Source organism: Phycodurus eques, chromosome 4 (genome assembly GCF_024500275.1).
Source record: "Phycodurus eques isolate BA_2022a chromosome 4, UOR_Pequ_1.1, whole genome shotgun sequence".
In the NCBI taxonomy this organism is placed as follows: domain Eukaryota; kingdom Metazoa; phylum Chordata; class Actinopteri; order Syngnathiformes; family Syngnathidae; genus Phycodurus; species Phycodurus eques.
In genome coordinates, this window is record NC_084528.1 from 23050689 (window position 1) to 23122777 (window position 72089).

The window sequence follows — 72089 nt, forward strand, 5'->3', positions numbered from 1 at the left end:
TGCAATGAAACCGAACGCTACCGCTCAGCTGTCTACTGTCAATCTAAAAGCACTTTGATAACCTGGAAAAATTGATGCAACTTCATCAAGTATCTTTCTTTTTTTTTTTCCCTCTCTCAACCGGCCACATAATCACTGATGTGAACAAAGGTGCTCAACTTCTTATATAGTGGGCGAGGGGCGCTGCATAAAAATCAGGAAAACTGAAACGATGAAACAGTTTAACACTATATCTCCACATGTAAGTACTACATAGCTCTCAGTCTTTCCACGTTTTCAGATATTATCTCCAAACATGTATCATGTATTTAGAAATAAATCTCTAAATGTTCATTAGATTTCAGGCCCCAGTCTGTGCCGACTCACCGGACAAGTCAGTAGGTACCCCAGATGAAACGGTATGAAAATGTTACATCGCATATATCATGACCACAATTATCGCAGTCTGCACTATTGTCACAATATTGCTATAAGAAAGCTAACCCAAGAATGAGAAGCTAAGGTTGGGTGATATGGCCTTAAAATAATTGTTTTCCCACAAAAGTCTGATTTAAATCGATTTTTAATATTCCCTTCGCTTATAGAAAAAGCAAATGACAAGGACATTATTCAAACAAGTTCTGATCTTTGTTTCCCTTCAAGGATTTGATTTAGAAAGTTTTTGGTTTTTTTCCCCTCAACATCATGAAATGAAACATCAACCTGCATGGCTCAGCTCTCTAGTGCTCTTTTCTCATGTAGTCTGGCAATGTGACCTTGGCAAAATATTTGCAGCATGGAAGCATCTACCTCGGGTCAAAAGTTTTCATTTTGGCTAAATCACAGCTTTTGCAGTGATTTTTTAAATGGGCACCATGTCTCGGCTCTTTTCTTGTCATATGCAAAATAACATGAAAATATTTGAAAATAGTTTCTAAATGTAGTGACCCAATCATTAAGTTGGCAACGCTGATTGTGCTTTTGAAAACTAGCTCTTTGTTCATAGCCATGTTGTTAGTGGAAGCAGTGCACATCAGCGGGGATGCGTTCTGAACTACGCAAGCTGCTAAAAAAAAACAGATTTTGGCCTTGGCCGTGGACAAACAAAGAAGGCGAGGACAGGCGGCATGTTGAGGTGAGGGGCTGACGACAACACCAAGACCACCTGATCCAGACGGAACGAGACACCTGGGAGCACTCGGGTAAAACAAGTCCAGGCCTGCTCGCCTGCCCCCCGCCACCGTCATCAACGCAGTGCAAATATACAGTATTTCCTCTGTGCGAGCATACAAGAAGTAGGTCACCTACTTCTCAGATGTTTGTCACCCAGGTTGATGGCCACATCCTCAGTAGGAGGTCACCAAGTCTGCGGCGGGCTCGGGTTTCGTTTCAGACGAAATCCCAAGCGGCCTCGCAAAGTTAGACAAAATGAAACCAGAATGCCAATCATGCGTTTCCACCTGCCCTTCCCACACTTGTGGTCACCAACCAAAACAAGTGTTTTTTTCCATTGGTTGACCATTTCTACACAGTCTGCTGTGTTCTATTTAGACAGATACTTTATTCATTCAGAAGGGAGATTCACAGTTCCAGTCGTCTCTATGAAATGAAACCAACAACACAAGGCAAAGTAAGTACACCAAATAACGAATAATATTTAAGATGCAAAAAACAAAGTCCTGTAAAGTGAAAAAGAATGTCTTGTAAATTTGACAAATGACAGAGAAGTGCTGTTAACAACTAAATGACAAAAATCACAAGGTATATAAAATGATGTTTGAAAATTGTGAAAAATAAATCCGTTGTGTCTACTCTCAAACGCTGTGTGTGTGTCCGCTGAATGCGCTGAAACCATGCCCTGCTCAACTGTCAATAAAATAACATTACTACAACCTGGAAAAATGGACGCATCTAGCATCTTTCTTGTGCTCCACATAACTAAATCTTTGACCCAAGAAATTATTGCCGCTTAAAGCCTCCCTTGGATGGAATACATCCCACTGGGTCATCACTGGGCTTTTCCACGCCGAAGCAAAGACTCACTAAAGCGGACACACCAGCTCGAAGCGCCGGTCCAGACATGGCTGTCAAGTCGAATAAACAAATAAATAAATAAATAAATATTTTAATAATCCCCGCCTTCCTCTCTGTAATATGCGTGCGCTCGCAGCCGACAATGAGGCCCTCTCAAGCAGCCACACCATGCCAACGCGAAGCCTCATTCCACACACTGGCTGTCAAGTCGAACATTAAATAAATAAATACCCTCTCCTCACTTTTCCATCCTTCTCTGCATGACATGCGAACACTCACTGCCGACAACAAGGCAATCTAAAGCGGCCACACAAGCGGACTACACAAAGAGAAGATGCCTTTTCGGGGTGTAGGCCTAGCTAGCTAACCACTGGATAACCGCTAATGCAAATGAAGGGGCTCAAGTTCTTATATAACATGAATATGATTTCAAGCTTCATTTTGAGCTGTCAATACTAACAAGGCTCTGAACTCATAAATTCAAGTCAAGCACCTTTCAGTTTCTTGAAAACAGATTTGCTTGTCTTTAGTTTTCAAATACATCCACAGAAGCAAAATCCTATCTGTGGCCAAAAGTAAACACACCATAGTTCAATATAATAAAGTTGCATTTCTACCATCTACATTGCTGCAAACAAACAACAACATCCATCCATCTATCTATCCATTTTCTGAGCCGCTTCTCCTCACTAGGGTCGCGGGCGTGCTGGAGCCTATCCCAGCTATCATCGGGCAGGAGGCGGGGTACACCCTGAACTGGTTGCCAGCCAATCGCAGGGCACATACAAACAAACAACCATTCACACTCACAGTCACACCTATGGGCAATTTAGAGTCTCCAATTAATGCATGTTTTTGGGATGTGGGAGGAAACCGGAGTGCCCCGAGAAAACCCACACAGGCACGGGGAAAACATGCAATTAATTCATCAAAATGAATATCTTAGAATTCCCCCTCCAAATCTTTTGTTTTTGTGACCAATTCTAATATGAATCTTGAATGTTTGAGCTGAGTTTGAGTCTGGATTCATCATCACATTAACAGAAACCTTGTCCCAATATGACTTTTAACTCATTCAATGCCAGCCTTCCCACTTAAAATGGATATTTGACTTCTAAAGCCGTCAATGGCAGTGAATGTGTTAATGACGTTGTGCTTACTTGTTATTGTTATGATCCATTTTCTGTGTCCAAACAAACCTCGTCGACCACGTATACAAGGTGGTGCCCACGAAGACTCAAGTGGACCACAGGAAGCGAGTCAGCACAAAGTTGTGTTATTATTCACAAGTGCAGACAGAGGCAGGTTGAAGATGTCCACTTTTAGAATACAAACCGGGCCTTGTATGTGTACAGATTTAAACTTTCACCCACAATCATCTCCTCACCAACAAACCTAAAAGTTATTTCTTGCCAGTCATTTATACTCCAGACAACAAGAAAAGCCTTAAAGAATATTTACTGTATACAGTGGACCGCCGCACATTTACGGGTCGGCACCTGCGGATTCACCTATTCGTGGATTTTAAAATATATATATATTTTTTGAATTATTTTATGTTTTTTTGTTTCCCCAATGCAGCCCTATGGGAGGCACAAGTCAGTGCAAACTGTAGGCCGGTCCCAAGCCCGGATAAATACAGAGGGTTGCGTCAGGAAGGGCATCGGCTTAAAACTTTGCCAAACAAATATGAGCGTTCATCCAAAGAATTCCATACCGGATCGATCGTGGCCCGGGTTAACAACGTCCGCCACCGGCGCCGTCAACCTGCAGGGCGCCGTTGGAAATTCAACTACTGTGGGTCGAAGTCAAAGCAGTTGGTGTTCGAGAGGAGGATGCAGGAGATAGGCTTACATGGAAAAGGATGACGCCCTGTGGCGACCCCTAACGGGACAAGCTGAAAGGAAAAGAAGAAAAAGAAGATTTCTTTTTTCCCCCCATGGCAATTATAATGGCAATCAATTATTCGCAGATTTTCACTATTCGCGCTCGGCCCCTGTCCCTATCCCCTGCGAATAACGAAGGGTAGACTGCAGCTCTAACAATAAACCAACAAGGAAACTAACAAAGTAAGCAAAACAACCCCAACCAGAACTTTAAACATTGTATTGTTAATACACTGAGAGGTTTATTCCATTATACTATGTTATTTTTTTCTCTCTTTTACACCAGTTATCTAGAGTCTATTCATAGAAACCCTACACTGGAAGGCTGGACCCTAGATTCAAACTCAGACATGCTAATCACTAGTGCTACCTGTTCCAAATTCTCTAGAATTGATGTATGCTGATATTGGCAAAACATTGCGTTAATGTCATTTCATGAGTTACTCTTCAATTCCCACCCCCCAAATTAATACATCCCCAAATGTAGTGAACAAGAACAATGGGAGCTGCTGTATTATCTGCTCTTTGAGATGATTGATGAGCCTTATAATAAAGCGAGATTACACTATGCTTCGTCTATGATAAACTATGCGAACTGTCGTCTCTCAGCATTCTCTTCCTCCCACCGGAATGTTCATCCAACCAGCTAAGCAGGAACAATACTGACGTGTTGCATCTTGACTACACTGCTGTGCGATTCCAGCTCTTCTGCAGACTTTATTCTCACGCTTTTCCTTCTTCCTGGACTTGCAATGAGAATGACAATTTTTGCTGGTAACGTCCTGGCAATTAGTGGTGGGAACGCCACTCTGCAGTAGATGTAAACAAACACGCGTGACCCATGGTGAGGTCAGGATGCTGTTTTCCGCCTGTGGAGAACACAGTGTTCCTGGCAACAGCCTGCAGGGAACGCTCAACATTCCAAACTTGCATAACCAGGCAGTGGGAACACCCACAACGACAACTTACATTTAAAGCTGCTTCCATGGCCTCAGACACTGTTTTCACTACAATTCTCAACTCCTGTTAAGCATTTTTTAACCCTCTGGACATCTTTTATAGCCAAAAATGTATAGGTACATAGCTTTATTTCAATTAATCACTTAAAGGGTAGTTTTCAGTTTTAAAACTGCTAGCAAAATTTGAATGTTGCCTCACTTCACTAATCCCTCCCCCACTGTCGAGTCTCTTGACCATAGCCACGTCCCTCATTTATGTGCACAATCGCGATTCTCAAATATTCATTCATAATTTCACCACAAAACCCCCATCACCCTACTATTGATTTCATTAGTCTAATAACATAATTGTCCAAGTCATTTTTGAAAGTTTTGAGAAAACAAGAAAAATAAAAAAATAAATTAAAAAATTCAAACAAATCCAGTTGTCTCAATTCAACCTTTGCAGATTACCGTTACCTGAATGACTAACAATCAACACACAGTAGAAATATACATATTTCATATATTTTTTAGCAAGCACTATTATTTGTTTGGTAGTTTTCAGCAAGTCAGATGGCGTTTAAGCGATTGATAAAGAATAAAAAGCAGACACTATTGAAGTATGATGATTTTATAGCAGTGTGTTTGTGTGTGTACATTTTTGCCACAAAGGTATCCCAAAGGTCATAAATTTGAGAACAGCACAAAGGTTAAGGACATACTTTGCTAATACCATTAATGTTTAAATATAATGCTCTATTTTAAGAGCCAGTGAGTAAACCTCATTGTCCTCAACTCCACCTCCTAACCTAAAAAATTAACCTTAGAAATTTTGAGAGATGACTTCATGACTCGACGTCACGGTGCATTGATGTCAAGCGACTAAAGCATCACTAAATTTACGCTCATGCTTATGCTCCATGTGAGCCTTCAGAGTTAGAAAAGTTGATTGTACAGCTTCATTAATGTCTCTTGGGTCATTTTCTTATTCAGTGTATTGAGGGATGTTTTCAGTTATAAAAAAAAATAAGTGTTTCTTTTGCTTTACACAACAGCTGCATTATAGAGCTGCAAACTTTTGAAAAAGTGTAGCAAAGTGAATGTTTTATTTATTGTTTATTTTAACCTGTAATCTTAGGCTGCTTAGTCGTGCAGTTTAGAGGATATGAATGCCTCGTCCTGTCTGAACAATTTAGCTATGTAACAGGATAGCTTGATACAGTTTTCTGCCTCTGTTGCAGTTTGTTGAGATGGATATTTATTTCAAACAGAACAAGAGGTTGTAGGTTTGAGAGCGCAAACAGAGGACAAAAAAGAAAAACAACAACAGAACAACACCACATACATTAGCATTTGGATTTTATCTACAGTCTATGTGGACTGGGAAAGCAGTGATATACCTTGGTGAGGAAGGGACGCAACGAGTAACCAAAGTGTCACTTGTCCAATCGAAATAGTCAAATACATCAACACATCAAATATCAAACTTCAAATCCATTCTTACATTGCTTTTAACCGTTTTCAAAGGTCTGTGTGAATGCATGTGTGAAACTCTTCAAAAACTAAACAGAAAACTCCTCCATCGAGTTTCTGTTGTGTAAATGTAGTGTGTAAATTTAGTGTGGTGTGTACTGAAAAATAGTGCAGGCCGAGCACAAGTCGACCTTTTCTTTCACTCTCTCTTTCCTCCATGCAGGCCAACTTTTGTCGTCTTTATCTGCACACTCAAGCACTCACAGTTCCGAGTTGAAGCATCAAAGTTCTCAGTAAGAGCAGCTGAGTGGTTCGGTTAAAGATAAACTTGTGCCACGGCCCACTTCCCGGAATCAGAGGCTTTTTTAAAAGAGAAGGGGGTGGGGGCAGTCTGTTGCCAGCGACCAATGCGCACAGCAGGCAAGGAGGCCGATCCTCGAGGCTCAAATTACCTAAAGTTCAAACTGCAGCAGACAGGTTTGCCTGGGAAACTACGGATTGGATGTCAGAACACACATCATTTATTTTCTTGCAGACTGGAGGCAGATGAAGTTCTGCAAAGAATCACAGTGGCTGTGTTGGGAATCTATCCCTACCCACTTTATAGCACCCTATAGCATGAGCTTGCCATTTTGTAGTGCTGTTCAGAAGTGTAGTAAGCATAGGTTATCCCCATGTATAGAGCCCTTACTGTACCCTACAATGCATCTGGAAAGGTAGTGAACAACAGACGGTCACTAGACGGTCAAAAGCAATACAAATGCGCCAATACAGAAAATTATTTTCCGTGTAACTTTTGAGCTATGAGTAGTCACTTCGTCAATTTAAAAAAAAAAAAAATTATTGGAAAAAAAAATAAAAAATTCTGGGGCTACAACTGATTAATGAAAAATTCAATCCCTTACAATGATGAAAACTGATTTGATGTATGAGTAAATTGGGATATGAAATAGGTCATGGAACAACTTTAACTGCGAAGTCAAGTATATGAAAATCCCTATGTAGTTTTTCCAGAGTAGAGAATGAATGATTCTGCAAAGAATCTTTTAAAGTTTGGATTGAACACTGAAGTTAAAAAACAACAAGCTTGAGCCTGACAAGAATCAGTCTACACCGCCTGCAGAATCACAATGTGAACTATGTGCTTGATTGTTTCCAAATCGGCCACGCCTGCAACGCTCCCAGCGCTGCAATGTCAGTGAACAAAACTTCCTGTTCGATGATCTCCACTGTTCATCTTTGAATGTCCGACAAGCAGAAAATTCCAGGCCACGGAAAACACAAGACATGTTAATTCATTGATACCTTATCTGCGTATATGAGAATTACAAACAGAATGATGCAGTGCACAAGAATAAACTTATTAGTAAACAATAGACATTTGCCAAGATGTCTGTCAGGGCTAGGGTGCAATATTCTGTGAGTTGAGAACTTTCCGTGGGAATTTACAGGAATAAACCAGGAAGTATAAAACAATTCAGACATTTAAAGCTACCTTTGTACAAATGGTAGCCCCTTTCACACGGTTTCCCAAAAATTGGTAAACTGACCTGTTGATCCAGGATTTATCAGACTGGATCTTTCACACAGAACCCAGAATTTATGATATGTCTCTAGTAGTAATTTCACTGGAATGTGTACCTAATGCTCCTTAAACACTCATTCACTGCCATTAACGTTAAGGGGATGCTAGCCAAGATGTGGGCACATACAAATTTTGATTTAATGTGTGGGGGTGGACATAATCATTGTTATACGAGCATTTCCAAGACACATCATAGGAGCTGTGGAATGTAGTCACTCGATACACTGCAGTTTCACAGGTTCAGCCGGCAACATCTGGGATGGGGACGGAGGAGTTTATCAATTTAAATTCATACCCATGTTTTCGACATGAGTCACTTCCAGTCTGCACTGACCAATTTACCCGCCCTGAAGCAGAAATGAGTCAGTCGCAAGATGACAATCTTGACCTTTTACAAGGCCAGCAACAGTAATCTATGCCAAAGTCTCACGCGATTGTACTGCGAGATATGTCAAAGTCTCACAAAATCTACATTTCATGGTACGTTGTCTAGCAAGCTTGTCAATTTCACAAGATGTGTCAAAGTCTCGTGAAATATGGCCTAGTATTTGTGTATGTTTGTCGGAGTAACACAACATATTAGCATAGGAGCATAATTGCCAAGTAGGTTTTAACACACGGTCACAATATTTAAAAAAAAAATATGCTTGCTTTCTCATTTATGTCTGTGTAGATTATCAGCAATCACACAGTAAACCAGTTGAATCAATGCAACGGGACTTGTTTGTTCAACATTTTTTTGTTTTCTGAGTTTGCTACAAAATGACAGGCAAATATGGCATTAAGTGAACAATATGTCAAAGTATCACAACACCAGTGAAGTCTCACCAAATGTTGAACTCTCATGAGGTTGTCGACATCTCGCAAGCTGCGTCAGTTTCAGGCGATGATCTTTCTTACTCTGCATCTTTTTGCACATTTGTCAAAAAAATTAATAAATAATTGTACCGACATTACCAGATAACTAGCAACCCTTTATTGCTCAGTGACTGTTTTTCTCCATGTCTTTATGTCTCAAAAGTGTTCTCTGTCAATTGACTGTCTGTTGTCGTACTAGAGCGGCACCAACTACCGTAGACAAATTCCTTGTGTGTTTTTTGGAAATAGCAAATAAAGATGATTCTGATAAATTGAATGAAGTACACAAAAAGTGTTAATAATTGCATTCAAGACAAAGGGGGTGATATTTATGTGTTAATATATACGTGTTATTGAAATTTTCTTATTCATCTTTTCAAATCTCCCCTTAAACTACCTGCTGCTGCCGCTTCGGTTTGCCTTGCACTGGCGAATCTAGCTCACGTGGGTCTCGCCCTCTCATTACTTTATGTGTACCCTGTTAAGATTATGGAGCAAACGTTCGATCCACGCCCCGTGTGTCTGTTTTCGTCTGCTTGAATGACTCAACATTAGCCGTTGCTTCCATCTAACAGCTGCCAGTCAAAGCTATACCCGCGAGGACGTCAGGACGAGCGGTTAAAATCACTCATGAGTATGTTCGCTCCGTAGTACGTCGTTCTTTGTGTGAACGAATCACTCATCTTACAAGTTCGCAGTGAACTTCCGTAGGAATCACTGCATACGGACTAGCACGTCGCTCCTTCGCAGATCACGAACAAAGAAGTTCAACGAACAAATCACTCACGGCTAACAGTAGATCAGTTCACTTTCATTTCATTCAATTCAATAGTACATTCAGTTCAATTCAGTCCCTGCCCCACCTGCACAGCGCTGCCCGACGCTGGCTGCTCATTGGTCATTTGCCGGTGTGAGTGACAATGCTGGCGAGTTCCAAATCACAAGGCAGGACATATGGTGAAGTTCCACCCTCGTCTGCACGCTACCTGCTCATTGGTCATTTGCCAAAAATTCAGGAGTGACTGACCGTACGTTACAGCAGTTGTTTCCGCTGCCAGGCGACTCGCTCACCTCATGGCAGCGGCAAAGCTCAAAGATCGAATCATTTTATGAACTGATTCAGTAAAGTACAGTCACTAAAAAGATTTGTTCTTTTGAACGAAATGTTTGCAAACAACACTAAGGCCAGTCTCAGAATACGTTTTGTAAAATATGTCAAAGTATCACAAGATTGTCAAAGTCTTTGAAAATATTTTCAAAGAATGAGCTTGTCGAGACCTCATAAATTACAGCAAGAGCAAAGTCTCATAAAATATGTCTCAGGAGATATGCCTAAGTCTCACAAGAGTCACAGAAGTCTTGTATGCTGAAGTCTCAGTGTTGGAGTGACTCAAATGTGTTTGTTGCCTTGGCTACCAAGCAGCCTGGTGAAATGTTTTAATGCTAATGAGGAAGCAGCTTTAATTATGATGCCAAGTGGAAGTCAAGGACGTGTGTTGAGATGAATCAAGGGTGTTGTCGGCGCTTCCAACCCACATCAACCCCCGAGATTCTGCAACGCCATCTCATTTTTCTCCTGAATGATGCAAGCATTCTTGTTAAGTTACCCACAACCACCCCCTTCTTCCTCCCCCAACCTAATTCCCCCTCAAGGCATCAGGCTGTTGCTGGCGTAACCATGGGATCCGAACAAATAGTGGAGGAGTAGAAGTTCCCGGGCAGACATGTTTGAGACATTGTCATGTCTCATGGAGTTGTTATATAATTTTGGAGGATGTGGGTGGGGGGTATATTTCTAAGAAACTGTGTTGCGGTGTGATAAACTAGAAGTAGAGCGGAAGTGTCGCATGGGTGAAGAAGAAACAACTTCTGCAATTACAGAAATTCCCCCAACAGAAAGACAGCATGAACAAAACCATTTCAGGTTATTTTCTTTTTTATTATTAACTAATGAACCCATTTTACCATCAACACATTGCCGTGGTAGCTTACAGCTGGACCCGTACCAGCGCAGAGTGCTCGCCCTTGCTGAAGACTCACTGTCTTCGCGCCTTGTTTTTGTAACGCAATTCAAACTCAGTCCTCGGAAGGATTCTTATGTGACTCAAAACCTCCAGGCCGCAGTACTTCCCGAAGTTCTGCAGTTCTTCAACTCCTGGCGCTGATTCAACTCGAGCGGAAGCGGCGAGCGAGACTGATGCAAATGCTCCGCACTCCGCTCACAAAGCTGGATTGTTCTGGAATGGGACTTATGGAAATGAGCTTCATCGTCGCTGTGCATGGAAGATGTGGCTCGTGCTTCCTGCTACAAATTCTTACAACTAAGCTGGTGCAGAGTAATGTTTTCAGCACGTAAACGTAATCACAAAACAAGCGCAAAATCAGACTGAATCCTTTACAAATTTGCATAGAAACATATTTTGCATCTATTAGAAAAATAAATTTCTTCGTAAATTAAATAACTGATAATTGCTGGACGAAGTCGACTCATGAAAGTAGTAGGCGTGTCTGTGATAAAACTTTAAACCGCAGTCAGGAAAATTCAACTGCCACAACAGCGACTTTGCCTTCACTTCCATCTTTTAAGTCCAAGGGAAACGTGGACGTTGCTTAAACGTATCCAGCATTGTTGTTTCAAAACAATGTCTTTAGAGAGTCCAACAAATTCACCTGATCAACAGGGCCAGTGTGGCACCGATGCCAGCCACTCCAGCAAAGGCCATTAGCGTGTTCCTCATTGTAGACTCAGGGTCCACTTCCCGAAAGAATTCTACAAAGCCATCCTGAAGGCAGAAGAAAAATCAATGGGATGATTAGTCGGGGAGTGCAGAGGTTTCATGACACGTAGACATTGCTGCATTACACAATCACTTTACAGTCAGCAATGACTCACTAAACTTACCCAAGAGTTGTTTTTCACCAGCCAGTTACGCTGGTGCAACAGCAGATACGAAGAGATCTCCTGGGCCACTGGCTCCACACAGTGGGCTCGGCCCTTTTCCTTCAGGTACTGGGACACTACAGCCCCGAAGGCCACCAGGCTGGCCACACGGCCCCAGTTGGTGGTCCCGTCTGAGAACAGGCTCTTGGCCACTTCGCTGATGAAGCCCATGTTGTCCCCTCGGTCGTCCAGGGACAATTTGTTGATAATACCTTGAGTAAATATGAGGTCCCATTAACCTAAGTGTCCTTTAATAATAATCATATTTCTCACAAGAAACATGTCCATCTTCTTACTGTTACTTTGCCATACAACTTTTTGCTATTCACATTGTAATGCTGTCTTGTATCTAGATAATGTCTACTGGCCTTACATAAACATTTAAAAAGCATTTGTTGAGGATACCTGGAGTAAACAAAAGGCCCACTCGTCAAAGTGTCCTTTTGATCACAACTTCAAAAAATATGTCCACTCATCTCATCATTAGATGTCTATGGTACTCTTTGATGCTCACTTGCCATACATGTCAATCTAGATAAGGTCTACTGCCCTTAGAGATTTCAAATAATCGTCGTGAAGGCTGAGTAAATAAAGGGCTCAGTTTACCAAAGTGTCAAAGAAACATCTCCACTCTTATTGTTGGCCTTTTGTGCCGCTTTGCTTTCAAATTAGAACTGTTCACATCTTGGGTCTGGATAACGCCCATGAGCCTCACAGAGACGTTTAAATATTTGTTGACGACACCTTTCGTAAATACAAGGCTCAGTTTGCAAAAGTGTCCTTTTTTATATCTTATTTACTTACAGAAACACATCCGCTCTCTTATTGCTGCCTCTCTGAGCCAATGTTTGCTTATTAATGCTGCGCAGTCGTTGAAACATGCTACTATGTTGTGTCTGAACAAAGCCCATTGTCCTAAGAAATAATAATAAAATTAAAAAATAGTACTTTTGTAAAGAAATTCGGAAACTTCAACACGAAACCTAAGGCTTAGGAACAATACGTTTGAGTGCTAGGCACTAGACGTTTCCTGGTTGTGAGGAAGAATGGCGGCCGAGGCTAAACTGGCACGTCACGTACTATGCGTAAACTACGCACAAAAAAAGAAGAAAGATCCACTTACCATTGTACTTATATCTATACTTTTCCAACAAACTCGCCACGACTCTTTTCATGGTCGAATGTGCCTTGCTTTCGTTCCAGCGAGCCGTCGACAGGCCGGTAAAGTCAGTTAGGAAGTGGCTAATGAGGCTCCTGGTCTCGACGTCCAAGACGTCGTCGCCGCCAGCGTGCTCGTCCTGGGGGTCGGGCGTACCCGGCGGCGAGCCATCGCCGACCTCCACGTCGTCGTCGTTGCTGTTGCAATGGTTAATGGTGGCGAATCCACCCTTGGAGGGAATTTCCAGCGCCCCGGGTCGCTGCTTGGCGGTCCCGCTATTGCCGTTGACGGAGTCCAAGGTCGCCGCGGCCCTCTGGAGCTGCGGCGACGAGACGGAGGCGACTGGGACCGGGGGAGAGCCGCAGTGAACCGAGCCGTCTACGATTCCATTTTGGGGAAACATCAGGCAGCTCATAACGCGCCTCGTCGTCTGCATCATATTCATTTTGAAAGTCGCGTTTTTTCCTCTTTTCTTTATCGAGGAAGGGAGGGTGAAATTAAAAAAAAGTCACCGAGTGGAACAAAAAGCTAGTCTTGGTTCTAGTTTAAGCTCCCGCAACCGCCATGATGTAGAAAGGCGGAAAGCAGCGAGCGCATGCTCATTTTATAACCACTGTATCCACGTCACAGTGACGTCAACATGACTTGGAAAAAGAAAAACGGAAATACAGTACATACTGTACAAATTCTTAGTAACCCGTTAACAACGGACCGTTATGATTCATTTTAGCGTGTGTGTGTGTGTGTATATATATATATATATAATTATATAATAAATTCAATGTGAGAATTATTACATTTTTAAATTGAGTTTTTTGTTATACTTATTATAAACCCGGCATAATGAAGTTTTGGGTGTTATTTTAATTTATTATACTATTTATTTTAAGATAGGCTGTTTGCAATCATGTGAAACTAATCAAACACTATTCATTCAAACTGGATATTCGGTATAATCTATTTTTTCCTCCAATAATTGCAATGTGCACTGTACACAGTGTATAGTTATCCCACTGTATAGTATCATACTATATTACTCACGATCATGGCCATAACCAGTAATCGTTAGTAATCCCGATATGATTGATAAGCGTGGATATGGAATCTTCTCTCGTGGTATTAAGATAACGATGTGAAAACTAACTAAATAAACAGGAATAATTTTAAAGGATTTAAAGGAGACTGAAGGGAGAAATCCCCAGAAACAAACAAGAACTTAAAGAGGCTGCTGTAAAGGCCTGGAAAAGCATTTCAAATGAAGAATTCAACAGTCTGGTGAAGTCACTGGGTCACAGGCTTGTTGCAGTTATTGCAAGTAAGGGTTATCCCACCAAATATTAAATTTTATTCACTTTAAGTTAATTTAATCATGTCTGTTCCAATACTTTTGCTCACTTGAAAAGTGTGTGGCTTCAAACAAAAGGTGCTCTGTCATGAGTTGTTTAACACATCTAGATGTAAATACATAAAATAAAAGCTGGAATTCTGAACTTTTGTCTCATATTCATCTTTTGAGCTGGAAAAAAAAGATTACTCATTTCATTGGTTTTGTGACGCCATGCCTAAATTTAGTCTAATGTAGTAATTTATAAAAACTCTCCTTTTTCTTAATCTATATTACAGAGGGAGGGAGGCATAACATTGTATTGCAACACAGGTTTATGTCGAGACTACGTGACTAAATTTCTCAGTTTCAGGACGTTCTGCTCTCTTCACTATTTACAAATAAAAACATTCCATTCAGTATTGGTTAGTGACTCAGAAGACAAACACGTTGGAAATTAAGTTTTGCTTCCCCCGAGTGGTTGACGGTGGCAAGCTCTATTTGTGGTTTGCATTCATGCCTAATGTAGCCGTTTTACTTTATTATATTCATCAATATTCTTGCTCATTTGTAAATTAATCTATGCTTTTCTGCTCTATGTTTTCCAGTTAGACTATTAAGACAGTCGCTACATTTTCTTGTTTCTCAGTTCAGATAACCATCTCTGTGATGGACACAAGTGTTTTTCTGTCTTACTTTGACGACCCATCCTTTGCTTCTCTCTCCCCACTCCCACCATGCTGCAGACAACAACACTGCTACTACATTTGTTGTTCCGTTGTCTACTTTTCAGGGGTGGTTCAGGTGGTAGAGCAGAACGTGGAAGAGACCGAAGGGTCAGTGGTTCATATCCCGGCTCTGACTGCCTGCTGTCGAAGTGTCTTTGAGCTAGACACTGAACCCGAAATTGCTCCTGGGTCTGATGGACAGATGGGCCAGGTCATTTGGAGATAAGTTGTTTAAAAAAAAAAAAAAAAAAAAATGTAAAACATGGCCAAATAGTTTCATTTAATTTTTAATAAAAAAATCATGCTCATTATTAAATCAAACGGAAACATGAAATCGGTATATAAATTATTATATTTAAAATGGTTTGTTTTATTCGTACTGTATGATTCAATTATAAGGCTGTTTTATTTTATTTGGACTTAATTGAATCATAATAAACCAGCCAAATATTTTATGAAGGTAAAATTATTTTACTGTTTTGTTCCATATGTAAAATAGTTACTTTCAAGAAAATAATCCATGCTTATTTCATTTAAAATTAAAAAATAAATACAAATAATAAATTCAATTAATATTTTTTAATTGGTTTTCCGTTTACTTTTTTTTTTTACAAACAAAAACCAACAACAACTAACCAATTAAATGATAAAAAAAATTGTAAAAAAAAGAAAAAAAAGGACATTTGTGAGGTGTTCAATTGGTGGCGAGCATGACTCTCAGAAGTGGTTCATGTCATTGGCAGTATTTACAGTAAATTAATTTGAATTTAATCTAATTGGTTTTGCATGTGTCAACTTAGAAAGAAAAAGAAGTAGATACCTTATTAAATGTAAAATTTTATTTCAAATACTGCCCAAAAAAAATCCTCTTCGTGACTCCCCACAGAAGTTAAAATTCCTTACTCTGTGAAGTCCTTCCCATGTTTCCCGTGTGTACTCCTGTCATGTAAACCCTTTTCTTTTTAAGAATATGGTTTGTGCTTGAAGCATGGAGACCTCTGGTTTCCCTGCAGTGATGCCAGGGCAGAGTGAAATATATCTACTGTATCTACTTGTGATACGAGAGGAGAACACAACAAGAACGGAGATGAAGGAGATGCTCATTTGTCGTCACGTTTACATTCGGGCATGCGGTCGTCGTGGCTTAACAAGAGACGCCCCCTCTCGATAACCAGTTACAACTCCTGTCGTGGTAGCTTATCACCCACAATTGCTCTTCAACCCAACAGCGAGATGTTAAATTGGCGTTCAAAGTGACGTGGAGGAAAATTCCACACATTTTGGCCTGTGTCACAACAGAGAGAGAAGACGCTGCCACCAAACAAGTTGGAAAATTTGCCTGAATCAGCTGCATTTATACACATGACACAGACTCGAACATGCAGGCCCTTCAAATAGTAGAGGTTCCACTGAATCACACACACATTCACACAGGTCTATTTACAATGTATTCACACACACACACACACACACAACAAGCAGACGTGTACCACCAACAGAGAAACAAATAGGCTGACAGCGTATGGAAAGCCGTTTTGAGTATTTATTTGATATCCAGCTTAAGGTTTTTCTGCACTTTGGCATATTAGTAGGACAACTACGTTGCTAGTTTGGCAAAACAAGTTTACGCACATGTATAAATAGAGTACTATACTGTCATGGCTAAAAACATTGGCACCCCTGTATTCTCTCTCTCTCTCTCTCTTTCTCTCTCTCTCTCTCTCTCTCTCTGTCTCTCTCTCTCTATATATATATATATAAACAAAAACAAATATTTTGTTATTCTGACATTTAACAAATACAAAGAATTTAGGTAATCTAATTTACCTAAAACAGGAAAAGTTTAGTCTGATTTTACGTCAGACAGACGGGAAAAAACAAAAAAGTTTATTTTTATACAGTCATGGCTAAAACATTGCACACCAGGGAGTGCCATTTTTTTTTTAGCATGACTGTATGTGTTGTGATCGTGAGAAAAAAATGGGAGTTAATGAGGAACGCCATGTTAAGCTCAATTCAAGCCATGCGGACATTCCTTAGTTGTATTCATTTTCCTTTGTTTAACCAGGTAAGGCAATTGACAACAGTTTGTCATTTACAATGCTGACAAGGAGGAAATCAAGGGTTCAGTGTCTTGCCCAAGGACAGTCAGTCGGGATTCAAACCGCTGACCCTTCGGTCAGTGGACAAACCCCTACAGTACCAACTGAGTCACAGCCGCCCCACACCTCAAATCGAACCGCAACTATCTGTAAATAAATTATTTTGCCATCAAACGCCCTCAATATTAGCGTCAAAGTCACTCTGTTTGATGTGTTTCTTTTCACAAAATGCTTGTTTTGCCTGGTTTTTGGCCACAAACGAGTGTTTTTGGTAAAACCAAACTATGATCTACTGCTGATTACTAAAGAACGGAAAAAGTTAGAAAAAAAACTTTTTTTGTTTTCCTGGTCAAAGAAGAGACTACTCTTTCTTTTGATAGGCTTGGTCAGAGAACAATATTCTGCGGGTCTTGAAAGATTACTCAAAATGCTCAAAAACAGATGGCGATGTGGGGAACTGCTTTGAAAACGGCTAGAAAGTGAATGAGTTAACATCTAGCGCTTCACGAGTAGTACTTGTCTTGCAGACAAGTGCCGTTTTGCCTCACTAGTAATGTAGTTGTCCTACTAGTATGCCAAAGTTGTCCTACGAGTGTGCAGAAATGTCATAATAGTGGAAAATTTTTCAAGTAAGTCATTCTACTAGTGAGCTTAATTGTCTTACTAGTGAGGACAAAGAGTGGACCAGTACATGGAGCTTAAGATGCATATCAAGTACAGTATATTGCATAAATGCTCAAATGGATTTCTCTATACAATGTTCCTCGGATGTACCTGATCACCGACAGTGCAAACGTTCCCTGAAGGAGGAATGTCATGCACTTTAAATTCGAACTTTGTCAGGACTGCAGAGCAGTTTGACAGGCTTGGGGCGTCTACGATGCGTCCCGACATGTCTATGTGCTCCGGTGAGAAAAGGAGTGTGAGCACACCCCTGCAGGAACGCCGCAGCCTACTTTTATTAAACGGAGCTGGCTGTGCTTGTTATCATGTTGTGGACACGCCAGAGATTATGGAAAGCAGTTTGAGCATTTATTGCATATTCTTGATACACAGTTTAAGGTCCATGTACGAGTATGTTTTACTCGTCAAGTATGACAACTCGCGGCATACTAGTTGGACAACTACATTCATCGGTTAAAAATTTATTTTGTATTAAAGTTGACTGCAAAATCTTTTTTTCTGATTACTGTTTATGAACCGATTATTGTTGTTTATTTGATACTGTTTAATTGACAAAACCAAATCAACTACAGTTAAGCAATTTCACACGAGAGGGAGTGATGTTGTACAGTGTACTCACAAACCTTTTTGAAACTGAGAGCTACTTCTTGGGTACCAATTAATGCGAAGGGCTACTAGTTTCATATACACCTGTGAGGCTGCTTCAGGTTCAAAAAGATCAATTACAGGTGATTCATGCTACAGATGCAAATAACGATTATTTTCGTAATAGATTAAACAGTATTATTTTATGGCATAAATTAGGTTTTGGTTACTGGTTTGGTCCGTATTATCCGTCACAAAATAGGCAAACATTTTGATCATTGTTTTCCAAAGTAAAAGCAGATGTTTGCAAATGTCTCATTTGGATGAAACACAAAGATAATCAGTCTGCTTTCAAGGAGGACCAAAGAAATCTGAGAATATTTACTGTTGAGAGCCTGATATCATAGGAGTTGGACAATTTTAAGTTGAACAATGGTTCTAAATGATTAATCGATTATCAAAATAATTGCCCATTAACGTGATGATCAATGAACTGATTAACTGTGACACCTCTAAGTATCACGCAATTGTCAACAAGTGTACAGTTTTGCCTTACTAGTAAGATGTATTTGTCATATTAGTGACGACGAGAGTGTACTAGTCCATCGACCTTAAGATATCAAGTATATCAAGTAATGCTTGAACAGCTTTCCGTCAAGCATTTATTCCTTGATATCAATCTCAAGGGCCATGTACTAGTACACTAGCGCAGTAGAAGACCCACTGGGGCGCACTACTAGAATGCCTGTATCTAACTAGTAATATTTCTTGCACTACTATATGACACTTCTGGGTTACAAGTAGGGCGACTACATTACTAGTGACGCGAAACCTTTAGTGGGCATTTTGGTACTATTAGTAGGGTCTAGGTCACTACTTGTATGCTACAAATGCCTACTAGTTGGGCCGAGTAGTGTTACTAGTTCAGCATAGTAGTTTACTACCAATCTATAATTGCATACTTGTGGAAAAACTTTACTAGTAAGAGAGTAATTCTACTAGTGTGCTGAATTGTCATTAGTGAAGACAAAGAGCGTACTCGTACATGGACCTTAAGCTGGATATCAAGTACACTGGAACACCGCAAACTCGCGGTTCGGCACTTGCGGATTTACCGATTCAAGAGATTTTTATTCCCATTTTTTTCCATCTTTTGGTTGGAACCAAACCTGAAAACACTTATTGGCGGAATATTCCCGCTTATTCAAGAATTTGATGCATAAAAAAAATATATTTGAAATTATAATGGGCATCAACTATCCACAAATTTACGCAATTTACGGTCGGGCCCAGTCCCTATCCTCCGTGAATAGCTGGGCCCCACTATAATGCTCAAACGGCTTTCCATAAAGCCATTTGAGCATTTATTTGATATCCAGCGTAATGTCTTACTAGTAGGCCAAAAGTGGCACCTGTAGTGGAAAACCTCACGAGTAAGACAGTCGTTCTACTAATGCGCTGCAATGTCTTACTAGTGAGGACAAAGAGTTTGCTAGTACATGGACTTCAAGGATACGGCATAAATGCTCAAATGGATTTTCATTTGCGATCAAACTTCACTTGCAGAAACATTGACAAAGTAGGTTTACTGGAGTCAAATGATCTTTTATGTTGCCTTATTTCATCATCCATGGATGTCTTTAAAACTGCCCAAACTGAAGCAGCACACATGCACGGTGGGCCACAAGTCCACAAAAGATGACGACTCCTGTCATCATGTGACTTAACACTCAACATTTAGGCTAGTGTGCTTTTGAATGATGGATGAGTCTCCAGGACAGACAGTCTGTGAGAATGGATGTAGTAATCATAATGTTCCTCCCACTTGGAAGCTTAATTTCCTGCTTAAAGCACACAACTGAACTGCACAAAGGGCATGCCTGTGTGAGCACAACTGCGAGGAGCATGCGGCCAGTGCAACAGTGCTTGCTGGCTAAAGCAGAAGTCGGATAAAGTTCAGCGACTGGATTGCGCTGCAGATTGTCCGGACAGCAAAAAAAATACAAAACAAAAGAAGATGGTCCCTCTTCCATTAGGATTTCTTATCGGTTACAATCATGCAGTGTGTTTTTTCTAGGGAATAACAAGTAAAGCGACGTGAACTCCCATCACACCCGCGCAAATTTGGTATACGAGCAAGTAAGGATGTGCGCGCGTTCGAACCCCATACCGCATCCTGGAGCATGAAGGTGGATCCTGAGTCCCTGACGCACAACAATCACCAAAATACAAAGTGCACAAAGTCCCCCAACGAAGCCACACACCTGATGGCAACAATCTTGGAACACGGACAGCCAAGGCAAGAGGTGGAGCAGAGTGCACAGTAGGGGGAAGTGTGCTCAGAAGTGGAGGACATCTCCTTCCACCCCACAAACAAGCACATCAACTCAACAAGTCTGCCTGGATGTTGCCTGCAGATGACAGTTGAAGAGGGAGTGGTGGTGGTTGGTGCAACAACGGGGGACAAGGGGCAGGGATACGGGTGAGGCAGGGCGTGGTCTCCTAGTGTGACGTTGAAGGCTAGCCGGCGAGCTTGCTGGTCACCAAGGACGACTTCCTCTGTGGCAGGTCTTGCGGCGTGGGGATGTGATCGCCGGTCACCAGGTTCTTGTCGGGCCCCGCCACGGGAAGCTGCTTGTTCTTCATCTTTGCCTTGGCCATGTTGTAATCGCCGGAGTCGAAGTATTTTTGCTGTGCGACAAGAAAGGCCGGCCATGTTAGCGAACTGCGCTAAGTAAATTTTTTATCACCACATTTGCCTATACGAGAGTTAAAATATTGGAAACAGCATTTGTACACCGCAGCCACAAAGGAAAAACAAACACTTTTTATATTAGACATACAGTGGTACAGTGGACATACGAGTGCCCAAACCTACGAGCTTTCCGAGCTACTAGCCAATACGTGTAGATTTTTTGCTTTGTATTGCAAGCCAAAATTTTAGTTACAAGTGAGCTTCAGATACACCACCGCTCAGGTAAAAGTCGCCTTGCACATTGAGCTGTTAATGGAATGGGACAAACTGTCGAAAGCACAAATTCAAAATGAAAACACTCGCAAAGAGTTCCCCACACTGAACTGAGTGGTAAACGGCCAACCTGACTGACTTCTGCTCCTGACGTCCCTGACGAGGCCACACCCCTTAAAGGAAAACATTAACACATGAAGTATTGTGTGTGTGTTTATGTTCATTTGTTTTTTAACATCCCCTCACACATTGTGCTCATTGTCATCACTTTTCTTCGACACTTATCCGGGAAATTCTATTTTCTCCTCCTGCCTCAGTGAGTCCTTGCTGTTGATTTCCAACAGTGACGGTCATCAAATAATAATAATAATAATAATACAAAAATGAAAAATAGAAAATAGTTAAAAGTCACCTCTCTCATGCTACAAATGTGTCTTACCCCTTTCTGTAGCCGTTTCATGAGAAAGTCAGGGCCGCCGGGCCGCTGACCTAGACAGGGGTACTTGGCCTTTAGCTTGGCTTCCTCGACCTTCACCGGGTTGGCGTTCTTCTCCTGGGAGTCCTGTGTGAACAAATCCACACCCTCATCAACACATATTTCAGTCAACGTGGAGCAAAGAGGGAAACTTTTCACAAACAGCTTACTTATGTGATAGGGGACCATTTACAACCACCCAGAAATTCCAAAGATGTAAAGTACAGCTGGAAGAACATTCCAGGTTGTCGACTCCCAACCACCACATAACATCCATCCATCCATTTTCTATTGCGCTTATCCTTGTTAGGGTGTATAGACAAACAATGGACTGGTTACTAGTTAAGATCAAGGCACATATACTGTAAAGAAATAAGAATTCACACTCACCTTCACAAGTCAACAATTTTAGTCTTCAATGAAGCTAGCGTGTACGTTTTTCGAATGTGGGAGGAAAACAAACAAACAAACAAACAAAAAAAACCTGCACAAGCTCAGGAAGAACATAAAGACAGGAGGCCGAAACTCAAACCCAGAACGGTGCCCTAGTGGTTAGCATAGCTGCCTCACAGTTCCAAGGGTCAGGGTTCAAATCTCCCCTCTGGCCTTCCTGTGTTGAATTTGCATGTTCTCTCTATGCTTGCGTGGGTTTTTCCTCACACATTGCAAAAACATATTAGCTTCGATGAAGAATCTAAATCAGGGCTGGGCAACTTAAATGATGGAGGGGGGATAACAATTTTTCATCTGCTATACCAAGGGTCCACACAGGACCGTACACTTTCTAACCAGATACATGACAAAAATGCCATTTTAAATATGGACAAAATGTGTATATATATCTGTTTTCTTTTTTTTTATATACTTATGCCTACTTTTTCCAGAGGGAAAACCCGTTGCTAAAACGAGCCAGCCGAAATGCGTCCGCTGTCTTCTCTCGTGTTGTGACAAAATCTGAGACCCCCCCCAAAACTCCAACGAGGACTTAACCAGGGGGCGAGATAGTTTTCCAATTATCAAACTGGATTTTTCATTTGTTGGTCAATGACATCTTTATTTCTAAATAGTACAAGGAGTATCGATTCAATTGTGATCTGCTAGTCATTTGTTACAATGCGATTAGAGATTGAGGAGTTAGACGGCGAGTCTCAGCTCTAATAAGAATTTAGTGATTCCGATTCCATTATCGATACTGCTTATCGATCAGATTCCTGATCGGCTTGCTTATCGACTTTCATTGGGTGATGGAATAATACAAATAGTATATGATACCATTATCATTATATTTATCATCATATGACATGATAATGACAATATTTCCTGTCAGGTTCATGTTAAATTTGACATTTTCATGTACTGTTTACACTACGTTATAAGCTACAGTGACATAATTAACACCAATTTCCAGTTCTTAAGGCAACCGAGGGTTTTGAGTGGTTTAGCGAGTGGTTTAGCGGCTGTTGCACAAGACAAACGAGTCTGATAAGCATCGGGTGGCGAGTGACACCAGTCACCTGGGCCAGCAGGACACACCTAGTACGGCTCAGGTTAGAGGTTTTGTTCCATTGTTTTGCTACTTTGAGACAATTGAAGAATATATAAGGTGGTGTTTAGCTGTTCGAGTCCAAGCAGATCTTAGTGCAAGCGAGTCTTGCTTGTTCTGGGATTAAACAAGTGACTCAGGAGGACACCGAAGCCAATGAACCAAGTCCCCAAGCGATTATAGGGTGGGGTTTGCTGGTCTGAATCACTCTGATCCATGACGAGAAACTTCCTGGGCAATATGATCTATCATCAAGAAGCGTTAGACCGTGTTATGTGGTAGAACATGAAGATACTGACGTCATTGTACCACTAAAATCTCACCACACACTTGATTATGAGATTCAACGAAGGTTATGTTGCTAGTAAAATGACACTGAAGGTTTTCTTTAATGAAGGCTGACAACAGTAAAGACTACAGAGAGTTCAGTGTCCATAACAAGGCGACACCAGCATGGATGCATTGTGCTAGACAATAAATCTCACCTAGTTTTTAAATATTCATCTTCATCATCATTACCATTGCTTTTACTACGTATGGTGACAATTGTCCCTTAAGGCTCATGGCGCATAGGGTAAGATGTTCCCAGGAGGGTAGTCCAGTATGCAGGTTCACTATGCGCTGAGAGTTCTGAGTTTACTTCCCCTAAACTCAAAAACTGGGATCATTTAGGTCCAGAACAGCTGAACTGAATTAGTTCAATAACGTCTGATTATGCTCACCTTGAGCTAAAATTGTCCACAGCCACAATCAAAATAAATCATCAATGGAGCCCTGATATGTCGATTCACCATGGAAACGTCAAGTTACTTACTTCCCCCTTGGAATTGGAGGTGCTAATGTGGGTAAATAGTGATATGAAAATACATTCTGTAAAAACAACAACAATAAGTAACACTGTTGTGACAGTGAAGGAAAGAGAAGCAATTGATGCATGAGTGATTGTGGAAATTTCAATGCATTACTATTTGATGCACATATAGGAATATATTTTGAATAACACCTGATTTTCATTTATGTGCAATCCAGCGTCTAAAAACGTACTTGGAAGTCGTTTAATTAAATATTGATTGATTATTATTTATTTTATTAATATTTATTCATTAAGACAGTCAAGGTATATTTTGCTTGGCCATGATTGGACCTCCCTAAGATTTTATTCATACTAATTGACATTAACTAATATAGTAAATATGCTTTGCAGACTGATAGATGTTATTTACATTATTTATCATCTGTTTTTGAATGTATTTGGATCAGGGCATTTTGTAGCAGCATATTGAGATATTTTGTCTGTCTTCAAAAAGGTTCTATTTAAGTGACTTAATTAATTATTTAACAAGAGAGTTAATTACTTCTTTACACAGGGCCAGTTTGCTTTTTATTTTAAAAATGCATTTTGTTTACTTGACATTAAAGTGGAAGAATTATGCAAAAAAAATAAGAACTGGAGAAGGGGCAAATACTTTTTCACAGTAATGCACGTGCTACTAGTGAGACAAAATTGCACTAGATACCAACTATGTGCTACTAGTACTACCCGTGACATTTAGTGCTTCCCTAGTAGTAATGGGGGCATCTTGTATTAGTAGCACAAAGATGTCAACGAGTTAAGTTTTGTCTCACAAGTAACTTGTGGTTGTCCTAATAGTATGCCAAAGTTGTCCTACTAGTGGGCTGAAATATGATGACAAATGTGAAAAAAATACATAACTAGTAAAACAGTCATTGAACTCGTGTAACCTACTAGTTCTCAGACGGCTTTCCATAGGGCTGAGTGTCCATAACAGGGCAATACCTGCATGGATTGGACTATTTAAAAAAATAATTTCCCTTGCTTTGACATGGTTTGGTGGCAGTTATAGCTTAAGGATCATGGCTAATGAGAAAATAGGTCACAAAAGCTTACTAGCATTGTGTTTTTGTTGTTGTTTTAGGGGGGAATACAACTTTTAAGACAATGAAAGGCTCCAGGAGGACCAATGAGGCCTGGGTAGCCGCAGCTCGCCAGCCAATGACACAAGAGACCATCTTATGTTGTTGCTGCAGCAAAAACGAAGCACTTTGGAGCACAACAAACACCGTTCCGTGCAGCTAAATAGGGAGCAGTTTTAACAGTCCGCAGCAATCAACGTGACAACGACGTCACACGAGCTTGTGCTAGCTTGACGTTAGCCACCCCTGGCTAGCCTAGCACGCGGTAGGTTAGCCCACAATAGATCAACAGCAGCCACAAACCCACCTGTTTTTCGTCCTCGTAGTCCATCTGAGTGTCCGAGTCCAGGTTCTCTGACGACATTCTGTGAGTGTGACGGGACGAGCGGGTGGTCCGGTGGCCAGAAAAGCCAAAAATATTGTTTAAAAATAATAAACAATGAAGGTACTGTTTGACGTACCTGAACACAATCTAATCTCTTTTCTGGAGACACGACTGCTCCCCAACAAAAATGGCGTGGACATAAATGACATCATCGATAGAGGCGTGTCGTAATGATGAAGGACACATACAGTAGCCAATGGTAAAGCATAATTTGCCCGGACAGGAAGATGATTGACAACCTCTTTGTCAAATCGACAAGCAACGTTGAATCTGAAGGCATTGCGGACGCGTCCACACAATTATTTAAAAAAAAGAAAAGAAAAAAGTACCATACGAAGATTCACTTTGATTTACATATTGTTCTTATCTATTTCATGGGGGCATCAAATCAAATATAATGAAGAGACATGGTGATATACATGTCATTATCTTGTACTGCCTGAAAAAAAAGCAACGCCCCTATTTCTTGATTGGCTATTTTTACTGTCAATCACACACGTTAACGGCAGCCGGTTTTTTTTTCACATTCAGCGTCTGGCTCACCGATTAGCAACAATTTTCAACTAGATTAACTCTTTGTACTGGTAAAATTCACCATCCTAGTGTGACAAATCTTTCGTGTGTGTGTGTGTTTATTTTTAGCTAAATATACAAATGCTGCATTAAATTACAGCCTTATTTTTTAAAGATTTGCTGTGATAGCTAGCTATTTTACGTGCAAGCTAATTCATTTGCTAATCTAACGCAATCCAACTAATCATCCTCAAGATTAAAATCTTGATTTTTCTTCCAGATTTTTGCTTAGAGAAGACATGGCATGTGTGCAACAAGTGAGGACATCTAAGGTAAATGGAATCAATAACATGACTTCATGTTTCACAGCAATGTCTGTAAATGACCAAATCTGAAATGAATAATGAAAACTGATGCTTTTTTGACCGTTTTAGCAGTACTATTAAATCTACAACACATTATTCAAGTGTGTATACAAATGTATATTCTAAAGTGTTGTAAAAAAAAATTATAGTGAAGTGATACAGTGCAATACAGTAATCACCCCATAAGTGAAAATCCGCAATGTAGAAATACAATCCCCTATTCAAATACAGCCAAGGCATGTTTTTATAGTATTTACAGGATGTAATTTTTTAAAGGTCTTTAAACACCTTCTAAACAATACAAACACATTTAAACATATATATTGAGAGTGATAGCAAGAGCAATGGATAACAAAAATATTGTGCAAACAGTAAAAAAAACTTGTAAAAACTGTAATTACACTTAAAAAAAAATCCGCAGTATAGCAGGAATGCGAAGGATGAACCGTGATATAGCAGGGGATTACTGTATGTTGAACAGTGTTGCCAAGGTTACCTTGAAAAAATAACCTAGTTACTTTACTGATTACTTGATCTTAAAAGTAACTTATGAACTTTACTGATTACTTAATTTACTTGGTAATGTAGACCACACAAGAATAACTTAAATATGAGTGTAGTTGAAGCCACATTAAATGAGCAACTTCGTGCAGACTGACATGCCAAATAGCCTCCTCAATATATACAAGCACACCATTCTAAGTACACTTATTGTTCATGTAAGAGAGAAGGAAGAAAAGGAGAAAAAGCAGGTCTGAGGTGGAAGCAAGGAGGTAAGAAAGGCAGAAAAGCAGATGTAAGTGACTAAAAAAAGTATGCATGAAAAAAGACATGTAATGGAAGGAGTGAAGGAAGGCAGAAAAATAGGTTTAAGTGAAGGAAGGAAATAAACAGGTATGAGGGGAAGAAAAGCAGGAAAGGGGTCAGAAACTTTGAGGGAAGGAAGGCTTTCAGGAAAGAAAAGTTGACAAGAAATAGAACAAAATGAAAAAAATTTCAAGTATACATACTCTGGGCCCACGTGTATAACACAGCAAAGAAAAGACAGTTGTAGTATGATTGGCATAAAACGTGTATAGTCTGGTGGGTTTGTCTGAATAAGCAAGTTTATGTTTGTCCCACAGGACACTCAGGTTTTTCCCAGTCAGGTTGAGTCCGAGCTGCAGTCTATCTCTGTCATCAAGAGTCTTCTGGCCATTGGTGTGTCAGGCATCATGTACCTGCGAGGAATTTTTCCAGAGAAAGCCTACGGGAGCAAATATGTTGATGGTTGGATGTCAGCCTTTCTTCATTAGTCTCTTATGCTTTTACTCCTCAAGAAAGGAGGAGCAACCTCAATAAAATGGTAAATTTTTCATTACCAGTATATTTACAGTCCATATCAACAAGTTTCTTCCCACAGATCAGCGAGTGATGATCCTCAGAGAGGAGCGCAGTTGTCCCGGTGCCTGTCAGATTGTTGAGTGGTAAGCGTCTGCATCTTTCTTCTTACAAACAAGAGGCGGGTCAATATCACTACAGCATGCCTTTTGTCTCCTCATCAGAATTACTCAGTCATCATCAAATGTCTCCGAATAATAAAATTCAGAGGCCTTAATATAACTGGCCAAACATTTGCACACATACTAGTACAATGATAAGTCTCTTTAAATGTTTTTCCTCAATTTCATTACTTTTTTTTTTTGCATTGGCTGTACATGATTTTGGCATGTCCTGCACACTCCTCTGCTAACTACAGCCTGTTCAATAAGTGGTTGAATGATACAAAATATTTTTTTACATGATTTTATTGTCCACAACAATTTATTTGATTGAGTCATTTTCATCAGGTATATTCTATTTTCCTGATCATATTGAATATTTGGCATATGTCCCTGAAATTGCTGTCCAACCTGTCATGATTGGTAACTGCCCCATAAGGGCCTTTCTTATTGGCCTGGAGACTAGTTGGCAACCTGATGACGACTCGATTCTCCGCTGTTTGCAGAGATGTCTCCTCTAGTCTCCTGGAGACTAGCTGCACTGCCAGGGAGTTGCGGTGAAATTGAACATGTTTGATTTCATAGGAGACCTTTTGGCGACTCCTTTCTATGCTCACTCGAGAGGAAAACCTAGCTTAATCTCACAAAACAGCTATAAATCATCACCAAAATCTATATGGACATCTCTACTTAGTGGATGCCCACTTCAGCCTCGATAAACTATCAGAACGATCGCCTCAATATTTTGGATTTTATGGAGGTTAAGCATTTTCCTCTCCATATGCTTACAATATATAAAAAGCTTAACCTTGCTTAATGTCACAAAAACTGCCATGAGTCGTCACCGAAATTTAGATTGACAATCCTTATCTGATTTAATGAGCCATTCGGAGTCTCACAGTATGTACATGTAACGTACGTACGTATGTGTTGGTGTACTTAAGACTTGCACAGATTTGAGACACTCAACTCAGTTTTGTTTATGGAGCACTTGGAAAAACAGTCACAGCTATAACAAAGTGCTGCACATAAAGATTGAACATGAATAGAATAGAAAGCCTTTATTATCATTTTATGGCACAGATATAATGAAAGTGGGGTTATAAAAACATAAATCACCACCAATAATAAAACAGTAATAATGACGAGGATATGGTACTGTCAGGATCAATGTTCTGACGGTTCGATTGTTTCTTGGTCCTGAGCTTCGTGATCGCAGCGGCTGGCAGTGGATGGACTGGCCGGAGCCAAGCGGCTGAACTATTGAATATACACTACCTATTACACAACCCCACGTTATCACACGTTTAAAGAATTAGGTTATTTTTCCATCAGATGGCGCCCCAGTAGCTTGAAACAGACGGACACCGGAATTTTTTATGCTGCCTAATCTTTCTGCCCAAAATGCGTAATGTGTTGGAGTATATTTGATCAGTTTTTAAACTAACGGACTTTGCTCGCTACTTGCGGTTGTTTTGAGTACCACTTTCTACTACCATTTCTGCAGATTTCGTACGTTAAATCCGGAGTATGTTGGTTCTGGGACCTTTAAATAGATGTTTTACTGTATATTCATTATTTGGACAATCACATCACCAAGTGTGCCATTCTCTGAATGGGACAATGACATCACCAAATGTGCCCTGCTCTGAATGTCTTGCTCATAACGTGTTGTCTTGCTTCCTTTTGAAGGATTGTGGGATGTTTTGACGCCATCCAGATGAAATATGTAAGACACATTCAATGATGTGCATTGTTTAGGATAAAGATTTGTCATGTAATCTTGGAAATTAGTTCACATTTTGACATCTTGCATTGTATCAATCGCATTTGTTATTCCCTCCCAGCTACAGACCGTCATTATGTCTGTAAGTATGCTTGCTTGTTTGTGTGAAATTCTTAGGTATACCATATGTATTATGGTAACTACTATAATTTCTAGTGTATAATACACTCTCGAGTATCATACTCACACCTAAAATCCACCCCAAGTCAGGAAAACCCTTCTATCTATGTCTAATGCACACCATTGATTTGCTGCTATCCATGCTCAAAATGTGAATTATTATCTGTATTTTATTAGGTTTTTCCATCCATCCATTTTCTGAACCGCTTATCCTCACTAGGGTCGCAGGCGTGCTGGAACCTATCCCAGCTGTCATCGGGCAGGAGGCGGGGTACACCCTGAACTGGTTGCCAGCCAATCGCAGGCCACATACAAACAGACAACCATTCGCACTCACATGCACACCTACGGGCAATTTAGAGTCTCCAATTTATGCATGTTTTTGGGCTGTGGGAGGAAACCGGAGTGCCCGGAGAAAACCCACGCAGGTACGGGGAGAACATGCAAACTCCACACAGTCGAGGCCGGGGATTGAACCCGGGTCCTCAGAACTGTGAGGCTGACGCTCTAACCAGTCGGCCACCATGCTGCCTTATTAGGTTTTTCAAAGAAATATTCTGCTCTGTGTGCATGCACTGTCCTAATTCAGATTTTTTTGTTATACAGTAGTATATTTAGTCTTACTGGGTATGTTGCGACTGGGTGGCATGTCGGATGTGCCTTGCGGTGAGTGGGCAGGTACAAAATAGTCGAGTGCTCCCCTCGGAGTCCACAGTGTGGATGCATCAAGTCGTTGGTATATAGTCCACTGGTCGTTGTTTTTTTTTCCTGGTCATTGTTTTGCAAGATGCTAGCAGGAAGCTAGCAGCTGGACGAGCTAGGCGTGGGAGTTAGCAGCAGGAGATAGCTAGCTTAAGTAGCAACACAGTAGCGATCCAAGAAGGAATGAGTTCTGAGTAAAACGTCTTAAAGGCAGCCAAGTGGCGTTGCGGTGTAAAGTAAGCAGTAATTTACCAGATATATAGTAAAAGTGTAGCTAGCGTGTTACACTGTACCAATGTTACGTGTTACGTATGTGACCCGGAAGTTCATTCATTGGTGCCCGAGAAGACGTCATGATTCTCGGGTGTGCGGTGGAAATTTACTGAATTATATATAAGTTTGCAACATTAAACATTACATATCATATTGAAATGAAAGTACACCTTTTTCACAACCCCAAGGTACTGGGATACATTTTTACAATGTGAAAGAATGTTTTCATTTTCCTCATATCTATGTATAATGTGCTCTATACTTGATAAATTCTTTGGGGGGAAAATACGCATTATAAGCGAGAAATTACAGTAATTTAAGACAGATGTTTGGATTATATTTTCTTGCCCTTCTGAATCAATGTCAGTAGTAATTTTACTGAAGTTCTTGCACTCTTGCAGGTCTCCTCAGACCCTGATGATCCGCAGGTAACGTGCTTCCAGCGTGATGACCCAACAAAAAACAATGTTGAACACTTAACAGGATTCCTGCACGTGTTATGGGTCTGCTTTCAGAAAGTGACAGAGTTTTATCAATTCAGGATTCAGTACAACACAGAAGGGGCACAAATGGACTTTGAGAGGTGGGTTTCGTCATTAAAAACGAATCTGTTTTTTTGTTTTGTTTGTTTTTTTATCGGGAACATGACATACTGTAAAAACATGCAAGATAACCAGACCTGTCCACTGTCTGCTCTTTCTTGTTCTCCTTCCTTCAGCACCCAAAACAAGAATTTTGTCACGTCGTTTGGCAGCACGAAGAAGGCCAGCAGCCTGCTGGTGAGGAAGCTCTACACGCTTATGCAGAACCTCGGCCCTCTCCCCAACAAAATCTTCCTCAACATGACGCTGACCTACTACGATGCTGGTAAATGGCTCCAGGGCGATGTTTGTGCCAAAGGTTATGACAATATCTACGGTGCAAGAACAAACTGTTGTTTTAGGTTGGCTTACTGACACAACAATAACAAGCATCAGTATACAGTGTTGCCTTGAGATTAGAGTGATCTGCCTTCTAAGTTTTTCGAGGTACGAGCCATCATTTGGCTGCTTGTTTGCTTCGACTTATGAGCACAAACTTGAGCAGTGAACTCAACTCAATTCACTATTAGCTGCAGTTTGGCAGGTAGTGAATAATTCTTCATAAGAGGCTTCAAGTTGATACATACCCCTCTCAGTTGAGGTTTTCTGTCAAACTAAACAAAAAACAACCAAAACAACTCTGCCTTAAGAATGCCCCCGCTACCTTAATGCTAACCCATAATGGGCAAACACCTTTGGCGGGCTATTGGATGGCATCGATAGTTGTGGTGTGATAACCCTTAAAGCAACAGATATTTAAACTTAAACGGTAGAGCAGCATGACAGACAATATCACAATACTCACAATTATATTATTTCTTCTTTGTGCAAATGGCTGATATTGCAGGTGACTGAATTCTTAAGAGTTGTGGTGACTTACTCGTTTGGGTCTGTATTACTATATTAAATTGCCCCCCACCCCAATGGCCAAGGCGGGCACACCAGAAGGAGAGCACAATGAATTGAATTGTAACATTAAATCATGATGAAAATATTTTTTTAATTATTTACAACCTATTTGATAATGTTATTCCTCTGTTTTGATAAAGTACAATATTATAGATTGATATTTTCCTGATTAAACAAAATGAATTCAAATTTTTTTTTTTTTTTTTTTTTTGGGGTGGCTGGGAGGGATTAATGGCAATTCTATTCATTTAAGTGGCAAATAAAATTATATTTGAGATGTGTGTTTTGAGTTACGAAAATACGAGCATGGTCTCAGAACGAATTAAACTCGTACCTTACGGCACCACTTTATTAGCAAAAGAAAATTCATTCATAAAAATAAAAATGAGAACATACTGTATGGTACTAGGTTCAAAACAGATAACAAAATGGTCTCATTTTCTTTCTTTTTTTTAATCAGATGTGAAGATGAAACCACATGCAAGTGGTCTCTCACAGACACAGTTTGAGAAATAGCTAACAAAAGATTTACTTGGTTGTTTAATTTCACACTTGATGGGAGGACAAGCACTCCAGAAACAACAACTTATATGACATAAAAGTGTACTGTATCACCTATGCACTTACCATGTTTTTTTGCTATATGACTGTACATTTCTCTTTAGCTTAGCTGTTAGCATGACTTCTCCTTCTTCAGCTGTTCTCTCTTCTTACTCACTGTCGCATGATTAGCTTCTTACGCTTCATCCTACTTGAGTGATAATGATACCTGCTGGAAGGGTGGGAGCAGCCTCACAGGCTGCAAGGACAGTGTTTAGCCGCGCTAGCTAGCCGGCCGCAGCACATGGCTGGCGGAACCAGTTAGCTTAGAACCTTGCATTTCTCCAGTAGTTCCCGAGAAGATGGGAAATCCACATTTGAAGTAGCACTGTAACAAGGGGCTGGAATTTTCTTAAAAAAACAAAAACAAAAAAACAAAAACATGGAATGAGCACTTCAAAGGCCTCTAAAATCCTACATCACAAAAAAAATTCACAAAAAAACAACAACAATTGATTACTAAAGTAATTGACCTATTCTACTGCCCAAACCGCTCTTCTTGTGAATAAAGTTCCGTTTGCGCTATTTAAGTGGAGCTTTTAGGGTAAGTGACGCATAATTGGGACACGGTAATTATGACGCATCGACTTGGAGTCTCTCAGAATTTCGGCCCGTATGAGCTTATTGGTTTATATTTTTCACTAAATTTGTCAGTCAATTGAAAAAAAGGTTTCCGAATAGCAGATGAAATATGAAATGTTGAGAAATGATAAAGTTCTACTGTTTTAGTCTAATTTGAAGGCATTTTTTGACCACATTTTCTTTAGGTGATATTACTCAAAAACGTTCCCCAAAAGGCCTTTTTTTTTTTACAAAAAAGAGCTACATTTCTCTGGAACCCATCATTTTGACAGATTGTCAATTTTGGGAAATCTTGTCAGGTTGCTAATTGAAGCCATTGTAACACCGAGGTAAATACGATGATTTCATCCACAAGCATTGTCACGATTTGTCGGTAGTCTACGACCTACAGTATACTGCACACCCCTATTTCAAAGGTCAAATTAAGTTCACCTGTGGAGGTACATTTTAGGTTCAGCCTTAAATTTAATCCAAAAACCCAGTATCGCTTTTTGTGTCTCCTTTAAAATCAGTTTATCTATGTGCTGCACACAACATCAACTTTGCGCAAACTCTGATTTAAACACTGTGTGCTCGTCTCGTCGTCCGCAGTAACGCCGCACGACTACCAGCCACCTGGCTTCAAGGAGGCCGATGGCGACATGCTGGTATTTGAGCGGGAACCGGTGAGACTGACCATGGGCGAGGTGGTCACACCCTTCCACTCGCTTAAACTGGACATGGCCACCGAGAGACACAGGCTGGAGCCGGTGAGTGCCAGTCACGCGAGCATCACTTCACACACCGCCGGCCGTGACCAACAGTCATATAGCAGGTGCTTCCTGTCAACAGGTGGAGGAGAACCCTGGCGGGAGAAACAGATGGCTTCTCAAGGTAAAACGTGATGGGAGCCTGTCAGAGGTGAGCTCTCACACACTCTCTCACACTCACACAGAACAATCACATGTTCTCTCAGTCTGTCCCTCACTTACACACACACACACACACACACATATACATCATGAATGAAAAACAATAAACCTCTACTGTATAGTTGCTAATGCCCCCACCTTTAGAGGTCTGTGATTGAAGATGTGGATGACACACCCAAAACGGACAACACAGACAACAATGGTAAAGTCCTGCTTGCTATTACTATTATTATCAATAATTAGGGCCTGTGCAGCAGGTGGTTAAGGCCCTTTTTCGTATTATTTTTATTACTATTATTAATTGTTCTTTCAAATGAGTGACCTTTTTGGCGGCCTCAACAAGCCTGAAAACTCACCAATTTTTGCTAGCGTCAAACTGTATTTGAGTCCCAAAAACAACAGCACAAAAACTCACTCTTTAGCACTTAGTAACAAAAGAAGTAACAAAACAATGGTTTCAAGGTTAAGGTTTTTCCCCTTCTTTCATCAGCACAAGAAATTGAGCTGAGGTGCCATGAGAAGATGGACACTTGTGAGGTCACCACAGTGAGTTGAACATTATCATCATCACTGCATACACTGTTGTTCAATCAACAACAAAAGGATGATTGACAAGAAATATAGTTTAGCTCCTCCAAAGGGGTGATGCGAATTTTATATTTCAAACTCAGTAATACTCCGTTTCATTGGCTGTGAATCCTACGGTAGCATTAGAGATAAATAGAAGAAGAAAAAAACATCAGCAAAGAAAATTAAAGTAATAAAACAAATAATTAGTGGGGGAAACAAGGAGAAATTAGTGATACATTGTCAATGTTGATGAACGAAATAGTTAAAAATGTAAATGAAAAGTGGCAACAAAAATGCATACTTGGAAAGATAGCTAAATAGATGTGTAATTCAAAACTGGTAAGAAGAAGTGTTCTTCTCAGATGGAGGCCGTCGTGCTAAAGAGGACTTGCGACATGGAGGCAGACGTGATGACCACCAGGAGTGGACGCATCATTCAACACTACACGGTTAGTGGACTCCTCGCATTTTCCCTTTGCTGTTACAGCTAATCTAGCTAAAGAATTTCATGTTCCGGTACGCCTAGAAGAGGAGTGTTTTTGTGTTACATTAACTAAACAGTTTAGATTTAGAACATAATGCTTTGTGTCAGGATTAAAGCAAGAGGCCACAAAGGTTCGTGTGTAAGAATTAAAGGTGAAGGCTAAAAAGATGTGTGTGTCAGCTTTAAAGCTGAAAGTCCTCAGTGTATTGTGTGATCACAAAGTTATGTGAAAGAATCAAAGTTGAGGCCATAGAAGTCTGTTTAAAAATTCAAGCAAAAGACCATAAAGGTTTCTGTATCGAATTAAAGCAGAAGGCTACAAATGCCTGTGTGAAATTTAATCAGAAAGCCACAAAGGTTTGTAGTAAGAATTAAAGCAGAAGACCAAAGAGGTTTGGTTTAAGAATTAAATCGGAAGGCCACAAAGTCTGTGTGTAAGAATTAAAGCTAAAATCACCAAAGTCTGTGTGTAAGAATTTAAGCAGAAGGCCACAAAGGTTTGTGTGTAAGAATTAAACCCAGAGGCTACGAAGATCTGTATGTAACAATTAAAGAAGCAAAGGCTGCAGTGATTCTATATTAGAATAAAATAAGAAAACGACAGGTTTGTCTCTTAAGAATTAAAGACACAAATGTTTGTGTACAAGGTATAATGCTGAAGGCCTTAAAGGATTCTGTGTAAGAATTAAAGCCAATGGCCAAGACAGGGAGGTTTCTGCAGATAACCAAAGCTGTTAATAAGACTGTCAATTAAGATTAAGACAAGTGCATGATCTTTAAAACAGTAATTCTGAATGAGCCTAACACAGGTGCATGTTTACGTTAGCAGCAGACAAAGGGAACGATGAACGCCAGGAAGCAAGCAGCTATTAAGAAAAATACGGTGAGAAGCATGCATTCTTAACTTTATGAACGTGTGTTAAGGTTCTGTGTTACACATATGTTGAATAAAAAGGCAAACACTGGAAATAAAGCAGCTTTTACAGCAAGATCACGACGAGAGCTCACCATTGCGAGGGCGTGCGAGGCACGCTCATGAAAACCTCTGTTGTGTTATGGATGAGTCACTACTCATCGCTGCCTGCACAGTGGGATGTCAGTTCAGTTTTTAAAATGTTGTCTTTTTGCTCTCAACAGGTTTGTCAGTACGAAATCCCCAATAGTCAGGAGACACCTCGGAAGAAACGCAAGTTCAGCGAGTCCAAAGACAACCTGTGAGCCAAAACACACTTGCCTCCCTTTTAAGTTTGTCAATGTTCAACTGTGAGGTACTTTAAAATGACACACATGGTCTTTATTGTTTCAGCAGCATGTTGTTCAAGGTTAGAAGAGTTTTTTATTTTAGATTCAATTCATGTTGTAATTATTTGGATTCTTGCTTTGTTGTAGATCCATTTTAAATGTTGACCAAACAAGTTTGACTTGTGCAGATAAGGACTGGAAGTCCAATAAAAGAGAATTCACTGACTATATATTTACTTTTAAGAATGGAGGCTGAGCTACTAGTTAACCCATTCAATGCTGTACAACTACATTTTTCAGTGGATAGGTGTGGGAGAGCTTCTCGTCGAGTTCATCTGTAAGATTCAAACAAACAAACAAACAAAACAAACCATAATAGTGAATGCCAGTAGACTACGTCGTTGCATCGCTTTGGATTTGGTTTTGAATTGAAGCTATAGATTAGCTTGTCACGTTGATTATGAGGGAGAGAAATGCCAACACAGAAGACGGACAACTTAAGGCACCTGAGTGCCTAAGTTTCTGCTCAATGGGTGAAACCACACTCTGCTGAAAAATGGATGCTACTTCATCTAGCAACTTTCTTATGCCTAAACATCCCTACTTGTTTGACCCATGAAAATGTATCAACTTAAAGCTTCAAGTTGCAAGACTCTGTCCTACCAGGTCGTCACGGGGATTTCCATGTTGCAACGAATGATGTTAGGGACTCTAAATAATGACACCTAGTTGTTCTATAAATTGAGGCATCCAGGGAAAATTCATTTTCAGAGTGTAGGCATAGCTAACTAGCTAACTGCATGGTGTAGTGGTACAAATGGGAATAGTAATAATAACTAAGTAACTTGCAATTGCACTAGATGACCACTGAAGCTAACGAAGGCACTCAGGTTTTTAAACAATGGAGGAGGGGTGACTCATGATGGACACCTGAGTGCGTCACTGGGTGCCGTTTAAGCCGCGCCCTAAGAATCCCATAAAAATTAAATGGTGAAAAAAAGTTTAATGCTGTATCTCCACAATTCAGTACTATAGTTTTTAGTCTTTGCACATTTTCAGCAATTATCTTCAAACATATATAATGTATTTAGAAACAAATCTATGAGCTGTATCTCCACAATTCAGTACTATAGTTTTTAGTCTTTGCACGTTTTCAGCAATTATCTTCAAACATATATAATGTATTTAGAAACAAATCTATGATTTCACTTTACAGGGTCTTGGAAATTGGATTCTGGTAGAAACTGTAGTCCAACACTGTTGTTTTGCTGGATGCTGCATGTCTACACTGAACATGCGTGAACATGTTCTTAGTTTTTACCAGAATTTTCTAAGCTATTTTATCCACATCCAGTCCCAACCTGGCTTCTGTAAACAGCCCTTCAGTTTGCACTCTGTGCCAGTCAGCAAGCACAAAACTCACTAAACTCATAGCATTTGCATGTGGAGTGATGGAAATGAAGTCGTTAAGTGAAAGTGGATTATATGCGAGCACAAGTGACCTTTGGGCCCGTCAGCAGCCGAGCTGTGTGTTTTTAATCTCCTATTGTTTTCCCGGACAGAGGGACATTTGCTGATAGACTGCCCAAGCCTGCTGCCGATCAATACCGCAGCAAGCCTTTGTGATGCATACCCAAGCAACCCCTTAGCTGTCTGGAGACGGGAGGGGGTGTGGACGTGGGGGGGTGCGTTGGGGTGGGAGGGGAACGACGACTCCATGAAATGGCTGCTTACGGCTTAACGCAGGCATTGTGTGGAGCGCTGCATTTATTTTATTGTCTCTCAGCGTAGTCGTGCCATGTTATTAAGGAGAGAGGCATAAAGGAAAGGGTGTGATACAACAAAGAAATAGTTGCACATCTTTGTGAGGGGTGAAGTGCAACACAACTACACAACCCCCAGTGTGCTTGTAGAATAGAATAAGACTTTATTGGACCCGGCACAGGGAAATTCCCAGTTTTACAGCAGCAAAGTGGATGCTACAGGCACACTAGAAGAAAATGTATATGTACAAATCTACAACATCAACAGTGTATGTGGCAAACTGTAGATGAATAAATAGATAGTAGATAGGAGCTACTGAATGTGAACACCAGCAGTAGTCAGCAGCATTTTATGTACCCCCCCCAAAAATACTATACATGTATCGATAAACGGTCAATACAAAAGGTGCAATACAGAAGTGAATGTGAGCAGCAGCAACAATAGTCACCACCAGCGGACAGACAACTGGTCCTCAAAAGTGCATACCTTGGACACCTGGTCTTCGCAATAAATTAAACAACTTATCTTTTTTTTAAACAAATTTAACACATTATTTTTTAAACAAATTACAAAAAAAAATGTAAACAAATTTAACAAGTAAAAAATTTTAAGAAAAACAAAAACCATAAAATGTTAACAAACCAATCTCAGTTGATTTGTGAGTACATCTGAGGTGTGAACGTACTAGTGGAGATGTGATATAAGTGTGGAACGTAGTTGTTGAGCAAAATGAGTGCATATTTATTGAACAGAATTACATTACCTTATTATTTACTTATAACTTCAAAAATGAAATTAAGTTAAAAATACTGGATTTCAATTTAAAATATGAAATTTCATGTAAATTAATGTCTGAATGAGCATTTAAGGTAACATATACAGTACATAGTATCAAAATACTGCATTTCAATTTAAAATATGAAATTTCATGAAAATTAATGTACGTAGTATCATTAAGTAGTTTATACATAAGCAGTTTAAAATTAAATAAACACATCTGCAATTCTGCATTGGGGTGAAACTTCAGTAACAGGCTTCCTACGTAAGTATGGAAGGTATGGAAAACTATGGAATTTCATTTAATACATTTCCAGGTCTGAAAACATGTAGAAAATGGAAACTATTGTATGGGAAAATATTAATGTTTCCAAGACTGTTACAACAGCTCTAATTCCTAAAACAAAAAAAATATGAATATCTAAAAAATAGATATAGATCGATGCTACAATGGTTTTGTGGGAGCACACTGTATTATACCATGGTCTTGGTGACTACTCGATTCTTATTGGCTCAGAATTATTATTTTTTTATTATCTCAAGTAGGGACTGGGGTTCAAATCCGGCCCTGCCTGTGTGGCGTTTGCTTGTTCTCCCCGTGCCTGCATGGGTTTTCTCCGGGTACTCCGGTTTCCTCCCACATCCCAAAAACATGCAGGATAGGTTAATTGAAGACTCAAAAAGGTGCTTCTACTAAATACTGAGCAAAAGGGTCTGAATACTTATGGCTGTGTGATAGTTCAGGTTTTCTTTTTTAATACATTTGCAAAAATGTCAACAATTCCGTTTTTTTCTGTCAATATGGGGTGCTGTGTGTACATTAATGTGGAAAAAAATTAACTTAAATGATTTTAGCAAATGGCTGCAATATAAAAAAAGAGTGAACATTTTAAGGGGGTCTGAATACTTTCCGTACCCACTGTAGTTCCTTGGTCACAAGTTGGGGTCAAAGCAACAAAGTGGTGCCTTGAGATATGAGTGACGCGACTTTAGAGGTTTTTTTTTTTTTTTGCTCTGACGTGAGCAAACATTTTAGATGTCAGTGCTGTATTGTGGCAGTGAGCTCAACTCATTTCCCTACATAACAAGCAGCAGTTTGGGAACAATTCTTCAAAAATGAGGATTCAAGTTGTTTTATGCCAATCCCGTTGAAGTTCATTGTCAAACTATCCATCTATCCATTCTCTATGCCGCTTATCCTGTCCAGGGTCACGGGTTCGTTGGAGCCTATTTCAGCTGACTGAGATACGAACAACCAACTGTCACATTCAACTGTCAAACTAAACATGAAATAAAGAGAATTACATGTTGTGTATTTAACAACAAGCACACAACTTTGCCTTAATGCACACTATGCAAAACATAAACCTTTAAGCAACAGATATTTGAACACAAATGGTGGAGCAAGAATGTAGACTGATAACATAACAATACTCAATTGAATTATCGTCTATATGTTTTATAAAATAAAGTATTATGAAGTGCTGTTTTGTGATTTAAAGACACATTACAACAATTTCTGGGGGTAGAGAGAACAGATTAATGACATTTCCATTCATTCCAATGCGGAAAGACGATTTGAGATATGAATGATTTGAGCTATGAGGGTGGTCACGGAATGAATTAAACTCGTAGCTCATGGAACCACTGTGTTTTTATGTTAGACATGGCTTTGGCCAGAACACAAAAACAATAGGTACATTTTTCAACAAATTACTGAGGATAGGCTCCCCCTCCCAGAAATCCTCAAATAGGTGAATTTGTGAGTGCCGAAGATTTGGGGGTTCACTGTACATATACTGTATGTAGTCAGCAATGGAACCGCTGAAGAATCTCCTTGTTGTACACACAAATAAAAGCAACCAGCTGGATGGAGATTATTACAGAAAGAACTCATGTGATGCTCCAATGACATAAACATGAGTGACTTTTAACACCGTCTTCTACTTTTTCTCTTCAGTCCAACAATAGCATGTCAAGGCGTCTCCTTGCCCACAATCCTTCACTCACATATTTCATTTCAGCACACAGCCGTTGCCCACAAATGAATTCTGAAATGAAATTCAGGGACACACGTCCAGCAGGCAGCGCGAGCCGATCAATCAGCTGCGCAAACACGCCAGCCGGCCAATGAGAGCGCGGTGCGGCGCGTCCCAGTCGATAGCCGCGGTCCGGGCGGCCAGCGTGCGGTCAAGGCCTGATGGACAGGCAGCCGAGCTCAGTCCAGGCTCAGTGGAGATTAAAGGCAGCTTCTGTGATTGTGCCTGCAGGGCCTGTGGGCCCCGAGGGGGGGCGCAGGGCCGGGTGGAGGGGCTTGGGGGCGGCGGCAGCGATGCGGTGGACATCCAGCCCAGGAACTGTGACCCCTCTGACATTGCCAGAAGGGCAGCAAATGTTTGCGAGCTGATTAGCGCTCCCCCGCTTGCCGTTAGCGCCTCGTATTCAGCAAGTGGGCGCACCAGTGAATCTACTAAATATGTCATTCAGATATTCTCATGGAAAAATGCTCCCAATTTTAGGTTTGAATGCACAAAACATCCAAACATCCTTTCGCTAACTATTTATTTCCATTTTCCCTGAGTCAAGAGTCACAGATTACCATTTTTCTAAAAAAAATAATAATAATCCAGTAAAACAAGCGTGCAGAATAATAATGAAATATCTATTATCCACATCAAGCTCACTGAATTGAACTCCATAATGTCAATATAGTGAGTGCTGGAGTTACGTAAACAGATGAAGTCCAAACGTTACATGAGAAATTTAAAAAATCAAGATTTTTTTAGATAAAAGCAAACAAAGCATATTGCAAAGTATCACATTTCACCCATTTGGCTAAATAATTTAAGACTACCTTTTTGGCTAAATAATTTAAGCCTAACTTGTACTTTTTACTGTACTGTACTTTCAAAAGCAATTGTATAAGGTACTTTTACAGTACTAATGACATCCATTACAAAAAACCAATTCTACCTATGAAAAGATAAAAATGTTCACTTTTGAGATAGATTCAACAATATGTTAATTATTGTGCTAGTCCAACTATACTGCTCCATACTGAAAATCTTTCCCAATATTTTGGTTATTGAGCTATCGATGTAATTATGCTATTTTACAGGTATATATAACATTAAATTAAATATTATTTTTTTTACATTTATTTATTATATTTATAATTACATTTATAATTATAATTAATTAACATTTAATGTTAATTAATTATATTAATTATAATTATATTAATTATATTAATTAACATTAAATATTTTATGTTAGAGGTGTAAAGAATATTGAATATGTAAATATGCTCCATTAAAGGTGTATTTATACACTTTTAATGTAGTATATATATGTCTGCACATCTAAGTATGTATTGCTATGCATCTGTAATGTCGCATATTCACACCAAATTTTGTTTTCAATACTATAGAGCAATATATATAATAAATATGCTACATTAGAAATGCGTCCATCATTGAATAATGAAACTAATTGTGGATGGCTGCTGTTGTGGTAATTTGTAAATTCCCCTCATATAAATCAATGGGGGGGGGAAGAGTCAGTACAGTCTAACTAAATGCTATGAAACGTTTAATATTTGTCTTGTGTACTTCTGTATTGTTACTTACCTGCAAAGTGTGTGTCTGCACATCTGGGTAGTTTCTGTGAATGTTACCACAGTCATATGGGATAGTCCATCCATTTTGTTTTGTTTTTTTTGTTTTTGTTTTTTTGTTATGATCAAATGATTTGTGGTTTTATTCTCTCTTAATAGTAAGTCTTTATGTATCCTGTTTTATATTATATTGTCTTGTAGATGTATTTTACTGCTTTTTTACATCATGGCCAGGGGACTACAGATGAAAACTAGCCTTCTGGCTAATTCTGGCTTTTTTAACCATGTGTATTTCATGTGTTTTATGAAATTGCATTGTCCCCTTTCAAATAAACTGATTAATAAAAAATAATCCATTTACTTTAGCGCTTATCCTCACTAGGGTCACGGTCTGCTGGAGCCTATCCCAGCTATCTCCGGGTGGGAGGCGGGGTACACCCTGAACCGGTCGCCAGGCAATCACAGGGCACATAGAAACAGACAACCATTCGCACTCACATTCACACCTACGGGCAATTTAGAATCTTCAATCAACCTACCACACATGTTTTTGGGATGTGGGAGGAAACCGGAGTGCCCGGAGAAAACCCAACCGGGCACGGACGGGGAGAACATGCAAACCCCACACAGGCGGGGCCAGGATTTTAACCCCGGTCCTCAGAACTGTGAGGCAGATGTGCTAACCAGTCATCCACCGTGCCTCCCATACGGGATATTGTCACTTGAAATGTTCATGGAAATAGAATTGGCCACTTGGGCCTTCAGTGTAAATCCAGCCTCAGACACTTGGTGGACCTCGATTGGATTTCTGTGCCTTGATTGTGATCGTCCACAAGGGGGCGATAAGGGGCCATGGAAGAGGGTTCCAAACAGATGCCCTCTCAGACAACTCCTGCCTCTTTCTTGTTGTTCTCCACATGAGCGTCACGCTCGGCTCGTACAGTTGGCCTCTCGGATGCAAACATTCCCCCCGAAAAAAGCTGTCATCGTTGGCGTTATTGATCGGAATTGGGTACGCTCAAAGGCGGGGGTGCCAAGAGCAGGTGGCGATGGGCCAGCAGACTCTGGATTTAGTGTACCAAGGTGCACATATGAACGCCGTCCGGAAAGTCCAAGCAGATGTTAAAAAGCGATGGGATGTGCCTCCATTGTGATCCAAGTGGACAGCTGAATTGTTTGCCCAGCAAAAGGGCTTTTCTTCGGTGACAGGCCGCTCACAATGGGGGCCCCCACCGCCTCACAAGTGAAAGGTGGGGGGGTTACGCATGTGTAGGGTGAGCCTCGGCCTGTACACCCTTTTTTTTCTTTCTCCATGCTCAGTGCTCCCTTTCCACTAAAGCCCCCCTGAAGCTACTGCAGGGCAGGGGTTTAAATGTCACGCTTGGGCCATTAGAGTGCCCTGCCCCCGGCTCGTGTCTCCTGGGGGGGACAACGAAGAGGGGAGCTAAGGGGAGGGACAAACTTGCCCTTGCCCCATTGTCCGTGGCAATCGGCATGAGGCGCTAACTGACTCGGACTGGATTGCATCCTCTCGCCACGTGTCAGAAGGAGTGGAAGTAAGACACATCGTATGTGCAAGTCACCATAATTCTCAAGTCTTAACCTTCAACTCTTAACCTTCAAGTCCCAAGTTACTGTAGCAAAATCAAGCAAGTCGGATCAAGTCATGACTTGGGTTGAGCTAGTTATAAGTCATGTCATACAATTGTGCTCAGTCACTACATAAATTCATGCACTTTACACTTAGTATCTGTTCATACTTGCATTAGTTAGCTGCACAGTGGTGCCATGAGATATAAGTGAACTGACTTATGAGTTTTTGGGGATACGAGGTGTCGCACCATCTATTTTTTGGGGCCTGACTTAACTAACTTCACAACGTGCTGCAGTTCGGCAGATAAAATAGATAAATAAATAATATAAATATATCAAAGAATAGGCATCAAGTTGTTTAATGGCATTCCCAGTTGAGGTTTACTGTCAAACTAAACATCAAATAAAGACAAAACATTGTGTATTTAAGCTACCACACAGCTTTGCCTTGGGTAAATCCGCCTAGCTTAATACAAACAAACAAATCAATATGCCGTAAATAGAGATATTATAACCCTTGAAGCAATGGATATTTGAACTCAAACCATAGAACAACACATGTAGAGAGACAACATAACAATACTCACAACCACAGGTATATATTCCTGATCCCCTACAAAAACTAATATTACTGCATTTTATGCCTAGAGCAGACTGCAGGATTTTAGCCCCGATATTGGCCCGATTAGCTCTCGTGGCCGATTTCCCAGATCGCGAAGGACAAAACCTCTTGTAGTGTGACATAATCCACGACCAACGATTTGGCCCTACGGTAGCCCCATGACGCCAAAATGAAACGTCTAGCATGTTTGATATATTTGGATATCTAATCTGTAGTGTGACATATCAACGCCAATTCCCCGACAGCGTACCTTGACGTCGACCATTAGGATTGCATATTGTGACCGGCGCTTCGCCTTCCTTGCTCGCCGTTATCAACATACTTGGGCGCCCTTGTTAACATTTATTCACACACACAAACCAATTTTTACTGAAGCTTTAGAGCATGATTGGACAGAACGCCGGCTTGTTTACATACAAACGTGAGTGCTAGAACTAGCTTGCTAGGCTACATAAAATTATGTTGTTTGCTTGCAAGCCGTATTGTATTAAAAGTACGTGAACATACATCAAGCTCTTCTTGAATGGACAGCCCACTCTCAAGCACCGGTGACGACACCACGCTTTTCCTCTTTTTGTTCTTTTTTACCCAACACAATACAATACATTGGCGCGATCCATTGCTGCTGCCGGGTGACGCGTTGTCTGGTTCCGCCGCTCCGACAGTGTTTTATTTGACAAGATAAAGCCCAGTGATCGTAAAAGATGGGATACGGTGGAATACATGTCGTGTAGTGTTCCCACTATCTGACCAAGATACGGCACGATTTTATGGCAGTAGTCTGATATAGTGCAATCGAGTTTAGGCCAAATTGTCTTGTAGTCTGATTCAGGCATTACAAATCTTTGTTGTGACCTTCTCCGTGTATATTTGTCTGACTGTATTATACTGCCTTCATGTGGCCAATGTGCGAACACCAGAAGGAACAGGACAGTCACAATGAATTAATCATGATGCTGAAACGGTTTAATTATTTACATTCTATTTCATTTTATTATCACTATATATCTTTAGATGTCAATGGCAATTAAAGTTTGGAGCCTAATTGACGTCTTTAGACGTCAGTGGCAGTGAATGAGTTTATGGTCTCAAAACCAGTCTCTGAATTATTACGTTATTGTCTTCTCCATTAAACACATAACTGACATGAAACTTTATGTTCGACCAGCTAACAGTGAGTTTAAAATAGCTTACCTGTTATTTTTAGCCAAGCAAGTCCCAAGTCCTAAAATTGGCAGCATAGGTCTGTTCCCCACCTTACGCCATTCGCCGAGGCCTTGTGCCTGGCACACAAAGGCCTCCTTGTGTCTTTGCCGTTTTGGTCTCAGTCACGCTGCATTTGTCACAGCAGCCCCGAGGCTCCACATTCAGCCAGACACCGCGAAGGCCCGACCATACACATTGAGAGCCTTCTGCTCCCCAAAGAGACCAAAATCAATGGACTTTTGGTGTGTCCTCACATGAAGCTGGGTGGCGTTAATACTGTGACGAGCAACTGCGATCAGATGTCACTTGTCTAATTTGCGACTGGTCGTACGTCAATGTTTGGATGAATTTGTGAACAGTTAAAGCATATTTAAGCCTAGATTTCCCAAACTTCCTTTCCCACTACATATAAACAACAGAGGGCTGGGTGATGTGGCTTTAAAATAAAATATCTGATTTCTTTCACAAAAATCCGATCTCCAATTTTAGTAGATGTTTTTCCCCTTCGCATATAGAAATCGTAAATCGCAATGATATTATTCAAAGCAAGTTTTGCTTTTTGTTTTGTTTTCCTCCTCCTGGGATTTACTTTATTTCTCCTGATACCAAACAAGCTTTGAAACAGTTTCCAGCTACCAGCAACCCTGAATAGGATAAACCATATTGAAACTGGATGGATGGATGTTTAACATCAATTTAACATCATACAATGTACCGACAAACTGCATGGCTCGACTGGTTTGTCTTTTGTCAGAGTAATGTTGCACCCCTTTCAGCTCTCTCAAGTCGTTTCTCATGCACTGGAAAGTTGTACAGGTGAGTCAAGGCGACCTCAGTAAAAAATATGCAGCGTGGAAGCGCCTACATCAGGTCAAAAGTTTCAAGGTTAGTGTTTGTGATACTGAGACAACGTTTATGTGAATTCTGTCTCAGTCCATGATGTAAAGTTGCAACGGTGAAGTTTTAGCTCAATGTTAAGCTTTTTTTTTTTATGTCATCGGCTTTTACGTTGGTTTGAAGACTAAAAGCTGAAGCTAGGCGCTGTGTAGGCTGAGGCTCGGAGCATGTCAGATGCTACACATCGTGAAAGTCTCCTTTGCACAATATAATCTTATTCCAAGTGTTGCACAGAGGCGACTGGTCATTAATTTTAACAAAGTTAAGACACACTTTTGTTCGCCGCCGCCACCGTTGGGCACAAGCAGGTCTCCGTGCGCGTGCTTCTTCGTTTTCGCCGCTTCTTCGTTGGTTTTCGCCACTTCCTATTTGGGGTTGGTCTAGGCATCGAAACTGAGAACCGAAATTTTTTAATTTGAATGATTCCGGGAGAACCGGAATGTTAGTCTCGGTCCCAATCGGTTCTCGATTCTCGATGCCCAACCCTAGTAAAAAGTGATTCTGCTGCGCTGGGATTCCCGAAAAGTTGTTTGCACTGACTCTCTTTTGGTAAACTAGTTCCACTATTTTCACAACCATGTTGTTAGTGCAAAGTCCATATAAGCGGGGACACATTTTAAACGATGGAGAGATTTTATTTTAAGGCCATATCATCCAGTGCTTCAACAAAATTTACCAGACCAGCAAGTTGGAATGTTGAATTGTCTCCATTTGTTAAATTATACAACGTTTAAGCGGCGTTTGGATGAGGTGTCAAGCTCTCAAAGCAAATATACAAACTGTCAATCAATTTGTATCCTGCCTCAAGGTCCCCCCTGGCCCCGTTCTTTACTCAGCAGCAGAGTGACTGTTTTATTTATCTATTTGTTCTAAATTAGGGACATGCTTGACCTTGATGCAAGACCGGGAATCATCATTCCTGTCAGTGTTGACCTTGAACTGCAGTGGCGCGGGGCCCTCACTGAGTGCGCCAACTCATTTAACTCCTTGCGGTGTTATCGACGTACTGTAATCGGGAACATTACGGATGATGAAGAACTCCCGCGCAATACGCTCACGTGCCAGGCGGGCGTGTCAGAACTGGCAGCCCACACCAGTCAACATGATTTGTAATATTTTTGTGGATGCAGGTATAAAAAAATTTGCGAGCCTGAACTGTTTTGTTGCTATACATACGGTACACATCCTCATACGGGGGGGTGGGGCTTTGACTTGTGGGCAGAAATTTGAGAATTATGAATTAATTATTACCACTCCCATCTGAAGTTTGGCAAACTAATTGTAAAACAAAGATAAATACTCCTATATTTAACCAAACCACATAACACATTGGACGACTGGTTAGCACATCTGCCTCACAGTTCTGAGGACCCGGGTTCATATCCGTCCTCGCCTATGTGGAGTTTGCATGTTCGCCACGTGCCAGTGTGGGTTTTCTCCGGGTACTCCGGTTTCTGCCCACATCCCAAAAACATGCATGTTAAGTTAATTGAAGAGTCTAAATTTCCTGTAGGTGTGATTGTGAGTGCAAATGGTTGTTTGTTGATATGTACCCTGTGATTGGCTGGCTACCAGTTCAAGGTGTACCCTGCCCCTCGCTCAAAGTCAGCTGGGATAGGCACCAGCACGTCCACGACCCAAGTGAGGATAAGCGGTACGGAAAATGGATGGATGGACATAACTTTGCCTTACTAAAGTCCACTAGCTTAATGGTAACACACAATGCAAAACACCATTGATGGGCTAACTAACAGCATCAGTCTTGTGTTGTTATAACCCTTTTAGCAACAGGTATGTGAACACAAACAGTGGAGCATCACATTCAGACAAATAATATCACAATACTCACAGGCATATATTCTTTATTCTCATATATTCTTTATTCTCTGCGAAAGATGACTAAGATAACTGACAAGCTGTGACCGTCTCCATGTCTATTATACTGTCCCCAGGTGGCCAAGGTGCGCACACCAGAAGGAGCAGCACAATTTCCACTGAATTCAAGCAAATGTGCCAAAATTATTTAATTCTTTACATTTAATTTAATTATGTCATTACAGATTTTTTTTAAGTACAATATTATAGAGTGCCATCATTTCTTTCTGTTATTTTTTAGGGCAAGCCTGTAACTGATTAATGGCATTTCTATTCATTTCAATGGGAAAAAAAAGATGATTTGCCATATGAGACTTTTGAGTTTCGAGCGTAGTCATGGAACATATTTAACTCACATCTAAAAGCACCACTGTATTTGCTGAAAAAGTCCCCTTTCCCACTTTTTCGTCTCTTTTTGAAACATCCTAAGATGCCACAAGATGGCGCCAAAGCCCAGGCTACTAGAAAACTGGTAATTGGTGTCAAGGAAGTCTGCATCTCGAAGATCTTTCTATGTCAGGGAGGAATTGAGTTTAGCTCGGGATGTTGTGAAGTCATGGAGAGTCTTTGCCACCTGTGTATAGTTTTGCTGGTGAATTGAAAAAAATCAACTCTATAAGCCATTTATTTTTAAATGTGGGGTTGCTGTGTATAATGCTCCTCTTGTTTTTGTACACGGAATATTTGAGTTGAGACTCGTGTCCTTGTATTTTCTTCATTTTGCTGGGATAACATCAGGGCTTAATAATAATTGAATTAAAAGATCCTTATAGCACAGATGAATTTGTACTTGTGTATTCATCTTTTTAAATGATTGATGAAATAAATGTTATCTCTTCAGATAAACTTCACATGGACGTCATAGTTGCCTTGACTTGCTTTTTCAGCCAATCGCGACAACTACTCATCAGAAGACGAGCACATCGAGGTGCTGAAGGCCATGGATCATTTCTTTGCTTTATGTCCTTTTTTAGCCCACATTGCTCTGCGAGGACCACTTAACCTGTTCAGACTTCTTCTCTGACCTATTATTGATCCTCCTAAATGGCCGATGTGAACGTTTTGTCGGAAAAAAACTGAAATTGGCCAAAGGAATTATTGCTGCTATTACTACAGGAGCGGGGGCACCCTTTTAGAAATGTTGGATCTTAACGGCAGATTAAGTGAACTATTATATGCTCATTTGCAAGAGTGCCACAACACTTGGGAATGAGGAACATTTCTTCTCCCCCGACATCCTGAGTTCATAGACATTGCAGCGGATCTTTTAAAAGCCTGAGATTTGATTTTTCACGAGTAGAGTCTTAATTATTATTAAAAGCAACAATCCTTTAATCAGACGTTCCATTGTCGTAAAATTGTTATAGACACAATAAACAATGTAGCTATTTGAGACATTTATAGTTTTTGTAGAATTGGTGTTTTGTATTGCAACGTCTATAAATCAATTTTCTATTGTACTTCTATTGTCGTCTCGGATCGGTTGACTTTTGGAGAAGTGGGGTGCACCGTGGGCCGCTTGTCAGCCAATGGCAGTGCACTTATAGAAAAGCGCACAATCACACTCACATCTTGAGTGGTTAGCGACGGTGGCCGAGTTAGGTTACAACAATTGCAGACACAACACAATGAAATTAACCTACAACGGAAATGCAAATGCCACAACACAGCGACATTAATATACAACAGAAGTGAACACCGGGACTCCCTCCAACTGTCTAATATGTTGTGACCTCTCTCAGAGAAACTGAGGTTTTTGTGTCGGAAACAAAATGGTCAGCGTTTGAGAGCGGAGAGAATGGCGTGATTTTTCACAATTCTGAAGCCATATGGTATTTTTTTATCATTCAAATTTGGCATGGTTGTGAACAACACTCTTCTCTGTTGTGTGTCAAGTTTACAAGACATATTTAGTTTCACTTTACAAGAACTTTAAATTCAAACCTCTGAACAATGTACGGTCAAAAGGTGAGCGGAAGTCTATCCCAGTTGACTTTTGATGAGGTTAGCGAGGTACACCCATTTAATGGCAGGGCACATTTAGACAGACCAGCATTCACACCTATATTCACAACTATGGACAATTTAAAACCTTCAGTCAAGCTAACATGAAGGTTTTGGAATGCAAAATCAGAACTGTGAGGCAGACAGGCTAACTACATGCCCCACTGTGCTGAACAGTATTGCAACATTTCTTAAAAATGACAAATCTAAAATTTAGTCTTTTTTTTTTTAAATGTCAGTTTAATTAATTTTTTAAGTTTATTTGGGTCTTCTCACTACAGTATGCTCTTGCCATAATGACTGTGTCCACTAGATAGCCACTGCATCTGCCTGTCACATTTACGACTTTTTTTCTAGGACGAGCTCCTTTATTTGGAGTGATGGTAGAATTGTCTCCTTTTGTCAGGGTGGCGTAATCATTCTGACCAACTAATCCGAGCAACTGAAATGCGTTTTATTTGTATCTGATTTGCTGTTTCATTCTGCCTCGAGCGACTCCAGTCTCCCTTTTATCCAACAGAATTAGACACATAATCAATGGTGATGATATCTCCTGCGCTTTGGTATCAATACGCTGGTAGGTAGATGGCAAAATGCTGTCTAATGATACCTTGGCCCTCGTATTGTTGTACTTGGACAATCACATTACCGTACAAGAGTTTCTACATAGCAGTTTAGGTCACAAGCTGATGATTTGGTCTTGTATTCTGTTGTTTTTATGTGAAATATGATCCTCGTGGGCAGCACAGCACACTAGTGATTAGCACGTATGCCTCACAGCTCTGAGGTTCTAGGTCCGAATCTTAACTCCGGCCCTCCTGTGCCCCGTGCTTGGGTGGGTTGTTCCTCCAACATTTCAAAACATGTTTCAGTTTCATTGGAGAATCAAAATTTTCCATAGGTGTGAATGTGAGCATAAATAATTGTTTTGTCTTAATGTGCCCTAAGATTGACAGGCGACCGGTCCAGGGTCTAGCTCGCTTCTCTCGCCAAATGTCAGCTGGGATAAGACTCCAGTTCACCCAAAACCCTAAATTGTCCATACGTGTGAATGTGAGTATGAATGGCTGTTTGTTTATATGTCTCCTATGATTGACTAGTGACCAGTCCAGGGTGCACCCCACTTCTCTCACGGTCACCAAAAATCAGCTGGGATAGACTCCAGTTCACCCATGACCCTAAATTCTCCATAGGTGTAAATGTGATTAAGACTGCTGTTTTTTCTATATGTGCCTTGACATTGACATTGACCAGTCCAGGGTGTACCACACTTCCCTCACCCCAAGTCAGCTACCGTTAGCTGAAGACCAGTCATTTGGGATAGACTCCAGCACACCCGAAAACCTAATAAGGACAAACGCTATAGAAAATGGATGGATATGATCTTTTCTTCCAACCAGAGTGAAATGTTGACAAATCGCATAAATACTGATCCATCATAAATAGCATAGGCCACTGTGTGTGTATGTGTGTGTGTGTGTGTACACGTACATCCTCAACGGTGCTGGATGTATATTTCATACACAGCATGTCTATCTGGGGTTTGGACCACATGAGGAAGCGCCTCAGGCCTCAAGACAAACTTTCTCCTCCTTGTCCTCCTCCTCTTCCTCTTTCGGCCTTCAGAGTTTGACTTCCTCGCCCTAGCAGTGTTCACCCGTCTCCAGGCCTTATTGTGCAGCCACATGAGCCAGCCCGTTCATTCCTTTCGCCCATTTCCACTTGCACATTTCCATCTCAGTTCCAGCCCAGCAGATGAGCAGCCCAAGGCTCCTTGAAGACGTCCGCCGTTGTTGGTGTGATGAGTGTGTGTGTGTGTGTGTGTGGGGGGGGGGGGGGTGTAAGGATTCCGTGGATGAATCCTGGATGAAGGAGCTCGATTGTCAAGTGCTGCTTGTCAATTTGATGTCCTCAAGTACTTGCCTCACTTAAAAAAAAGCACTAGTTATGGTGATAATCTTGTCTGTGTATTTTACTCTTCGTTTACGCTTACATAACTTATATACGCCGTTGATGCATTTTGCACCACTGGCAAAAAATTTACACACACTGAGAAATGTTCTTATTTTTCACCACGTCCGGAATGAAAATGAATGATTAATTTAATGTTATCGTCATGAAAAAAAACTGTGCTTTTCTTTCAAAATAAGGACTTTTCTAAGGCCTGGATTTTTTGTCTCTGTTACAGGCCCCACAAATGAAGATTAAAAAAAATCAAGCATTTAACGTTTTGATTGTAGTGTGTGGTGTGCTCCAATAATCTCAACACACCACACTACACACATAAAGAGTATGTTCCACCACCGACCTAGAATCTAATCATTCAAGACAGAAATATTACGCGATCAAATGTAATGTAACAAAAACAAAGAAAAGGAAACACAACAACAGCCAGGAAACACAAAGCACAGCATAGAAGAGGACACGCAAGAAGTGAGGATGCTCCTGTGACTATTTTTTGTGGAAAAATCCCGAACTAAAAAAAAGAAAAGACCATGGGGAGGGTGGGGGGGGGAATCAGCATGGAAGCGGACTTTATAGTCTACTGAGCGAATTCTCAAATTAAGGCAGTGGTTGGTGTTATTATCCTCGTAACACGGGTAGCGTTTGTTTTTATTCATGACCGCTTCCTTATTCCTCAGTCGGCTTGCTTCTTGATTATGATTGATGATTACATTCCATTTCATGTCACATTCACGGTATCATGGCTCAGAAGTTGTCAGCTTTCTCCACACACATAAGATTTTTGGTCTTAAATATTGAACACATGTAATATTTAAGATTGTCGGCCCGACTCATTTCAGACCCTATTATCAGGACAAATTCACTCTTAACACGGCCAAATTTTTGAATGGTAGTATAGGCTATACCTACAATATATATAGTGCTTTTCTTTAAAAAACAAGGACATTTCTACGTGGCCCCAATGTGTCAAGGGTTCAGAAGCAGAACCTTGCAGATCTCCAGTTACGGTCAGTTTTTCTTAGTCGACGATGGGTAAAAGTAGATTCTTCTTTCTGGTCAACCAACTACTGTTGACCAGAAATGAAAAAAAAAAACATCTTAAAAAAGGCTGTGTTTGGCTGGGGTTTTGTGGATTAAAGATCAGATTAAATGTTAGCGTTTTAGTTCTAAAATCATCTTTGTTTGCTGGGTTGACTCCAATTAGAGCATGAATAATATGTCAGTTCAGTTGCAGAGGCGACATCTTGCCAACATGCTAACGGCCAGGTGTACGGCAAAAGCGCCTGAAAAGCAACAAGTCAGTCTCGGACAGTTTGACCACAAAAGTGACAGCGTGTGTTGCACCTGACCCAGAGCATGTGGGTTTACCTCTGCTAAATTGTGGCTGAATAATTGATACATTTGGCGTAGGTCCGCTTTGTGAGTGGGGGCATGAAAGGGAGCCAACATGGGAATGGTCTGCTAATTTTATATGGGAGCCTCAGGGCACATTCCTCCCAGTCAACACCAAACATATTAATGTGTGTGTGTGTGATTGTATAGAATATGCGTGTGTGTGTGCAAACAAAATGCACAACTTGGATGAATTGTGTGGCTAAGTGCGGCGAAGACAATGTGCTTTTTCGCTCTCGTTAGTGCACTTGCTTACTTCTTACTTTGGCACCGTGACGACAAAGTAAGTAAATTGTATTTATAAATAGCTCTCCGCACAGAGAGAAGTGCTTCACATGGTTGTGGCTTAAGGTTGAAATGCTGCACACTGTAAATAGACAATCAAATGCTGTATTTCGTTACGTTTTTTAAAAAGATTAAGATTTTTGTAGGTTAGCAATTAATGGTGTTTTTTCACGAATAAAAATATGCATTGTTATAAATTTCTATTTAAAAAATACATTTGTGCCGGCACGGTGCACGACTGGTTAGCACATCTGCCTCACAGTTCTGGGGACTGGGGTTCAAATCCCGGCCTTGCCTGTGTGGAGTTTGCATGTTCTCCCCGTGCCTGGGTGGGTTTTCTCCAGGCACTCCAGTTTCCTCCCACATCACCAAAACATTTGGTAGGTTGATTGAAGACTCTAAATTGCCCATCGGTGTGAATGAGAGTGCGAATGATTTTTGATTTCTATGTGCCCTGCGATTGGCTGGCGACTGGTTCAGGGTGTACCCCGCTTCCCGTCCGAAGATAGCTGGGATATGCTCCAGCAGCCCTGCGACCCGAGTGAGGATAAGCGGTAATAGAAAATGGATGGATGGAAATACATTTGCATATATTTTATGGTTATACTACAAACGACACCTATTTCATGCATACAAATCTGTAATGTAGCAAACACTATTTTTGAGGTGGAAAAACTAATGTGCGACAAGATGGAGAAATAGCAAGATGACTTGTGAGGTTCAGGATCAAGCTGTTATGGAGGGGAGGTGGTACAGGGTGGTTATGGGGGGGCAGGGAAGGGTGGGGGAGTCTTCCAAGGTTGTTGACCATGGTTGAGCTGGCGGGCTAATTTCGCCACACGTGTTCAAAAGCCTTTGTGTCCGCCACCCTTTCATGGGTGCTTCTCTCTCGAAATCGTGATGACCGTGCCTCGGGGCGAAAGAGACACCTGGAGGAGGAGAGCCCACCTTGGCCGACTTCAACCGTGACCCCCTTGCTGGAGGGAACCCTCGGGCCAGATTTAAACGAGCTCCCCCAGGTCTGCTACGGCATCCCCCCCTACCCTCGCTTTCCACCTTCTCAGAGAGGTGAACTGACCCTCTCTGATGGCTAATTGTGATGACTGTTTCAATGGAAGAAGGGCAGTTTTGGTATAAAAGGAGCGAATGTGGTGTGACAACGCAGCAAAAAGCTTGTTAAGGAGGGTCGTCCTTTCCTTCCTTCATTTTTAGTCTTTCTACAAGTCGCCAGCGTGTGTATCTGCTTTTGTCCACGTTAAATACGATCACTTACAATTTTTACAATCCTTTTTCGGCCTCCCCCTCCTCCCATGGCGAGAGGAGCATACAATATACAGACTATTGATCCACGCCCATCACCGCGGAAAAAAAGTCGGGTCGGGGAGCGAGGTGGGAATGGGGGTTGGTGGGGGGTACTGGACGCGGCGATCGATAAGCCTACTCTATCAGCCGTTTCCATGGCAACCTCACCGGGTTAGGACAGAGGGTTGCCATGCATCCTGCACCTGTCCGCTCGGTGCGCCTATTGCGCTAATGAAAGTGTCAGACAAATGAACGCTAAGTCAACTTCCACAATTACACAAATTACACAAGGTTAATAGCTCGTCACTTTACGAGGGTGGGGGTTTCCTCCGCTTCCTGAAGGATGCTCAGAGGCCCAATTGGGAACGCCGGGCGGGTATTCGGGTGTTGTGGGTGTGGCAGACGATGGTGTGAAACCAGCAGTTGCTTCCTGACTCTTTTGTGCTTGACCCCAATTTTGAGGTCGAGTAAGCGTGATCAATGCAGCGGCAATTAGCCCGCTGAGCGCGTGTCTGTGTGTGCGAGTGTGTGTACGTGTCTGTGTGTGCCTCGAGAAGTGGAGCAGCCAGGTCCAAAGACACTGGCCAGGTCAAGGTTGGACGCACAGTCAATGAGCCCACTGACCCCCCCCAAACATAACCCAGCAAATGTCCAGTATTTGGACTTACTCAGTCCAGTCTATAAGAGTGCAGTTGTGCCTTGAGATACGAGTGACTAGATTTTTTTCTTCGAGATACAAGCCGTCATGCCGCCGATATTTTGCTTAGATTTTTTTTTTTTTTTTTCGCTTTGACTTGAGATACGAGCACTGTATGGTGGTGAACTCAACTCACTTCACAGCAAGCGGCTGTTTTGCATATACGGAAATATCCTTCAAAAAAGAACCTTCAAGCTATATAGCATCAGTATCACAGTGTTATAACCCTTTAAGCAGCAGATATTTGAACACAAACGATGGATCAACACATGTAGACAGATAATATAACAATACTCACAGGCATATATTCTTCATCCTCTCAGAAAAACGACAATTACTCCTGCAACTTACTGAGGACCATCTCCATGTATCAGGTGGCCAAGGCGCTGAGGCAATGAACCTGCACCGATTCACTTCCTGACTAAACTTACTATTCACTGAAAAACACACCATATTTTTGTACTCCCTCTGTAACGCCCTAACATGCCACCCGAACGCCGTGCTCTTTCAAACGTGTCGTATTAGTGGAGGAATTAGCCGTCTGGTCAATAACTGACAAGCCTGACAGCGACCATAGCATGATAGAAGATTCCAGTAGAGGTCCGACTGGCAGGTGAGGCTCTGCGGGATAAAGTAATGCAGTAAACTTGTCAAGATGATACAAAGAAATGTCTGGATGGTTATTGGCAGTGGTGGAGGTTAACAGCTGATCAGCTACTAACGGGTAGCTCCTCATCGTAAGGTATAGTAAGTGCCCAAATAAAAGTCCATGCCGATATATAACTACTCACAAAAGGTTAGGGATTGTTGAATTTTGTGTCGTTTCAGGATGAACCAAAAATGCACTATACTTTTCACAGGTGAACCTAACTTGGCCTCAAATATTTTGTCTAACTGTTCAACGTTAAAGTACTTTTTGCACGACTTTCTGTTCTCTAACAAAGAACGCTGAAAAAAATTAACAAGTATATTTTGACAAGGTAAGAAGGAAAAAGTACAGATGTCTGTGTTCAACTGTGGGGAGTAAAAGTAAAAAGCTGCCAGAAAAATAAAAACTAAAGTACAGACACCTGAAAATTAGTACAGTAGTATTTCTGTATTTGTCTCTTATTCTCCCTGCAGCACCCTAAAATGTTGTATCCTGTCCGACTGGACTGACGAGTCCGCGTTAATCATGTACCGTATTGATCACCAGGCGAAGACGCGGCATTGTGAGGCATAACGACAGAACCTAATCAGCTGTGGCTGTTATGAAGAGCTGGGTCCACTCCATGCGCCCCTCCTCTCTGGCTAATCATGGACTTGCAGGACGAGGGAGCATGATAAGCGATGCGGTGAACCAGCGGGATGGCACGTGCTCTTCAATGTCCTTCAGTGGGTGCCGGCCTTTGACTCCTGGTCCGCCTCATTGTTGGGATGGGAGGAAGAGGAGCAGGGGATAGATGCAATAGAAAGGGAAGGGGGGGGATAGAATACCCCTGGGCTCCCTCCCCCCCCATACCGATCAATGACAGTTTCATGTGGCTTCTCTGGGCCTTCGGTGACGTGTGTCCTATTGATTTATCGACTTGACTCCAGGCAAGCCAGCCCTGAAGCTTCTTCTCTCACTGAGCAGCCGGGCTCCAGCCAGGCACAAGCGTACAAACACACCCACCCCCTCCCCATGCCCTCCACTCTTTTACCCTCATGCCAAGTCATCCGACTGTACAACTCGCCAAGCTGCACACTTGTTTCCTGTGCTTGCATGTGTCCATGGGGCCCCTCCCTCTTCTCTAGTTTCAGTGTCCCCCACGGACCCCCTCCCTTGCCACTGCCCAGGACATGTAATGGGGACAATGAGGTATATTTACTGTTGCATCCAATTTCCAGAAGCAACTGTTCCACCTTTATGGTTCAAAGCTTTTCACAATCATGTAGTCCATAGTGCGACCCAACTCGGTGTTGACCACACATTAAGAATTTGCAATCGGGAATATTGAACAGATTTTAAATTCATGGCTGTTTTCCAAGCAAATCGGGGAGGAACAATCCCACTTGACACACAATATATCAACCTTTCTCCTAATCATCATGTCAACCAACTCCCAAGATTTTCCTGTCATAGTCCCACATTCAAAGTCCCCACATTCAGTTTTAGGCTCTGTGCTTTCCTCCTCTCTTTCTGCCAAAAGAACCCACTTTCCACCTCTTCTTCTTCTTCTTTTTTCTTTTTTTTTACTGTTGAGCCACATTGGCTAAGAGGTTTCATGACCCAGTGCCAACCCTGACAGGTTCAACTATCTCGATTGTCGCCCCTAAACATTTTACAAGCAGCTCGGGGAGGAAAACAATGACTTTACATACCCAACACCACAGAATTATCACTCAGAATAATTTTTTTGAGACATCCGAATATACTTCACTGACTTTGATCGTAAGGGGGTCAAAATTGGCCCGATTACCAGTATACGTGTACCAGTCCGGAAGTAGAGTAATTTGCGGTAAAATATTTTGAACAGGTTTAACATTCACGATTATCGCCCTCCAACCATTTTCCGGTCAGATCAGGGATCCCGCAGAATCATCTTTTAGATAACCGGGCCTCTGCTGACACATTTGCTCACCAAGCTGCACACTTGTTTCCCCTCCCTCTGCTCTCTAGTTTCAGTGTGTCCCCACCTCGACATGTAAAGAGGACAATGAGTCACACGCACATTTACTGTCGCCTCTCATTTCCAGAGGCGACTCTTCCACTTTTACGGTTAAAAGCCTCTTTTCGAGTGTATGTGTAATTGTCATGCCTCTGTGGCCATGGCCCCCTGCCCACTCACCCCCTTGTTTTTTTACAGGGGTCCAGCCCATCCTTTTACTCTGTCCCCCACCCCCTTGGGGTCTCTGGTGTCCAGTGAAAGGCCAGTGGACACAGAGAGGGCAGCTGGACACTCCCTGTGGCCTGGCATGCGTGGTGGGTGGGTCCGGGGGTGGGGAGGGGGGGTCCTTTGGGGGGTTGAGCCAACACCATTAGGATGCTACTACGATGGCAGCTGGCCCTAAAAATTAGAATTTGGGTGGGGGGAGAGACGAGGGTCAGGGGAGGCTCAGAGATCAGTGACCTGGCCACAGTCTCCAGCTGGGGGTGGGGGGGGGGGGGGGGTCACTTCACAGCCCAGCTCAAGCCACGTGCTGGATGACCATCTGGGGGCCCCCAAAAGAGGAGCGTCATCTTCTTAGTGAGCAACAAAAGTAATCTCAATTTGGGACGGGGCACTGCAGCTGTCTAGTATCCAGTGAGGTGCATCTGTTGATGGGAGCTTCCACCCCTCAAAAAAGACCCAGTTGAGTTTTTTTCCTCAAATGAGTATTGAGGATTCTTACACTACTGAACTGAATTACATTATCTTTTCCAAGCTTTGACATGATGACATTAACTTGAAGATAAGCTGTGGAATTTCATTTGGTTGTCTGTAATGAAATGAATGATTGTCCACTGAAACCATTCCACCTGGTTCCTTGATGGTAGGCTATTCCTGCTATCTGGACAGGAATCTCCAAGGAAATATGACTATTGTTCTTTTTAAAAAAGGATAAGATTATCTCATCTTTACGTGCATGAAGCTCTCGAAGGTTGGAGTTGAAATTATGGAAATCTGTGAATGATATATTCATCTCCACTCAGGGAATTTGCTGTGATCGAACAATTGTCGGTTTAAACCATTCCAGCTGTGTGCAGTTGAGGATGGTGGACTATTCCTGCTGTGAGGATGGGAATCTCAAAGAAAAGACGACTGTTGTGGTTATTACCTTTACATGCCCGAAGTAGCCTTCACATCAAAGGTTGGGGTTGATTTTGTGGAACTCTTTGAGCGAGACATTCATCTCCAGTCAGACAAGATTTTTCTATCTCAGAACATTCAGACGTTCTTCAAGGGCAACCAAACAACGGATAAGCTGGGTGTCTGCCAGCCTAAGAGGGACTCAAGTGGCAACGGTGATGGTAATTAATACGCACAGAGAGAGAATGCAAGGCAGAGGTGAAAGCCCTTAAAGGTTAGAGGTGTTTGTAAATGGGGGTGCGGGGGTCCAGATGGAGCAGCAGACACTCCTTTAGCTCTTAGCTGCTGTTCACTCTGATGGGGTCTGATCGAAGAAGAGATTAGCACTAGTTTGTTTCCACTGCTCTCCTCCTCCTCCTCCTCCCTTTCTTCCTCATCCTCCTCCCCCTGTGTCCTTCCCCCATCATTTCATCATCACCCCCTTCTCCACGAGCCGTCTGTCTTAAACTGTTTAAGGTGACGGCATTGTCACATCCTTCTCCATTGGTGATGGCTGACCTCGGTCTGATTGTAAAGCTTGAGTAGGAGAATCTCCAAAACCAAGTCCCATGGAAAGCCATTCGAGCATTTATTCGATATTCTTCATATCCAACTTTAGGTCCATGTATGAATACACCATTTGTCCTCACTAATAAGACAATTCAGCGTACTAGTACAACAACTATGTCTTACTTGTAAAAAAATACAAGTAAGACATAGTGCCACTTTTGACCAACTAGTACAACCTCAAGCTGGATATCATTAGCCCATTTTCCACCACAGGAACTTTTTCAGCAACTTTCTTGTTTGCCGTGGTATTTTGAAATACCTCCCTCCGTTTCCATCAAAAACTACCCGGGTAAAAAGGTATCGGAGCGTCCAATCTAGTTCCTCGTCGCCACTGTGAACTTTCAGGAAGTCACCAAAACTTTTGAAGGGCGGGTTGTGCTGATGAATGTTGACTGGTTGAACACAATTCAATTATCCTGAAATTTGAAGGTGGAAATGCAAACCACATGAGCCACAGGAACCCTTTAGTTCCAGGATCTCATGTTACCAGGTGTTAAAGATTCTTGGGCTTTTGGTCGAAAAGGGCGAAGGATATCTAACGGCTTTCCATAAATCTTTCTGCCTGCATGCAAGGGCATTACACTATTTAATAGTTCTGTTTTTTTTCCCACTTATTCTAGCTGCGGCAAATATGAAACTCGTACATCACTCAAATTTTGGTTTGCACGATAAATAATAATAATTAAAAAAAAATCGAACCACGAGGCAGCTCATAACTCAAAAATCTTATAAGTTAGGCCACTGGTACAATTAAGGTCCCACTGTATGAACCACATTTCTGACTGCTATTATCAAAAAAGTGACTAACGACCTCAGTTGCCCCTAAGAAAGTGGCCCAGTGGAAGTTAATTAACATTGCCAAGTTAAAAAACATCACCAAAGCCATGTATATGTTGCTAAAGGAGTGACTCATCCACGTTCGGACTGATTAGAGAGCTAGAAATGTTCCATGCATTCAGTGATGTCAGGTTTATGTGATGGTACATCACAATCATATCAGAACTTCGCAAATATTTATATTTTTGGGACCCCCAGTTCACAATTCACGGACCCCAGTTTGAGAACCACAAGCGGAACCATCCAACCTGGATGAAAAGCTGCGGGGCCTGAGTTATTGCACCCGGAGACACAAAAGTGCTGCGATGTGCTGAGATTTGCAGAAATGTATAGCGTAGAGCGACCAGTCAGCAATTCTTTACGGCACTTATGAAATAAAAGCTCTGAAATTTGAAATAAATTTGATTAATTGCATGGAACTTTGCTTTCTGATCCAAAATCTGCTGGAACTGGAGGCCCAGTGCCGGGAAAGCTACATCTGCCTCTTCTTGTCCCGAAAACAGCAGACCTCTGCTGTATTTATAGTATCCTAGTGGCGACTGCTGGCCTGCACACTATTGGAAGCACTGACCTGTATTTACAACCTAAATTCTCATATTTGTTCCATGAAATTGTAGTGATTTATTCCCGACAGTCTGTTCGCTTCATTTCATAGTGTTTCTCTTGGCTGCACTGCTTCCAGTACATTTATGTGGATGATGAATTTTTTCGTCCAATCAGCCTTTACAGTATTTGTTGCCCAGGGCCTTCAGAATCTGTAGTGCTGGCCGATGTAACTCAAAGTATATTACCTAATATGACTGTTTGTATTAACCAGTCAGATTTGAAATTGGTCCTCACAGGGCCAGAGCGCTGGCCCTCGATGATGTCATCTTTTTTCCGTCGTCTGATTGGTTGGTCAGAGTAGAATTTGTTACTGCCAACTTTGACGAGCATAACACTGTCATGTAACGTCTAGCAATTGGCACACATTAATACATTTAATAATCAGCGTCTCTGGTGAGTATGATGTATTTAATTTTAATTTTTAATGTACTGTAATTGTTGTTATTAAATAAATATTGATTCTGAACGGCTTCAGATGATGTACATGGCACAGTTGTGTGCTGTCATATTGCGTTTCTGTATAGTATTGATGCTTTCTGTAATTGCAACTGTGATAGTGGTGAGATTAAGAGGTGGATTAAGTCAGGTAAAGCCCAGTTACCAAATCTACAACCTGCCACTGGCCTCAAGTGATATTTTTTTCACTGGGGGTCCCGGAATTCCGGAGTGCTGATCTGGGTAGTCACAATAACAATGATCTTCTTAATCGTGCTAGCGCATTAGCAGCAGCACAGCCTGCGTCAGGTGGAGAGAGGATGAATGTGCATATGAGGCCGTGTGGAAAACTGCATCGTCTTCATTTGGGAGTAACAAGGTTTGCTGAGGTGGGGGAGGGGGTGAAGGAGTCGGGAGTGTTTTTCGTCAGCTCGCTTGCTCGGGCCGAGGCGTATCGATTGAGTTCCCAATAGCCTCTGGTCCATGAGCGACGAACCCTGGCCCCGGTTGCTAGGTGACCACACCGTCCGAGATGGAGAACGGGGTGATGGAGGGTGACAGCAGCGCTCAGGGTCAAGGGGGGCACTGGTCATTCTCCATCCGGATCCCTCTGGGATTCCGCCAACATGCAGATAGTGCGCAGGCAAGAAGACTTTCATCTTTTCAGCTCTTCTCCCGTCATCTTACGACTCCCTTTTACGGCAGAATAAAAGTTTAAAGCTTTTATGAACATAGTGTGCTGAGAGATCCTTGAAATAAACTGCAACTCTTTACACTTTCTATTGAAAGCGAGCTTGTTTGAACTATTGATCCATAGTGGCGGGAGGTAACACAGTACTAATACTGTTACTGTTTACTGCACTTAAGTACATTTTTCAGGAATCTGTACTTTACTTGAGAATTAATTTTTCTGACTCCCTACACCTGGAAAAAGATAGCTGTACTTTGTACTCCTTACTTTGTCAAAATAGGATCGTTTATTTTTTTCAACCTCTGTGGAGGATGACATGATGAAAAAAGATGACAATAAAAAGAGGTAAAGTCAACCACGGTTGAGGGTTTGATTGATTGCGAGCTTGTGGTTTACAAGGCAGAAAAAAACTGTGACAGTCGCAACATGGAGGAACATGAACCAGGGAGCATTAACGACAACAGCAACAGTTTCAGAGAAGCAAGACATTCTCCATCCTTGGCCTTTTTTCTGAGAATTATTTGATGTCGTCGGCAACAGTGAGTTATGGTGAATGTGTTGTGTCTCAAATCTAAAAAAAACAGAAGATGTATTCTTTCAGTTGTTATCATTAGCTAATTTAGCACTTTTCTTTTCTTCTTCTTTTTTTTTGAGCCCGAGTCAATGCTAGCTTTCTATCCAAATGTATTTTGTATAAAATTGACAGTGTAAAAAATACTTTTGTACCAAAGTACATTATACGTTTTCACTTTAAGGAGTTAACTCAATACTTCTGCTTTTACCCCTCTTTTTGTATGTGTACCCCTACTTAAGTACAGTAGTGAGTACTTTTGCCACCTCCGTTGATCAGAAACCAGTCGCTAAAATAAAAAAAATACCAAGCTGCTTTTCAGAGGGCTGTCAGGACCTAAGAACAAAAGAATAATTCTGTAAACATGAAGTGGCCATAATCTATAGCACATATTCCACAGTGATACATGATAGCGCCAGCCAGCACGACGCTCTTCTACATATCGATCGCTCGGCCGCCGCTAAAAAATGATCCAGAAGAAGCAGGAGGAAGGGGTGGGGGGGGAGTATAAAGAGGGAGATGAATGTAAAAGGATCCACATCCCACTGTACGTGCCAGAGAACTTACCAGAAGGCACAGAGAGGGATAGGAAAGGGAGGAGGTGGGTTGCTGGTGGGCTTGTGAGGGGTCACAGGCAGTAAAAAAGCTCCAGTCGGGCCCGAGAAGGCCACCTCATTGCTCCCTCCCCGTATACTTCCCTTGTGAAGCCTTCGCCTTCATCCCGTGCCATGCTTCTCATGTGGGGAACGGCTGGTGCTCCATTTCCCGAGGAGGGAGGACTTGTGTGTTTTCCATCTATTAATAATATCTGGGTGGATGGATGGATGGAGGAAGATGTTAGCTTTAGTAGGAGCAGAGATGTTTCTGTTTCCTGCCTTAAGCACTGCTGCGATCTCGCTCTTAAATATTCTCCTCCCGTGCGACTTGGAAGCATCACTGGGCCTCGGGGCCTGCTCGGAAAAGACCTCCGTGGCCCTCCGCAGCAACCAGGAAGTGAGATTCCAGAGATGAATGAAATATAGGACCTTAGCGTGTCCTTTCAAGAACCAGTCATCCCAAGACAAATAACTCCACAGACGAGAACTCTGAGTCAGAATCAGGAGGACGTACACTTTTTCCGACTCTTAACAGCCTTCCACAGCCATCAGGAATTCCGATTCCCCAAATGAACGAGATAGAGGAACTTATTATGATCCTAAGACATCCCAGTCAGATGGGAAGAAATTTGTCATCTTTTATTGAGAGGATAACCTCGAGAATCAGGAGAGAGTTCTATTCGTCTAGTCCTATTTTAATGGCCTTCCACAGAAACCAGGACGTAAGATTCGTGAGATAAATGAAATGTAGGACCTTAATTTCTCTTACAAGAAGCAAACAGCTTTGATTTCCCTGAGACGAGTTGGATAAGAACAAGGTTTCCACCTTTGATTCAGAGTAGAAATTTCTCCTTTTCTGACTAAAACGGTCTTCCGCAGCAACTGCTCGAATTCCCTAAATGGATGAAACGTAGGATCTTAGTGTGTCCTTACAAGAACTGGTTATCCCGAGACAAACAAATCTTTTATACAGTAACTCTAAGTTCTTCCCAACGGTAAAAACCTTCCACAGCCCCCAGGAAATCATATTTCTGGGAAAAAAGGAAATGCAGTACGTGCATACAGTGTCCTACCAGAACCATCAGAGCCACAAACATCATTATTATTAAATGTTTTAACATGTCTCAAATGAAAATACATTTTCCATCAGTTATTAAGACAATAGCTGCAAATCTGAATCAGGAGGTCCCCTTTTTTATTGTAATGGTCTTTCGTAGCCACCAGGAAGTGAGATTCCCAAAATAAATTGAGCGGTAAGGCCTTATCCTTCTCGTGTCTTATGAGAAGCAGTCAGCTTCGAGTTCCCCAAGACGAGTCGGATGAGAACAAGGTTTCCATCTTTTATTTGACGAGGAAATTTTCCTTTTATGACTGTAATGGTCTTCGCCAGCAAGCAGGAAGTAAGAGTCCCGAGATGAATGAAATGCAGGACCTTATCATCTCTTACAAGAAGCAGTCTGGTTCAGATTCCCCAAGAGGAACCAGGTTTCTATCTTTTATTCAGAGTCAAAACTTTTCCTTTTCTGATGGTATAACGGTCTCCCGCAACAACTTGTAAAATTCATGAGATGGATGAATTGTAGGACATTAGTGTCCCAGGGCAAATATTTATTTCAGGTACAGAGGAATTCTCCTTCCCAACTGTAACCTTCCCCAGCCACCAGAAACATTTAAAGTAGCACCTTATCATGTCCTACAACAACCATCACGGCCACGAACATTGTCATCATTTAATTTTGCCACAAAGTTCAAATGAGAACACATTTTCTATATGTTATTTATATAATAGCATGAGAACACATTTTCTCTATGTTATTTATATAATAGCTCCAAGTCAGGATCAGGAAGTTCTCCTTCCGGACTGTAACCGTCTTCCGCAGACACCGGGAAGTGCATTTCCCAAAATGACTAACCATCAGAACCTTATCATGTTCCAAGTGAACTAGTTAGAAAAGTCAGTTGAGAACAAATTTGCCATATTTCATTGAAAGGCCAAGTCCAAGTCAGAATCAGGAGAAAGTTGTCCTGTACCCTTCCGCAGTCTCCAAAGAAGTCAGATTTAAAAAAAAAAAAAATCTAACCCACGCAAGCAGGAGAACATGCAAAGGTTCAGACAGGAAGGCAAAGACTCTAACCCAGCACCTCTCAACTGTGAGGCAGACATGCTAACCACTACCTCACTGTGCTGCTCCATTATTTCTCATGTGGTAAAATGTTTTGAAGTGAGAACAACTTGACAGTTTGGTGGTGCCACAGTAAAATATAACTGCACAGGAAGAACACGCAGAGCCCAGATTTTGAACCTAGAACCTCAGAACTGTGAGGCAGTATTGCTCCTTTTTTTGTGTGGAGACTTTGAACCCAAACTGGAATATTTCTATTCCTTCTATTAACTTTTTTTTTTTTTTTTCCATCTGGTTTCCCAGAAGGGACTGCTCTCTGTGTGTGTGTGTGTGTGTGTGTGTTGCAGTGAGAGAGTGGGTGTGTGTATGCGGATGGAGATGGTATCAATCCAGGCCATTGAATCTATTGATTAGTTACCTTTCTTATTAACATGCTGATTAAAGAGAGGGAGGGAGGGATGTAGAGAGAGAGGAAGGAAGGAAGGAGTTGTGCACAAGGCTGCACACGCACTTCACCTCCTTTTGCCTCCGACGCACACGGAGAGAGGATTTTAGACGCTGAGCTGCAGGGTAAGAACCTCGGGATAATCACAAATCGCATGAGGAAGAGGAGGATGCCTGGAAAGGTGGGAGAGGGTGAGGAGGAGGGGGAAAATAAGGGGAGGAGGGGGGTTCAGGGTGATGGAGGGGAGGCCTTCGGAGGCCACACACTTCTAGGAAGGAGTTTTTATTTGTACCAGCTCAGAGGAGCGTTTCAATAATACGCCAAGGCTTCCCTGGCAGCCGGTGTCCATTAGTATTTGTGCTTGTTGGCTGGTGACGCAGCTGTAATATGTACAATATGTTACTAACCAGCTGTTAGCATGCTGCAGTGTCTGTACACGTTGGCCTTGACATGTTTATTTTTTTAAATATATAATCTGTTTTTAAAGATAATATTTCAGTTGTATATTCATTTAACCTTGATTTAACCTGGCATTTGACACAGGTGAAATTTGTTCAATGTGCTACTTGCAGCTAACCAGTTAGCTTGTGTGTTTTTAGCATGCTGCGCGTGTCGCTGTGTCTGTCCACGTGTTGACTTTGACATGTTTATTTTTTTATGTAATCTGTATTTTTTTTTAAATCTAATATTTGAGGGATACGGATATTCATTTAACATTGATTTACGTGTTTACTTGTTGGGTGGTAACGTAAGGTGAAATATGTCCAATATGTTACTTTCAGCTAACCAGTTGTTAGCATGCTGCAATGTCTTCACGTTGGCCTTGTCATGTTTTTTATTTTTAAGATTATCCGTTTTTTTCATCTAATATTTTAGAGATGTATTCATTTAACATTGATTTACGTGTTTACTTGGTGGCACTTGACACAGGTAAAATATGTATATGAATGTATATAATGTGGTACTTGCAGCTAACCAATTTGTGTGTTATTAGCATGCTGCAGTGTCTGTAAACACGTTGGCCTTAACATGTTTACTTGTTGTTTTTTTTAATCTGTTTTTTTTCATCTAATATTTTAGTGCTAAATTTATTTAACATTCACTTACATGTTTACTTGTTGGGTGAAATATGTCCAATATGTTAATTACAGCTAACCAATTGTTAGCGTGCCACACTGTCTGTACACACGTTGGCCATGGTGTTATTTTTTAAATCTAATATTGTATACAAAACATTTTCACAGTCTCCTAATGGTGCGTTGATGATAAGAAGGGTGAAGTATGTCCAATATGTTACCTCCAGCTAACCAGATGTTAGCATGCTGCATTGTCTGTACACATGTTGGCCTTGACATGTTTATATTGTTTAAATCCAATATTCAACAGTATATGTTCATTTTCACTGTCTCCTCACTCTAAACTCAGAATAAGGAGGGTGAAATAGGTCCAATATGCTACTTGCAGCTAACCAGTTAGCTTGTGTGTTGTTAGCATGCTGCAGTATGTGTACATATGCCTAGACCAGTTAATTTCTAATATTTTCTAATATATTTCTAATATCTAATATTTTAAGCATACTGACTGTATATTCATCTAACATTGACTTACTGTACGTGTTTACTTGTTGACCCCAGGTGATATACAGTAGGTGAAATGTGTCCAATATGTTATCTACAGCTGTTAGTATGCTGCAGTATCTGTACACATGTTGGCCTTGACATATGTTTTTCTTAATGTAATATGTTATGTATTTATTTTCAGTCTCCTCATGTTGCACTGAGGATGAGATGGGTGAAATATGTCCAATATGCTACGAGCAGCTAACTGCTTGGTGTGTGTTGTTACTATGCTGTAACTGCATTGTGCACACTTGTATAGACATCGATATGTTTATATCTATCTATCTATATATATATATATATATATATATTCATGAAATTTGTCTTTTATGTGTTATTTATTTGGACTATTTTTGGCTTTTTAAAATTCTGTCTGCTCAAATATCTTCACATTTTTACATCCACTTCATGCTGCATGTAGGTCGAGGAATGGTGACCTTTGTCCAATTACAGCATACCACTTTGCTATTGTGTTTTTAGTATGCTGCAATGATCTGTACACATGAAGGCCTTGATGCGTTATTAAAACTAATATTTTATGTATTCCTTAACATTGGGTGAGGAGGAAAACATAAATAATTTTATTTACTATGACAAAATGAGACAGATGTCTTTGTGTGTTACAGGAGTCATTACAGATATTTTTGTGTCGTTTTGCACTAAATATTGATTATATTTATGTACCGAAAGAAAAACAAGAACGAAAGAAAATGGAAAAAAATGCAAATGAGACAGTAACTTATTGAAATTGTTGTTGTTGATCAAATATACAGCTGCTTAACCTATTTTTTTAACCTCTTTATTGAACTTACATATTTAATGAGCTTGAGCTGCAAAGACACACACAAAAAAATAAACGTATTACACCCATAACACACACACAACATTTCATGTAATTTGCATATTAAGGTAATGACATATTTGCATCTTATATGAAAATTGTTGTAGGGCAAATAGAGACTGGATCAATATGCTGAATGCGAACACTTTCACTCCACACACTGCCCACCTCATTAGGTACACTATCTAATAAAGATCTAATGCCCAAAAAAAGTGCTTTAATAATGCCCACTTTTTATTGATTATCTGAGAGCTATTCTGTAAAATGTTTTATTGTTGGATTGCTGGATTTATTGTGCTTGTAGAAAAAAACTTTTTGTATTTATAATTCTTTTCTAATATTTTGAACACTTTATTTAGCTACGTGAGGGGGTAAAAATATTCGAAAGATGAATTTGATCTTGTCATCTTATTAGTGCATGTGTACCTAAAGACAAAAAAATATATATTTCTTACATTGAAATTTTTAAACATTTTTGAATGTAATTTGAGATTGCAGAAAATGTAGGGTGTGATATTAAAACTAATGGATGAAAACAAATGAAGCACAAGAACTAAAAACGAAAATCAGCTAAATGTCTATATTGTTACATGTATTTAGGGTTTTTGCAGCACAGTTGATCGATCAGTGACGTGAGCGTGCAAGAATGGCTTGTGCACGAGTTTTGCTGAGGGGGAAAAAAATATGAAATGGATTGAACTATTTGTTCTGCGTGCTTTATTTATTTGTGTATTTATCAAAGAAGTCTGTGTGTTAAAATGTAAACACGAGCTGTGATACATTTGCCTGAAACTTCGATTTTCTACTTTTTTTATGTTGCTGTTGTTTATTTAAAAAATGTAAATCACGGCCAACTTCCCTTCTCAACTGATCAATAACTGTGAAGCCACCAAAATTTACCCCCCCCCCCAAACACACACACAAGGGGGCTGGGGGGGGGGGGGGGGATAACCCTTTTTTATAAGGAATTACCGTTTTATTCTTTTTCTCACGTGTAATCCAGTCCAATTAATTCACGTATTGATTAGTGCGCGTGAGCGCCTCCGCGTGCACGTGTCATTTCATTGATTGCTCAGTGAAGCAGAAGACATTATTAAAAAAAATAAAAATAAAAAAAGGGGGGAGGGCTAAAAAAGAAGGAGATATAAAGAAGATTCTGGAAAATTGTTTTATTTAACGAATGAATTGCAATTGTTGTTTCTATTAATATATATCTGTGGACCAGAGGCGAGAAGGGTTGATTTTAATCCACGTAAAACACTTGTGATTTTCATTTTATGTGTATAAAGCACAATAGAAATAAGGTTGTGATTATTAATTGATACGCAATGCATTGAAACATAATGGAATTCCCCTCTGGATTAGTCAAGTGTCTGAGTGTATTTATTCCAGTTGAATCGTCGTTCATTTTGGCATGGAAATTTTTATGAAATTAAATTGAAATTCAAGTTAAAACATGTATTCTCGTATTTGACGTTTGGTTAATTTCGTTGTTGTTGTTTCCCCCCATTACCACACGTTTGTTTTATTTATTATTGTTTTTGTTTTTTGTTGTTGGAAGAATATTTTAATTCCAATTGAATGTAATTTCCCATTTGAATGCATGACAATAATAACACGTGTTGGGGGTGCTGCAGTGTTTATTACTTATTTACTTTATCTTAAAAAAAATGAGAAAATGTCATGTGTGTGTGTGTTGTTTTTTTGTCACATAACAGGTCAACTTTAATTTCCATTGTGGAATGTTTTGCTTGCAAAATATCATTTGATCCAAAAAACACACAACATTTATAAATAAATAAAGCTACATTAAAATGAGCAACAACGCTGGCTGTTGATCTTATTGATGACTTTCACACATTTTCCCCCCCACAGGGTTAAATAAAACGTACTATTTTTTTTATTTGTACTGTATATATAATTTGTTATGGACACCTAAATTTATGCTGTGAAAACTATTGATTGTTTTAATGTATATTATGACAAAGTCAGTGCTCACAGCAACCTGTTTTCACGCTCTGCGTGTGTTTATGTGCGTGCGTGCGTGCGTGCGTATGTGTAGCAATTAAAGAAATGTTTGTAAATATAGATATTAAGATATTAACTGCCTTGTTAAATAAGAAAAGGACATAATAAATATTAAGTCAATACACTATGGATAAAACAGCCTTAGTTTAGTAATAGTACTAATCATAAAAATCATTAACATTAATTTTTATATGACTCATAATTCATAAGCACAAACTTACTGTAAAAAAAAGTGGC

The 72089-nt window shown here is 40.8% G+C and overlaps 3 protein-coding genes across 7 annotated transcripts; 1 reads left to right on the forward strand and 2 right to left on the reverse strand.

Annotated features, from left to right (window-relative positions):
• Nucleotides 1-10674: 10674 nt before the first annotated feature.
• Nucleotides 10675-13448, reverse strand: mcl1b (MCL1 apoptosis regulator, BCL2 family member b). The gene is made up of 4 exons (XM_061674702.1): nucleotides 12821-13448; nucleotides 11659-11909; nucleotides 11427-11539; nucleotides 10675-10993 (listed from the first exon to the last, which is right to left on the reverse strand). The coding sequence occupies exons 1-4, from the start codon at nucleotides 13299-13301 to the stop codon at nucleotides 10861-10863; spliced, it is 978 nt and encodes a 325-aa protein (XP_061530686.1). The 5' UTR covers nucleotides 13302-13448; the 3' UTR covers nucleotides 10675-10860.
• A 2144-nt stretch (nucleotides 13449-15592) lies between these two features.
• ensab (endosulfine alpha b) lies at nucleotides 15593-25712 on the reverse strand. The gene is made up of 3 exons (XM_061674705.1): nucleotides 25508-25712; nucleotides 21687-21809; nucleotides 15593-20970 (listed from the first exon to the last, which is right to left on the reverse strand). Exons 1-3 carry the CDS (start codon nucleotides 25562-25564, stop codon nucleotides 20800-20802), a joined length of 351 nt encoding a protein of 116 aa, XP_061530689.1. The 5' UTR covers nucleotides 25565-25712; the 3' UTR covers nucleotides 15593-20799.
• Nucleotides 25713-26102: 390 nt separating this feature from the next.
• Nucleotides 26103-36885, forward strand: hormad1 (HORMA domain containing 1). 5 transcript variants are annotated; one of them, XM_061675713.1, is made up of 15 exons: nucleotides 26103-26169; nucleotides 26379-26430; nucleotides 27588-27732; nucleotides 27866-27929; nucleotides 29637-29673; nucleotides 29792-29812; nucleotides 31227-31408; nucleotides 31544-31692; nucleotides 34089-34246; nucleotides 34329-34397; nucleotides 34553-34610; nucleotides 34899-34954; nucleotides 35341-35427; nucleotides 36289-36345; nucleotides 36600-36885. In XM_061675713.1, the coding sequence occupies exons 2-15, from the start codon at nucleotides 26398-26400 to the stop codon at nucleotides 36678-36680; spliced, it is 1197 nt and encodes a 398-aa protein (XP_061531697.1). In that variant the 5' UTR covers nucleotides 26103-26169; nucleotides 26379-26397; the 3' UTR covers nucleotides 36681-36885. The 5 variants fall into 5 exon arrangements, with proteins under 5 accessions (XP_061531697.1, XP_061531701.1, XP_061531699.1 ...); XM_061675717.1 differs by having other exon boundaries at nucleotides 26112-26430; nucleotides 31227-31253; nucleotides 31341-31408; XM_061675715.1 differs by having other exon boundaries at nucleotides 26112-26430; nucleotides 36292-36345.
• The last annotated feature ends 35204 nt before the right edge of the window (nucleotides 36886-72089 follow it).

Excerpts from the sequence above, each read along its gene's own strand:
- mcl1b (XM_061674702.1), bottom strand. The coding sequence starts at position 13,301 with ATGAATATGATGCAGACGACGAGGCGCGTTATGAGCTGCCTGATGTTT. Across the intron at positions 11,540-11,658 it reads TGGTGAAAAACAACTCTTGG|GATGGCTTTGTAGAATTCTT; the intron begins GTAAGTTTAGTG and ends TTCTGCCTTCAG. Across the intron at positions 10,994-11,426 it reads ACACTGGCCCTGTTGATCAG|AACAATCCAGCTTTGTGAGC; the intron begins GTGAATTTGTTG and ends GTCCCATTCCAG.
- ensab (XM_061674705.1), bottom strand. The coding sequence starts at position 25,564 with ATGTCGTCAGAGAACCTGGACTCGGACACTCAGATGGACTACGAGGAC. Across the intron at positions 21,810-25,507 it reads ACTACGAGGACGAAAAACAG|GACTCCCAGGAGAAGAACGC; the intron begins GTGGGTTTGTGG and ends TTGTTCACACAG. Across the intron at positions 20,971-21,686 it reads TGAAACGGCTACAGAAAGGG|CAAAAATACTTCGACTCCGG; the intron begins GTAAGACACATT and ends CTTGTCGCACAG.
- hormad1 (XM_061675713.1), top strand. The coding sequence starts at position 26,398 with ATGGCATGTGTGCAACAAGTGAGGACATCTAAG. Across the intron at positions 26,431-27,587 it reads AACAAGTGAGGACATCTAAG|GACACTCAGGTTTTTCCCAG; the intron begins GTAAATGGAATC and ends TTTGTCCCACAG. Across the intron at positions 34,611-34,898 it reads GGACAACACAGACAACAATG|CACAAGAAATTGAGCTGAGG; the intron begins GTAAAGTCCTGC and ends TTCTTTCATCAG.